The sequence below is a fragment of the Pelophylax lessonae genome (assembly GCF_965119305.1).
Source record: "Pelophylax lessonae genome assembly, chromosome: 2".
Classification (NCBI taxonomy): Eukaryota; Metazoa; Chordata; class Amphibia; order Anura; family Ranidae; genus Pelophylax; species Pelophylax lessonae.
In genome coordinates, this window is record NC_138769.1 from 627,513,842 (window position 1) to 627,585,930 (window position 72,089).

Sequence of the window (72,089 nt, forward strand, 5' to 3'; positions counted from 1 at the left end):
GTGGGTGCGGGTCCAAATAGAAATTAATGGGAAGCTGGCACGGGGACGCCCACAATACTTTGTGCATCCCCATGCTGGTAAAATACAGCTCTGCACAGGAGACACAACCTACACTTCGTGTGAATGGGCCCTTACACTTGTGTTTAGGGTGTGGAAAAAAAACTTTTTTTTTTTTTTACCACCCCCAAACATTCACACTTATACTGCAAAACAGCAGAAGATGGATACTATATGCTGTGGCCATGATGCTTTTTGTGTAACAAAAATGATCCCCATGGTTGTGTTCAGCCGCCACTTGCACCTGTTTTCCTGGGATCTCCCATTCCATCAGGTTGGTATGGCATTGCACAAAGGAGAAGAAGGAATACATGTTTCTTTCTCTCCTCTGTGACAAATAAAGCTGGAAGCTACAAGGATTTTGTCACTTCCAGATTCAGATCTGTATTTACTTGTTTGGTACCAGCCAGAAAAGCAGCCAACCAAACTGATCTTTGTTTCACCAGCTGCCTTGGAGGGCAGAGGAGGGACCAGGAGCCTAATAGATCCCAGATCTCCCCATAAAGAGCACCTGTAACTGCAAAAGGTATCACAAGGGATGTTATTAATCCCTTGTGATAGCAATAAAGTTGAATGAAAAAAAGAAACATAAAAAAAAGCAATAATTCTAGCGCCAAAGCTTACATTTAACTGTACACTGATAACCTGGAAAGGCTTTTTAAAGCATCACCTATGGACAATTTTAGGTACTGTTGTTTATCGCCATCTCACAGGCATTTGAAATTTTAAAGCATGATACGGTATGTTTGATATCTATTTACTCAATGCAATCTTTTATATTTTAGAAAAAAATGGGCATTATATTGTGTTTGTGTGCACTAAATTGCATTTAAGTGTATATTTTCCTTAAAAATATCCATTTTAAAAATGACTGCACAAATTTCATGTTACATAAAAAATTGCAACATTGTCCATTGTATTCTCCAGGGCCTCTGTTTTCAGAAAATATATAATGGGGGTTCTAAGAAATTTTATAGCAAAAAAAAAAAAACCCGCTAATCTTAACCACTTTACCCCCGCTCACTTTGCTGCTACTGCAGCAAAGTGGCTCGTTCCCGTCCAGCGACGTAGACCTACGTCGCTGGACTCTGCCCCTTGTGGGCGGCGCGCGCGCGCCGCCGGAGGCTCGCTCCCGCTGTTTTCAGTCACAGCGGGAGTCGGGCCAGGGGAAGAGCGGCGGCGATCGGCGCTGCTCTTACCCGATCGTCGGGGATCGAGTCTGGAGATCTGCCCGCTGTGTGTAAACACAGTGGGCGGATCTCTGAAGTGACAGGCAGGGTCAGATTGTAGGGTTCAGCATAGCTGAACCCTGGATCTGTCCTTGTGTCACTCAGTCACTTCCCCCCCCCCCCCACACGTCAGTAAGCACCAGGCATACATTAACCCCTCCCTCTCCAATAAAATTAACCCCTTCCCTGCCAGTGTCATTTTTACAGTAACAGTGCATATATATAGCACTGATTACTGCAGTAATGTCACTGGTACCCCCAAAAGTGTCAAAAATGTCAGTCAAGGGTCCGATCTGTCCGCCGCAATTTTACCAAAAATATGTAGCAAAAAACAAATTGGCCAAAAATTAAAAAAATTTAGATTTTTACATTTTTTTGGGGGGGAATTTCATATAAAAAAATGTGAAAAAATATTGTTATTTTTTCAAAATAAACGCTCTTTTTTTGTTTATAGCGCAAAAAGTAAAAATCGCACAGGTGATCAAATACCACCAAAAGAAAGCTCTGTTTGTGGGAAAAAAAGGACGTAAATTTCGTTTGGGTACGGCGTCGCACGACCGCGCAATTGTCAGTTACAGTCGCGCAGCGCCGAATCGCAAAAAGTGGCCTGGACGGAAGACAGCAAAATCCTCCGGTGGTAAAGTGGTTAACATGTTTGTGAAAAATGTCAAAATTGTCCCAGACAGACAGACAGGCCTGCGACTGGTTACCATGTCGCTAAAGTAGCCCTCAATAAAAAGGTGTGTGTGCATATATATATATATATGTATATATATATATATATATATACATATATATATATATGTATATATATATATATATATATACACACACACAAACACACACTTGGGATCTTGGGTGAGTTCCCACACTTTTTTTCTCAGGACTTGACCCCTGCCTGGCATACATTAACAAACTTCTCTGTAAAGTCATCAGATGGTCTTAAATAATAAGGGAAGTGGAAAAGAGGAAAGCTATTTACTAAATAAATCAATAATGCAATTTTAGGTACACATTGTAGTCATATATTATAAGAGTAAAACAAATAGACACTTACTGCTTGGTAATAGCTCCAAACACTGAACTGCAGCCTTCTCCTTAATAGACTTTTTAGCATCATCTTTGCAGTTTGTGTAACCGAAAATGACTTGGAAAAAACAATCAATTCAACAATCTGTGTTCCTGCAATAAGAAGAAAAAAGCATGAATATTAAATTTATATTAATAAAGTTACTAATGCTGGCCATACACTATACGAAAAATCGTTCAAACTAATTTTCGAAAAACGAACACTCGGCCGTGAGAGCAGGCGATCGTGCCCAAATGTAATGACCGATAAATCATTCAATGGATATAAATGAATCAGTTTTTTCTTTGTTTTTTCACATATACCTAATGCAAACAGTTTGGACGAGAAACACATTAACCTTTCAATTTATCATTCGTTCAGCAGAAAATTTTTAAACTTGTCCTTTGTTTTTTTTGGCTCAAAAACGTCACAACCGTGTGCCGACAAACTGGCCGAAAAACAAATGAACTGTCCAAATGACCGAATTTCAGACAATTTTTCGTATAGTGTATGGCCACCATAACAATAGCTCAACTCCAGCTAACATTTTTTGAGCAGTCACAGCAACAATTTTCCTTTTGGGCTAAAGGTTTTACATACAAATATTAATGCTGGCAATTTTAATTCTCAGAGCTTCCCCCGTCTACTATCAGTGTTAAAGCAGATTTAAACTAAAAAATTTAACCGTTTCCTAAGGCATGCCATTAAAGATAACTGTCACAGCTACTTGTGCTCTCAACTGAACTGTCAAGCCATCAAATGACTGGTGTCGTAACTGATCACATTGGCAGCGCCATGGCAACTGCAGATCAAACAGAGTCTAATGCTGGCCATACACTATACAAAAAAATCGTCCGAAATTCCCTCATTTGGACAGTTTGTTCATTTTTCGCCCAGTTAATGGGCAAAAATCAGTAATCAGTTGTGACGTTTTTAAGCCAAAAAAATGAAGGACAAGCAGAAAAACAAACAGCTGTGTAAATGCTGTAACAGACTGTATCACGTGTCATTTTGATTTTGACCATAGTTATGCTTTATTACTATCACAAGAGGGCTAATAAACCCCCTATGTGATAACATGTGCAGGTTACAGGGGCCTTTTAGGGGGATATCAGGGGTCTGTTAGCAGTGTCAAATATTTAATTTTGGGGTGATCTTCAAAGTAGTCCCCTGAGCTATGGGTGCTTAACCTGTGGCCCTCCAGCTGTCGCAGAACTACAAGTCCCATCCTGTCTCTGCCTTCGGGAGTCATGCTTGTAACTGTCAGTTTTGCAATGCGTCATGGGACTTTTAATTCCACTAGAGCTGTAGGGCCACAAGTTGAGCACCAATACCAGAGAAGACAAAATCTAGAACAGCTGAACATATTAGCCAACCAGCACCTAGCTGCAGCTTGTTTAGCTAAGCTTTGAAAATGAAAATGATTGGCTGCTGTACACAACTGCTTCATTGTATATTCTATCTATCTATCTATCTATCTATCTATCTATCTATCTATCTATCTATCTATCTATCTATCTATCTATCTATCTATCTATCTATCTATCTATCTATCTATCATCTTATATTAAAAATCAATAATAATTACCTGCAAAGTCCAAACTGTTCTTGTTTTCTTTAGAAAGCAAGACACAGCCTGACTTCTTCCTAAATTCTGTGTCTGATCAGAGTGAAATCTGTCTGATCTTCAGTAATAAATCTATCTTTGAAAATTGGAAACTGTCTCTCTTGTCTGCTGTATATTCCTGTGAATCTCCTATCCCCTCACTGATGTTCCCGCATTTATTTAAATGTTACCTGGGATGCGACTTTACCTAAGTTATTAACCATTTGAAGCCCAACTCCAGTTAACATGTGTTTGGCAGTTACATCAACAGTTTTCCTTTTTGGTGAAAGGCTTTCCATAAATAAATTAATGCTGACAGTTTTAATCCTTGGAGCTCAATATATAGGTAAAGCAAACACAGACATGATTCAGGGGAAATGACCAATACTGAAGCAGACAGAATCTAGAACAGCTGTACATATTAGCCAACCAGCATCTAGCTTCAGCTTGTTCAGTTAAGCGTTGAAATGGAAAATGATTGGTTGCCATACACAACTGCTGCAGTCTAAGTAAATTCCTCTCATTGTATGATCTATCTATCTATCTATCTATCTATCTATCTATCTATCTATCTATCTATCTATCTATCTATCTATCTATCTATCTATCTATCTATCTATCTATCTATCTATCTATCTATCTATCTATCTATCTTATATTAAAAATCAATAATAATGATTAATAAACTAGGTTAAAATGAATTAATTTAAACCATTAATAATAATGATGTAGGAGGATAAGATATGTATGGAGTCTGTTTTACATCAGATTATAACAATAGGAAACATAATAAATAAGAGAATTGGGAGAGGGGAGGCACATCTTACCTTCAGAGTAGCTCACAGCAAATGTTGCTGTCTGCTGCTGCAGCTGCCTTATAAAGCAGTGCTCCAACTGTCATGTAAAAGTGGGCGGGGCTTATGGGCTGTTTTTTTTTTCTCACACTGCAGTCACATGACATTATGGTAGGGCTCTCGCTAAATTGCAAAAGTGGGCGGGGCTTAAAGGGTTGTTTATTTCTCTTTCGAACTGCAGTCACATGACAGGAAGTAAAGAGCTGACTTCTTCATATTGAAGCTTTGTGAATTAAGCCTAATATTACCTGCAAAGTCCAAACTGTTCTTGTTTTCTTTAGAAAGCAAGACACAGCCTGACCTCTTCCTAAATTCTGTGTCTGATCAGAGTGAAATCTGTCTGATCTTCAGTAATAAATCTATCTTTGAAATTTGGAAACTGTCTCTCTTGTCTGCTGTATATTCCTGTGAATCTCCTATCCCCTCACTAACATGGGATGTTAATTCTGATGTCCCCACATTCATTTAAATGTTACCTGGGATGCGACTTTATGTAAGTTATTAACAATTTAAAACCCAGCTCCAGTTAACATGTGTTTGGCAGTTACATCAACAGTTTTCTTTTTTGGTAAAGGGCTTTCCATAAATAAATCAATGCTGACAGTTTTAATCCTTGGGGCTTAAAATATAGGTAAAGCAAACACAGACATGAGTACATATTGAGGAGAAATGACCAATACTGCAGCAGACAGAATCTAGAACAGCTGTACATATTAGCCAACCAGCATCTAGCTTCAGCTTGTTCAGCTAAGCGTTGACATGGAAAATGATTGGTTGCCATACACAACTGCTGAAGTCTAAGTAAATTCCTCTCATTGTATAATCTGTCTATCTATCTATCTATCTATCTATCTATCTATCTATCTATCTATCTATCTATCTATCTATCTATCTATCTATCTATCTATCTATCTATCTATCTATCTATCTATCTGAATATTCATCCATTGTCTTACATTAAAACCAATAATAATGAATAATAAACCAAGAAATAAAAGAAATTATATGTTAATAATATCTAGGGCTAGGATAATAAAAGATGTGAATGGCGTGTGTTTTACATTGGATTCTAACAATAGGAGAATATAATAAATAAGAGAATTGGGAGAGAAGGGAGGCACATCTTACCTTCAGAATAGCTCACAGCAAATGTTGCTGCCTGCTGCTGCAGCTGCCTTATATAGCAGTGCTTCCACTGTGATGTAATAGTGGGCAGGGATTAGGTCCTCTTTTGGGGTTTTTTCAAACTATAGTCACATGACATTATGGTAGGGCTAAAGTGGGCTGGGCTTAGGTACTGTTTTGTTTTTTCAAACTGCAGTCACATGACATTATGGTAGGGCTTTCACTAAAGTTCTATAGTGGGCGGAGTTTAGGGCGTTTGTAATCTTTTTTTCTTTTTTCAGACTACAGTCACATGACAAGAAGTAAGAAGCTGCCTCCTTGATGATGCATCTTTTGAATTAACGTATAACTAAAGGAAATAGTTTTCTTTTAGTTTTGAATAGAGTGTAGAGGGATTAGAACCCCTGTCAGTTTTATTGCTGTCTGTGTCCCGGTTAAGGAGACTGACCCTCTCTCTTTGTTCCTGTTTACCATTATTATTTAAAGTGAAAGTAAAGAAAATCCCAAATTTTGGGTTGTCCCCAGAAAAGTAATAGAGGGGAAATCTTTTAATGGGGACACTGGTTTTGGTGACCTGGGTATCCCATGGAATTCCCTTCATTTTCAGGGATTTCCTTTTATTTCCTGTTTTGGCTATGGGACAGCAAGTAAAGGGAAATCTCTGCAATGGGGCACAGATGGCGAAAAAAAATCTGACAGGGGTTATACTCCCTCCCCGCTCTATACAAAATGAAAAAATATGCCCAATAGTTCTGCTTTAAGCCTATTATTGCTTGTACTGCAATAGACAGAAGCTCGGACGCAGAGTCTGTACAAATATTTTATTAAAATATAATAACTGCACTGAGAAGTGCAGCCTGCCAGAAAGAGTACACAGGAGGACACACCCCTTCCTGTCTTTGTGACAGCTGTCATTAGACAGTATATAAACCTGTCAAGCGAGGGGTTATTTGCTGTGTGCCACCTCCTGTGTGATTGGATGGGGTGGAGAGATATTCTGGGAGGTGGGCTGTCCGAGGGGCAAGGCCGGCCCTACTCTGGCCAAACCTTATTTCTGTGTCAAGGCAAACAGAAGAGGGGGGTGTGGTCTGCCTCCTGTCACTTCTGTGGCACAGTCAGACGGTGTTCTGTCAGATTACTGTTACCCATCAGATTGTGTAACGGAAGTGACGTTCTGACAAAAAACACTTACTGCGCATGCGCTATGCGTTCCAACATACGTTCCATGACCGGTGGCGGTAATCTGATAGAACACCCATGCAGACATCTTACTTCACCCAGCTACATCTTGAATTTCAGAGTCATTTTAGCAATAAAGTGAGCGTATATAAATATATATAGTATATTGATATCTGTGATGCTGTTTTGATGTTATGACAGCAGTAGGAAGGTGGAGGCCATGTTGGAACACCCCGCACTGCTCAGCGCTAAACCTTTATGTAAAGCCACCAAATGACTGGTGTCGTAACTGATCACATTGGCAGCACCATGGCAACTGCAGATCAAACAGAGTCTAATGCTGGCCATACACTATGCAAAAAAATCGTCCGAAATTCCCTCATTTGGACAGTTTGTTCATTTTTCGCCCAGTTAATGGGCAAAAATCAGTAATCAATTGTGACGTTTTTAAGCCAAAAAAATGAAGGACAAGCAGAAAAACAAACTGCTGTGTAAATGCTGTAAACAGACTGTATCATGTGTCATTTTGATTTTGACCATATACTTTATTTCTATCACAAGAGGGCTAATAAGCCCCCTATGTGATAACATGTGCAGGTTACAAAGGCCTTTTAGGGGGATATCAGGGGTCTGTTAGCAGTGTCAAATATTTAATTTTGGGGTGATCTTCAAAGTAGTCCCCTGAGCTATGGGTGCTTAACCTGTGGCCCTCCAGCTGTCGCAGAACTACAAGTCCCATCCTGTCTCTGCCTTTGGGAGTCATGCTTGTAACTGTCAGTTTTGCAATGCATCATGGGACTTTTAATTCCACTAGAGCTGTAGGGCCACAAGTTGAGCACCAATACCAGAGAAGACAAAATCTAGAACAGCTGAACATATTAGCCAACCAGCACCTAGCTGCAGCTTGTTTAGCTAAGCTTTGAAAATGAAAATGATTGGCTGCTGTACACAACTGCTTCATTGTATATTCTATCTATCTATCTATCTATCTATCTATCTATCTATCTATCTATCTATCTATCTATCTATCTATCTATCTATCTATCTATCTATCTATCTATCTATCTATCTATCTATCTATCTATCTATCTATCTATCTATCTATCTATCTATCTATCTATCTATCTATCTATCTATCTATCTATCTATCTATCTAACATCTTATATTAAAAATCAATAATAATTACCTGCAAAGTCCAAACTGTTCTTGTTTTCTTTAGAAAGCAAGACACAGCCTGACCTCTTCCTAAATTCTGTGTCTGATCAGAGTGAAATCTGTCTGATCTTCAGTAATAAATCTATCTTTGAAAATTGGAAACTGTCTCTCTTGCCTGCTGTATATTCCTGTGAATCTCCTATCCCCTCACTGATGTTCCCGCATTTATTTAAATGTTACCTGGGATGCGACTTTACCTAAGTTATTAACCATTTGAAGCCCAACTTCAGTTAACATGTGTTTGGCAGTTACATCAACAGTTTTCCTTTTTGGTGAAAGGCTTTCCATAAATAAATTAATGCTGACAGTTTTAATCCTTGGAGCTCAATATATAGGTAAAGCAAACACAGACATGATTCAGGGGAAATGACCAATACTGAAGCAGACAGAATCTAGAACAGCTGTACATATTAGCCAACCAGCATCTAGCTTCAGCTTGTTCAGTTAAGCGTTGAAATGGAAAATGATTGGTTGCCATACACAACTGCTGCAGTCTAAGTAAATTCCTATCTATCTTGTATTAAAAATCAATAATAATGATTAATAAACTAGGTTAAAATGAATTAATTTAAACCATTAATAATAATGATGTAGGAGGATAAGATATGTATGGAGTCTGTTTTACATCAGATTATAACAATAGGAGAACATAATAAATAAGAGAATTGGGAGAGGGGAGGCACATCTTACCTTCAGAGTAGCTCACAGCAAATGTTGCTGTCTGCTGCTGCAGCTGCCTTATATAGCAGTGCTCCAGCTGTCATGTAAAAGTGGGCGGGGCTTAGGGGCTGTTTTTTTTTTTCACACTGCAGTCACATGACAGGAAGTAAAGAGCTGACTTCTTCATATTGAAGCTTTGTGAATTAAGCCTAATTTTACCTGAAAAGTCCAAACTGTTCTTGTTTTCTTTAGAAAGCAAGACACAGCCTGACCTCTTCCTAAATTCTGTGTCTGATCAGAGTGAAATCTGTCTGATCTTCAGTAATAAATCTATCTTTGAAATTTGGAAACTGTCTCTATTGTCTTTTGTATATTCCTGTGAATCTCCTATCCCCTCACTAACATGGGATGTTAATTCTGATGTCCCCGCATTCATTTAAATGTTACCTGGGATGCGACTTTATGTAAGTTATTAACCATTTAAAACCCAGCTCCAGTTAACATGTGTTTGGCAGTTACATGAACAGTTTTCTTTTTTGGTAAAAGGCTTTCAATAAATAAATCAATGCTGACAGTTTTAATCCTTGGGGCTTAGAATATAGGTAAAGCAAACACAGACATGAGTACATATTGAGGATAAATGACCAGTACTGCAGCAGACAAAATCTAGAACAGCTGTACATATTAGCCAACCAGCATCTAGCTTCAGCTTGTTCAGCTAAGCGTTGACATGGAAAATGATTGGTTGCCATACACAACTGCTGAAGTCTAAGTAAATTCCTCTCATTGTATAATCTGTCTGTCTGTCTGTCTGTCTATCTATCTATCTATCTAATTATTCATCCATTGTCTTACATTAAAACCAATAACAATGAATAATAAACCAAGAAATAAAATAAATTATATAAACGTTTAATGTTAATAATATCTAGGGCTAGGATAATAAAAGATGTGAATGGCGTGTGTTTTACATTGGATTCCAACAATAGGAGAGCATAATAAATAAGAGAATTGGGAGAGAAGGGAGGCACATCTTACCTTCAGAATAGCTCACAGCAAATGTTGCTGCCTGCTGCTGCAGCTGCCTTATATAGCAGTGCTTCCACTGTGATGTAATAGTGGGCAGGGATTAGGTCCTGTTTTGGGGTTTTTTCAAACTATAGTCACATGACATTATGGTAGGGCTTTCACTAAAGTTCTATAGTGGGCGGAGTTTAGGGCGTTTGTAATCGTTTTTTATTTTTTCAGACTACAGTCACATGACAAGAAGTAAGAAGCTGCCTCCTTGATGATGCATCTTTTGAATTAACGTATAACTAAAAGAAAAAGTTTTCTTTTAGTTTTGAATAGAGTGTAGAGGGATTAGAACCCCTGTCAGTTTTATTGCTGTCTGTGTCCTCCCGGTTAAGGAGATTCACCCTCTCTATTTGTTCCTGTTTACCATTATTATTGAAAGTGAAAGTAAAGAAAATCCCAAATTTTGGGTTGTCCCCAGAAAAGTAATAGAGGGGAAATCTTTTAATGGGGACACTGGTTTTGGTGGCCTGGGGGTTCCATGGAATTCCCTTCATTTTCAGGGATTTCCTTTTATTTCCTGTTTTGGCTATGGGACAGCAAGTGAAGGGAAATCTCTGCAATGGGACACAGATGGCGAAAAAAAAAAAATCTTACAGGGGTTATACTCCCTCCCCTGAAAAAATATGCCCAATAGTTCTGCTTTAAGCCTATTATTGCTTGTACTGTAAGTCCAAGCAGTTCCTGTTTTCATTAGAAAGCAAGACACAGCCTGATCTCTGTCCCATCTTCAGTAATAAATATATTTATGAACTTGTATAAACTGTCCCTCTTGTCTGCTGTGTATTTCTGTGGATCTCCTATCCCCGAACTAACGTGGGACATTAATTTTAGTGTCCCCGCATTCATTTAAATGCCACCCCAATGCAGAGTGACAACAGACGCTCATTCCAGCACAGTGTAAAAACAATATAATGTGTCTTGCTGTGCATGCAACATACATGAGTGTGTTGCCACATGTAACACTGCAATGTACGCTTGTTGTAACCTGCACTGTGAGGTCATTAAGGATAGCAGCATATTGCATAAATGCACTTATCACATATGGCCAAATGTTGCTATAAAACATGTTACCATGGTAACAACCTGGTGTGAAGGAGCCCTCACAGGCAGAACCTCCTCCCATAAATTGGTGACAATAGACGGAAGCTCGGACGCAGAGTCTGTACAAATATTTTATTAAAATATAATAACTGCACTGAGAAGTGCAGCCTGCCAGAAAGAGTACACAGGAGGACACACCCCTCCTTGTCCTTGTGACAGCTGTCATTAGACAGTATATACACCTGGCAAGCGAGGGGTTATTTCCTGTGTGCCACTTCCTGTGTGATTGGATGGGGTGGAGAGATATTCTGGGAGGTGGGCTGTCTGAGGGGGCGAGGCCGGCCCTGCTCTGGCCCCACCTTATTTCTGTGTCAGGGCAAACAGAAGAGGGGGGTGTGGTCTGCCTTCTGTCACTTCTGTGGCACAGTCAGCCGGTGTTCTGTCAGATTACTGTTACCCATCAGATTGTGTAACGGAAGTGACGTTCTGACAAAAAACACTTACTGCGCATGCGCTATGCGTTCCAACATATGTTCCATGACCGGTAGCGGTAATCTGATAGAACACCCATATTAGAAAGGGGGCTAAATTAGCCCCTCTTTCATATGGGATGGTGGAAGGGATAACTAAAAGGAAACGTAGGTTAAGATGTTTAGTGTATGAGGCCCATATTTCTCCTCAGTTAGGCTTTCCCGCCAGGATGGGTTACCAGGCAGGTTAGTTGGGGTCTCTAGGCTGTTAGGGTAGTTGTCAGGCAGTTTAGGATTCTCTCAAGGGATTCAGCGAATGAGCCCCTTTTCTCCGCCCGCTCATCTCAGCCTATGAGGTGGAGGTTACCTCAGGGAGAAGCATATTTAAGCTGCTTCCCGCCCCTCAGGGGCTCAATCTTCATCATACCTTCTCATCTGTTTTCATCCGTTCCTGTGTTCCTGCTTTTCTTTGGGCTTTGCTCTTGTCTGCTGCAGCGATGTCCCTCATTCGGCAGTTGTTGGAGCGTGCGGGTGAAGAAGGTGGCGAGGACTGGCTGCGTAGATGTCTTCAGCTCCCCTGGACTTCTGAGGCAGTGGGACCGACGGGGACCGTTCTGGTGGTGGCGGCGGCGGAAGTCGGAAGTGCAGCTGCCGGGTCGGAGTTCATGGCGGCTCAAGTCGGGTCGAGTCCGCCGGATGTAGACACCGGTCACCGGACGGGTGACATCAGCGGAGAGGCGGCACAGCGGAGCAGTTACGGGGCAGTCGGCCCGGAGAGGAGGAAGCGGACGCCGCGGAGGAGATACTCGCCTGCGGATCCGAGGCGCCCTGCCGGGCGGAGGACGGACAGCGGGGACCGGCGAGGATGTTCGGGAGAGGCCGTGTCGGGGCGAAGGAGCGGGTCGGCGGGATCGAGGCCGACAGTAGCGCTGCAAGCTGGACGTCAGGCTGGAGGGAGGCCGCCAGCTGCTGCCCAGGGTGCGCTCCTCCAGGTCAGCAACCCACCCTGCATCCCTCCACAGGATTCGCAAGAGGAGGCGTCCGAGCCTGAAGACCCGAATCCCCCCAGACGCCAGTCATTCCCGGGTGGTGAGTTGCCGGGAGTTTCCGACCCGGATACTTTTTTCAATATGTTCAAGGATTTCTGTCAGAATTTTCAATCATCCAAGACAGGGGTAGTGGTGCCGGATGTCAGCGAGGTCTGGGCGCCCCCTAGTGTACAGAGTAGAGGTAGCATGTTTGAGTCTGCTAAAATACAAAATCTCCCTGAATCCGTTTTGAAGGAGCCTATGCCCTGTGCAGTATCACCCCTGGGTATGCATTTGCCTGAATCCTTGAAGGAGCGGATCTGGCAGGGCGTGTATATTGATTTATTGTCCCTGCTTCCTTCTTCTAGGGAGTTTATGTCCAAGGGTGAAAAAGAGGAGGAGAATGATAGGAAATGCTTTGTGCCTAAATCGATATTTAATTGGCTTCAAGCTTTCTGTATCTACTCCTCGATTTTGTGTGAGAAATTTCCTAGTAAGAGCGTGGGGTTATTCCACCACATTGAGATCATTCTTGAGGCTTATAAAGGGTTCGGGGGGGTTGCTTGGTACAATTACAATGTAGCCTTCAGGCAAAAAATGGCTGTACATCCTGGTCTGTCTTGGGGTTCTAAGGATGTTGGGCTGTGGTTGGATTTATTTCTTCCTCAGCGGTCCTTTCAGCCCCGTTCGGCACCTGGTGCACAGGTGCCCCAGCCAGCAGCCCCCTCGGCTTACAAGCGAGGGATCTGCTTTGCCTTTAATGATGCACAATGCAGATGGCCGTGTACTTGCAAGTACCGGCACGAATGTGCATTTTGCGCCGGGGCTCACCCGGTGGCCAAATGTTTTAAGCGGATGGCTGGGGCTCAGCAGGGAGGTGTTCCAAAGGCCCAAACGCCGGTGAGGCTGGCAGAACTGCTGCCATGGCTGCAAACGTACCCCGACCGGTGGAAGGCGGATCTGTTAATTGATGGGTTTAGTTTAGGTTTTCGACTTCCACTGTTTTCGGGTCGGGGGTGCACTATAGTTAACAATTTAAAATCTGTAGTTGGTATGACCCATGTGGTTTTGGAGAAAATAAATAAAGAGATAGCTGAAGGAAGGTTTGTGGGCCCGTTTTGTTCTCCCCCTTTTGAAAACTTTAGAATATCCCCAATTGGTATTGTCCCTAAGAAAGAACCAAATTCTTTTTGTTTGATCCATCACCTTTCGTATCCTCGGGTGATTCGTTAAACGAGCAGATTGATTTGGACTATGCATCCGTGCATTATTCTACGTTTGTAGATGCTTGATGTATCGTTAAAAGCTTGGGTAGGGGGGCATTACTTGCGAAGGCGGACATCAAATCCGCCTTTCGGTTACTGCCCTTACATCCTTCCTGTTTCAGTTCACTGGGCATCTTTTTTGAGGGACAATTTTACTTTGACAGGTGTCTTCCTATGGGGTGTTCACTTTCCTGCTATTATTTTGAATGCTTCGCCACCTTTTTGGAGTGGGTGGTGAAGCAAGTGTCTGGGAAGTCCCAGATAATACATTATCTGGATGACTTCTTATTTATGGGGAAAGTGAACACCTCTGATTGTGAATTCATTTTGAATACTTTTTTCATGCTTTGTGAGGCCTTTGGTATCCCTTTGGCGGGGGAAAAAACGGTGGGACCTTGCACCTGTATTGAGTTTCTAGGTATCACCGTGGACTCGCGATTGATGGAATTCAGACTGCCACATGACAAGATCCAGCGACTGCGAGGTATGTTGTACATGGTGATGAGAAAGAAAAATGTATGTCTCAGGGAGATGCAGTCGCTTCTGGGTCTGTTGGCCTTTGCCTCCAGGGTTATACCTGTGGGGAAGGCATTTTCCAGGAGACTGTATCTTTCTGTGTCAGGTTTGAAGTTCCTCTCGGCACATGTTAGAGTTACACATGATATGAGGGAGGACTTGTTGGTGTGGCTACAGTTTCTGCTTAACTTCAATGGGAGAGCTGTTTGGCAGGAGGAGTTTATTTTGGATTCCGACTTCATGCTCTTCACTGACGCTGCGGGTTCAGTGGGTTTCGCAGCAATTTGGCGAACGCACTGGTGCGCGGAGCGGTGGTGCGAGCGATGGAGGAGGACAAAATTGATTAAAAACATTGTATTGCTAGAACTGTTTCCCATTGTGGTGGCTTTGGAGGTTTGGGGTGAGCATTTTCGGAACAGGCGATTGTTGGTTAGTACGGATAACAAAGGTGTTCTGTACGCCATTAATTGCTTGTCCTCTAGGTCTCCGCCGGTCATTGCTTTGCTCAGGTACATAGTTTTTAAATGTTTGACACTTAATGTGTGGATTAAGGCTACCCATGTTCCGGGGAAAAGCAATGACCTGGCGGATTCTTTATCTCGTTTCCAGGTTCAGAGATTCTTTCAGCTCCTCCCAGAATCGGATACTGTAGGCATGGCATGTGGGAGTTAGTTTAGATTTGGTGATGGACAATGTGCAGCATTCATTGGCACACAGCACTTGGTCGGGCTATCAATCGGCGTTTGCTGTGTGGCTGGCTTTCCTTGATTCCTTGCACAGCCCTCGGGAGTCCTTCTCAGAGGAGTTGGTCCTATTTTTTCTTAATTCGCTTTTTGAGAAAGGATACTCCTGGTCGCATGTCAATAAGATGCTGGCAGGCGTTTCCTTTTTTGTCAAGCTGCAGGGTCATCCGGCTTGCTCATCTTTTTTCTTGGTACAGCAGGCGATGAAGGGTTATAGGAGAAGAACGGCTCATGCGGATTTAAGACGCCCTATTACCTTGGATATTTTGGAAAGACTATGCGCCGTTGTGGTGGGTATATGTTTTTCGCCGTTTTAAGCGATACTATTCAGAGCGTTTTTTTCTTTACTATTTTTCGCAGCTTGCGGATCTCGGAAATTATTCCGGTGCGCTCGATTGCAGGCTCGGGTCTTAAATTAGCCAACATTTGCTGTACGGCTGACAGGTTGAGCGTTTTTTTAGTTAAATCTAAAACAGACCAGAGAGGGGTGGGCCACTGGTGCCACATGAACAGGTTTCGGGGTTCTCCGGTTTGTCCGGTAATGCTGGTCTCTGAGTATTTAAAGGTCAGGTCGGGTGACAATATTTATTTTTTGATCCATGCGAATGGTAAAACACTTACTAAATATCAATTTGACTTTGTGCTTCGGAAATGTTTGCAATCACTTGGTATGGGTCGGTTGCGGTTCTCGTCCCACTCCTTTAGGATTGGGGCAGCAACCGAGGCATCTAGGGCAGGTTTAGAGATTGGATTGATCAAAAGTATCGGTAGATGGAAGTCGGATTGTTACACCTCTTATGTGCGTCCTAATCTTATCTTTGCTCCTTTCAGGTAATCCCTTGCAGGTGTGGATTGTGGGGCACTCTTTTGTGTTTTGGGCCCAACAAAGAGCGAGGCGCCGGATTTACTCCGAACTCCTTGGCTTGGATCAACACCGCTTTCAAGTTTCCTGGTTCAGTAAGAGGGGCATGAGGTGGGAGGAGTTATTGCCCAGCCTAGAAAATCTATTTGTGTCTCGCCCCCCTCCTGATATTCTTGTGGTGCATTTGGGGGGTAATGATGTAGGTAAGGTGAGAACACTGGATTTATTTTTCGGATCCGTGATGACCTGCACAGTCTGAAAATGAGATTCCCGGAAATGGTGGTTATGTTTTCGGAAATCGTTCACAGGTTGGTTTGGTCATCTGGACGTTTACGTTTATTAGGAAAAGTTAAGAAACGAGTCAATCGTGCTCTTGAGAAATTTTTGGCACAAATTGGGGTCCTATCCTATAGGCACTCGGACTTGGAGGGTGGAATTCATGGTCTCTACCGGGTGGATGGTGTTCACCTCTCAGGTATTGGCCTTGACATATTCTATGCCAACTTGGGTTCTTTAATTGAATTGGCCGCGCTGCGGGGGTGTGGTGACAGGCAATGAGGCATTGCCTGTCTAGTGGATGTTGATCAATTGTTTTGATCTAATGTGAATGACAACCCGAGTTGTTTATGACTGGGTTGGTCTGTTGTTTTTATATATATTTATAAAGATGGTTTTATGTTATATTGATACCAGTTAATAAAGCAAGCCGCGGCCGATTTATCCAATATTGAGTCCGAGTGCCTTTTTTCATATATAAAAAAAAAAAAAAAAATATGTATGATGTGCAGTGTCTTAAGGTTTTTTTTTTTAAAAAAAAAAAAGAAGAGTTGGATTTTAGAGATTAGCATTGCTCCTTCCTACCATCCCATGCAGACATCTTACTACACCCAGCTACATCTTGAATTTCAGAGTCATTTTAGCAATAAAGTGAGCTTATATAAATATATATAGTATATTGATATCTGTGATGCTGTTTTGATGTTATGACAGCAGTAGGAAGGTGGAGGCCATGTTGGAACACCCCGCACTGCTCCGCGCTAAACCTTTATGCTTTCAAAATTAAACATCCAAACAGCATCACAGATATCAATACACTATATTTATATACGCTCACTTTATTGCTAAAATTACTCTGAAATTCAAGACACACCTGGGTGTAATAGGATGTCCACATGGGTGTTCTATCAGATTACCTGTCAGATCATGAAGTGTTTAAAAGGCATAGCGCCGTGGAACGCATGTTAGAACACATAGGGCATGCGCAGTAAGTATTTTTAGGTCGGAACGTCACTTCCGTTACACAATCTGATGGGTAGCGATAATCTGACTGGTGGAGTGAGCAGTAAACCCGGATTGGACACTTCCACTACCGCCTTCCACACTGCGCTCCGCATCTTCACTCTCATCAGGCTGATATTATAGAGGTGAGAGGTCAGCAGGAGTCATGTCCTATCAGTGAGCCCCGAACACTGCACATGATGTATACTAATCTGAGTATAGTCCTATGTGACCCCAATCAGAAGATTTTCCTATGTACAGTCCTCTGTGACCCCAATCAGAGGATATTCCTGTGTACAGTCCCTTGTGACCCCAATCAGAGGATTTTCCTGTGTACAGTCCTCTGTGACCCCAATCAGAGGATATTCCTGTGTACAGTCCCTTGTGACCCCAATCAGAGGATTTTCCTGTGTACAGTCCTCTGTGACCCCAATCAGAGGATATTCCTGTGTACAGTCCTCTGTGACCCCAATCAGAGGATATTCCTATGTACTGTCCTCTGTGAACCCAATCAGAGGATATTCCTGTGTACAGTCCTCTGTGACTCCAATCAGAGGATATTCCTGTGTACAGTCCTCTGTGACTCCAATCAGAGTATATTCCTACGTACAGTTCTCTGTGACCCCAATCAGAGTATATTCCTACGTACAGTTCTCTGTGACTCCAATCAGAGGATATTCCTGTGTACAGTCCTCTGTGTCCCCAATCAGAGTATATTCCTACGTACAGTTCTCTGTGACCCCAATCAGAGGATATTCTTGTCTACAGTCCTCTGTGACCCCAATCAGAGGATATTCCTGTGTACAGTCCTCTGTGCCCCCAATCAGAGGATATTCCTGTCTACAGTTCTCTGTGACCCCAATCAGAGGATATTCCTGTGTACAGTCCTCTGTGCCCCCAATCAGAGGATATTCCTGTCTACAGTTCTCTGTGACCCCAATCAGAGGATATTCCTGTCTACAGTCCTCTGTGACTCCAATCAGAGTATATTCCTACGTACAGTTCTCTGTGACCCCAATCAGAGGATATTCCTGTCTACAGTTCTCTGTGACCCCAATCAGAGGATATTCCTGTCTACAGTTCTCTGTGACCCCAATCAGAGGATATTCCTGTGTACAGTCCTCTGTGACCCCAATCAGAGGATATTCCTGTCTACAGTTCTCTGTGACCCCAATCAGAGGATATTCCTGTCTACAGTTCTCTGTGACCCCAATCAGAGGATATTCCTGTGTACAGTCCTCTGTGACTCCAATCAGAGTATATTCCTACGTACAGTTCTCTGTGACCCCAATCAGAGTATATTCCTACGTACAGTTCTCTGTGACCCCAATCAGAGGATATTCCTGTGTACAGTCCTCTGTGCCCCCAATCAGAGGATATTCCTGTGTACAGTTCTCTGTGACCCCGATCAGAGGATATTCCTGTGTACAGTCCTCTGTGACTCCAATCAGAGGATATTCCTGTGTACAGTCCTCTGTGACCCCAATCAGAGGATATTCCTGTGTACAGTCTTATGTGACTCCAATCAGAGGATATTCCTGTGTACAGTCCTCTGTGACCCCAATCAGAGGATATTCCTGTGTACAGTCTTATGTGAGTGACCCTGATTACCTTCTCTGTCTGTATGTCCTCTAATACTGATCATTTCCTTCTATACTGTTTACCCCGTGTACTGATCACTCTATACACCCCAATCATCCTATATAATTACAATATGCCCTGATTATAAATATGCACTGATCATAATATACAGCACTACTTTGTAGGGGGGGGGGGGGGGTTTACAATGTAGCACCCTCCTAGGCAGGTGCTAGGAAAACACATTTGGTGGCTCTGTTCTGCTTATCAGGAGAGCCAGATCTGTTAGTTTAGCCTGTCACATGTTTCCAGGTATGATTTATTGGGTCTAAGGGAGTCTCCCCACTGTATCCAATAGGAGAGCTTGTTGGACAGTGGAGGAAACCTAACTAATAGCGCACCAGGGTTTATTGCTGTCCCGGTGGGTGGGCATTGCTGCAATGCATCCTGGGATTGGTAATAAATATGGAGGGAGCATGTGACCGGGACGTCTTTTGGCGGGAGCAAAGTCCCAGGAGGAGGGGGACGGCTGTCTTTCCTCCTGCTGAAGTGAGGAAGGTGGTTCAGGCAGTCGGCCTGTTGAACCAGGTGTGGAGCTGGGCTGCAGTAATCCAGAGTGCTGACCAGTGGAGCTGTTGGGCAGAAGACTTTGGGAAAAACAGTATTGTGAGTACTGAGGGATCTGTCTAAGGGTCTGCCTAGGAGAGGAGACCGCTCCAGAGAAGTCAGGGGATCAAGGAGCCAACTCACACAGAGTGTTACAGGAAAGGGGGTGCCAAGTAGTTAACCCTGAAGATTAGGGACAAAGGGGGTGCCAGGAAGGGCCCTGAAGTTGTTCAGCAGTACAGTCTACCTCAGAGTACAGCTTACCTCAGGATACAGTTTTCCTCAGGAAGCTCTGTTACTTAATTCACAGCCGAGGGCAAAGTGAAGCATCGGCCTAGCCGTGACTAGCTCTATTCAGCGCTACTCAGCGTTACACAGCGTTAATCTGAGCTATTCAACTCTACCTAAATTGTCCCAGCCTATTGTGCATAGTTCTTTAAGTTGGAGTATCCCTCTCATCCCTTCTCCTATCCAAGTTCCAAATAAAACCTAAAAACCAAAGATACTGGACTGCTTCTTGTCTGAGGTAACATACTTAGAAAAATGCCAGACTGTTCTGTTGTTGCTAATGGTAACCAAGGGGAACCCACACACAGCAGCTCCCATGGGAGTAGTGCTAAAACTAAAACTGTTACACACAGAATCTGGTGCAGCTGTGCATAGTAACCAATCAGCTTCTAACTTAGGTTTCTTCAAAAAAGATTTGACAATGAAACCTGGAAGCTGATTGGTTACTATACACAGCTACACAAGATTCTGTGTACACTGGTTTAAAGTATTTCGTAAAAGTATTCTGCTTACCTTTTTATAGGTGTGATTCTGGAGATACATACATATGTATATAAACTGTATATGCTGCCAGTATAGACAGCCAGGATGCTGGCTGGTCATTGATATAGCCCCTGTAACACTGGACTTAGCATAGCCCCCCCTCCCATGTGGTCATCTGTGGCCATGACGGGTGTGTTTGTATATACCTATTGTATATATCTATTAAAGAATACATTTATTTATGTATATAGTTTTATTATATAATATAAACATTTATATATTTATCATTTAATGTAAACATTTATAAAATAAAATACATTTATTATTAAAACGTATGTATGTGTATGTATGTGAAACCGGTGTTGCAGCGCTGCTCATTATTATATAAATAAATTAAATATTAAATATGTGCAAGAATTGAATGTATGGATCAGTGCAAATGTGCAAACATGTTCAAAGTATAAAGTGCAAATCTCGCAAAATCACTTAAAATTCATAAATGCATGAATGTTAAAAATCATAAAGTCCATGTATAATGTCCATCAGGTGCATTTATGAATTTTAATATTTATGCATTTATCAATTGGAGTATTTATTGAGTGATTTTGCGAGATTTGCACTTTATACTTTGCACATGTTTGCACATTTGCACTGATTCATACATTCAATTTTTGCACATATTTAATATTTAATTTATTTATATAATAATGAGCAGCGCTGCAACACCGGTTTCACATTAATTTAAAGGCACTAGCACTTTAACTTGCAGCAAGCAGCCACCGATTGCACAGACACTTTCTATTTATTTATTTATTCACACCATAAGCGCGAGGTTTCACTGCCATACATGCAGGGCTTTTTTTCAGCGGGAACGCGGGGGAACGCAGTTCCGGCACCTCCAGCACTGAATGTATGTAATGGCAAGAAGTGCTGGGTTGTGCTACACTGTCTATTGATGCTGGCTGCTGAGGAACCTATTCTTGCTGGAGGGGATCTATTCCTGCAGGAGGATTTATTGCTGCTGGCAATATCTAGTGTGGCTGCTGGGGATCTATTGTCTCTGGAAGAGATCTCGTTTTGCAGGGGGGTCTATTGTTGCTTGGTGGGTCTTATGTTGCTGAGGGGTCAGTTGTTGCTGAGAGGGATCTACTGTTTAGGCAGCAGTCTATTGATGCTGGCTGCGGGGAGATCTGTTGTTGCTGCTGAGGGCCCATTGTTTTTGGCTGGATCTATTGTTGCTGGGAGATATATTGTTGTTGGCTGCATGGGATCTATTTTACTGCTTTTTTGTTATCATTGACAAATTCCATACAAATTACTTAGTACCACAAATGTTACTTTGTTCTGTATTTTCTAAAAGGGATGGTACTGGGAGGTGGGTAGTGGGTGGAACCAAGGAGCGGTTCACGGAGGTAGGTAGGGGCGGAGACAAGGGGTAAGCCCAAAAGAGGGAGTTCCTGCACCTATTCTCTGAGAAAAAAAGCCTTGCATACATGTGTATGTATGTATTACTGATCAGCCATAACATTATGACCACCCACCATTACCCATCATGGCATGGACTCTAGTAGTTTTCTGAAGGTATGCTGTGCTATCTGGCACAAAGCCATCAGTGGAAGATCCTTTAAGGGTCGGTTTACACCAGAATGCGGTGTGGAAAACCCATGTTCAGTGTGTGCTTCCCAAACCGCATTCCAAATGCACAGCAGCAGGTGTCAATATTAAGTTAATGACACCCCAAACGCAAGACGCATGCGCAGTGCATGTGTCCGCACCAGATCACATGGTACAGAAGTTCCATGCAATGCGGTTTCAGTGAGTTTCCAAAATTGGTGCATGTGCTATTTTTGGTGAAGTGTGATATATCAGCTCATGGATGGACTGAAATCGTACCGAACAGAACTGCATGTGAATCGCACAGCAAAGCACATTCATGTGTGATTCCCAGTGTGAACCATTAGTCCTGTAGTTTGCGAGGTGGGACGTTTTTCCAGCACATCCCACAGATGCTTGATTGGATTGAGATCCAAAGAATTTGAAAGCCAAGTCAACACCTCAAGCTTGTTGTTGTGTTCCTCAAACCATTTTTCCATTCATCAGACCAGACGACCTTCTTCCTTCTTCTGCCACATATCTATCGGAACCAGCATTAACTTTTTCAGCAATATGAGCTACAGCTAAAGTTTCCTTCCTTGAACCATTATCGGTAGGTCCTGACCACTGCAGGCCGGGAACACACCACAAGAGTTGCAGTTTTGGAGTTGCTCTCACCCATCTCTATTGTGTAGCTATTACAATTTGGTCCTTGTCAAAGTTACTTAAATCCTTACGCTTGCCACTTTTTTTTGCTTTCAGCACATGAACTTTAGGGAAAACATGTTTACTAGCTGTCTATCATATCTTACCAATTTTTTAGATGCCATTGTAACAAGATAATCAATATTATTCACTTTACTGGTCGGTGATAATAATGTTATAGCTGATAGGTATATACACTATATAAGCAAAAGTATTGGGACGCCTGCCCTTACACACACATGAACTTTAATGCAAAGTCTTGTTTTTAAAGCGGAGTTCCGGCCTCGGGGGTGAATTTTAGATAAAAATACCCCCGGGACAGTCAGGGCTAGTACATTCCATAATGGATAGCCTCTGTACTGTCCCGGGTCTACTGTCCCGGGCACAGTGCGGAGACAGAGCTGCCACCCGCCTGCTCAGCGGGGAATCGGCGGATCGATCCCCCGTTGAGAAAAACGGAGTCCACCGACGGACTCCCATGTGTGAAAGGGGCCTTAGGTTTTACAAAGCTCTTCATAGTGTGCTTAGCGTACCATCACACCTCCATAAATGTCTCTATGTCAGGGCTGTATATTACTCCATATACTATACATACAATGTTTGTACCCAGGGGAGCATGGAAAATGCAGAATTTTCATGCAGATTGCATATTTTTCTGTGCGTGTGTATGTATAAATACACAGGTGCTAACTTATTTTTAACATTTTCTTTGTAAAGTATTGAATTTTTACAGTTTTCATCGTGTGTGAGTTTCATATGTCCCCAATGTTAGGCCTCATGCACACTTGAGCTCAAAAGCGCTGCTTTTTCACTCCCCAGCAGTGATCGTGGGGGCCGGTGGCATGCGCGCAGGGATTCGCAAGAGGGGAAGCTGATCTGCGGGGCAGGCAGCCGCGATTTCCACCGGGCACCTGCGATCACTCCCCGGGGAAACAGAGCGGGGATCTGTCGTTATAAACACTCCTCCTATTTAGGAACACAGGTCCCTGTGTTGATTCCATAAGCCCATCTCGCTCATAGTTAGAAAACACCCCCTAGGCATACGGTTAAAAAAAAAAAATTCATAAAAATGACATTAATCTTTTCCCTAGTTTGTAGACGCGATACCTTTTGCGCAAACCAATCAATATACACTTATTGGGATTTTGTTTAACAAAAACTTGTGGCAGAATACAATTGGCCTAAAATAATGAAACGAATGAAATTTTTAATTTTGTTTTATTGGGAATGATATATAGCAGAAAGTAAAAATGTTTTTTTTTTTTTTTTTTTTTTTTAAATTGTCGCTCTTTTTTTGTTTATAGCGCAACAAATAAAAATTGTAGAGGTGATCAAATACCACCAAAAGAAAGCTCTATTTGAAAAAAGAATATCAATTTTATTTGGGTACAGCGTCACACAGCCGTGCAATTGTCAGTTAAAGCAACGCAGTGCCATATCGCAAAAAATGGCCTGGTCATTAAGGGGGTAAAAACCTTCCAGTCCTTAAATGGTTAACCTATGGTGTCCATGCACACATAATCAAACTCAGTTAGCCAATCAGGAGGGGGGGCGGGGCCGAAAAGCATGCCCGTGTCTGAATAGATACACAGGGAGCTGTAGCTCAGCTCAGGTGCCCCCATAGCAAGCTTCTTGGTGTGGGGGCACTCAACAGGAGGGAGGGCTCGGGAGCTCCAGCCAGGGAACCAAAAAGAGGAGGATCTGGGCTGCTCAGTGCAAAACCACTGCACAGAGCAGGGGAAAAAAAACAAGACTTTTTACAATCACTTTAAGTGCCGGTTCACATATGTGCGATCACAGAGATCGCATGTAATTCGGAGCGCACTGCTACTAAAATTACATGTGATCTCTGTGCGGTGCAAATTCAGCCATACAATTTGTATGGCTGAATTTGCACCGCAATCGCACCTAACACACACAGGACCCTTTTTTTTGTCCGCAGCAGAATCGGATCGCATGGTGGTTCACACTAGTGTGATCCGATTCTGTGCGAACTTTCATATCGCACTGCGATATGCGATCTGATCTGGGGGTGTCGTTAACTTTTAATTGACACCCCCAGCGTATTGCATATGGCAGTGTGAACTGCCAGGGGTGCGGATGCGATGCGGGAACACGCTGTATATTCGCAGCGTTCCCGCATCGCACAAATGTGAACCGGGACTTAAGTGATATTAAAGGCCATAACTTAAAAAACAAAAAAAAAACAAACATGTTATTCTCACCTATAAAAACTTAATTTTTGCCGTGCTCATAATAATATTCACCAATGAAGTGCAAAAGTAAAATTAAAAATAAGAAATAATAAAAGTCAATTTTAAGTGTATGTGAAGTGAATAGCAGTCCCAACCCAATAATGCATACACCACTGTGTGACAGAGAATTTCTGTTTCAGAGAGACTCCAAATTCACCATGTGCACCATCACCAGTATAGGGAATGGATTCTTACTAAAGTTAACGGACTCTATTACAGAGTCAAATCAGCCCGTAAACCAGGGGTCCTCAAACTTTTTAAACAGGGGGCCAGTTCACGGTCCCTCAGACACTGTTGGGGGCCGGACTATAGTTTGAAAAAAATATGAACCTTTCAATGCAGAGAGACCATCGTGTCCCCTTTCAATGCAGAGAGAACATCGTGCCCCCTTTCAATGCAGAGAGACCAGCGTGCCCCCTTTCAATGCAGAGAGACCAGCGTGCCCCCTTTCAATGCAGAGACCAGCGTGCCCCCTTTCAATGCAGAGAGACCATCGTGCCCCTTTTCAATGCAGAGACCATCATGCCCCCTTTCAATGCAGAGACCATCGTGCCCCCTTTCAATGCAGAGAGACCAGCGTGCCCCCTTTTCAATGCAGAGAGACCAGCGTGCCCCCTTTCAATGCAGAGAGACCAGCGTGCCCCCTTTCAATGCAGAGACCACCGTGCCCCCTTTCAATGCAGAGACCATCGTGCCCCCTTTCAATGCAGAGACCATCGTGCCCCCTTTCAATGCAGAGACCAGCGTGCCCCTTTTCAATGCAGAGACCAGCATGCCCCCTTCAATGCAGAGACCATCGTGCCCCCTTTCAATGCAGAGACCAGCGTGCCCCCTTTCAATGCAGAGACCAGCGTGCCCCCTTTCAATGCAGAGACCAGCGTGCCCCCTTCAATGCAGAGACCAGCATGCCGTGCCCCTTTCAATGCAGAGAGACCAGTGTGCCGTGCCCCTTTCAATGCAGAGAGACCGGTGCACTTACCTGTAAGCGGCGGCTTCTCCTCAGTCCCCCGGCGTCTCCTTGAGTCCTCCCGCCTCCTCCTCGGCCAATGGCATGAGCTCGCCTTTCGGCCAATCAGGATGCGGGTCTCGGACCCGCTTCCTGATTGGCCAGGAGGAGGATCCATGTGACAATAGCAAATTTTCATTCGCTATTGTCACATAAATAGGTGGGCTAGTGCGCAGTGCCCTGTGCCCCGGGTCCACCCTTTTCTGAAGCCTATTAGAGCCTCTGGCTCTAATTAGGTGATTCATGAAAAAAAAAAAAACATGTATGATACATCCCGGCTGGCGGGCCGGGTGCAAGTTTGAGGACCCCTGTTGTAAACAGTACCCTGTCATAAGATGCTGAACACACATGGGTTGATCAAATCCTCAAAGTTTCTCAGATTCTCCAGTTGCAATTAGGATTTACACTGCCTGGTGAAAAAAAAAAGTCGCCACCAAAAAAAAAGGTCACACGTTGGACCGCCTTTAGCTTTGATTATGGCACGCATTCCCTGTGGCATTGTTTCGACCAGCTTCTGCAATGTCACAAGATTTATTTCTGTCCAGTGTTGAATTAATTTTTCACCAAGATCTTGTGTTGATGTTGGGAGAGTCAGACCACTGCGCAAAGCCTTCTCCAGTACATCCCAAAGATTCTCAATGGGATTAAGTTCTGGACTCTGTGGTGGCCAATCCATGTATGAAAATGATGTCTCATGCTCCCTGAACCACTCTTTCACAATTTGAGCCCAATGAATCCTGGCATTGTCATCTTGGAATATGCCCGTGCCATCAGGGAAGAAAAAATCCATTGATGGAATAACCTGGTCATTAGGTATATTCAGGTAGTCAGCTGACCTCATTCTTTAGGCACATGCAGTAACTATCCAATAGGATACTGCATGCTTAGTTTAGTTAGTTGCCTAGTTAATTCCAGGTGGCGACTTTTTCCAGGTGCCAGTGTACATGGCAATGATAATGATGCAAGATTCTACCATAAAATCAAGATAGAAATGCCATGGGAACAGGACTTGGGGAAACAGTTCACACCTGAACAAGTTAAGAAGATTTTCCTCTTAGCACACAAATCATCTATAGCTAACCAATACCAAGATGTGGGATATACCGTAAAATACTCTCAAGATGGTACCGTGTTCCTTACCTACACCCCAAAGTTGATAGTAGTGTTCTGGACACTTGCTGGCGATACAACCAAGCTGCGGGCATGATGTCTCATATCTTTTGGCATTGTCCCAGTCTAGGCCCTTTTTGGGAGGACGCTACTATTAAACATCTGACCTTGGTCGACCCAAGTGGGAATCCACCCACGTGTCTCCTTCACCTAACGAAGAGGCCCAACCCAGAAATACAAATAATCACTTCATATTCATCTGGTAAATACGGCCAGGGCTTGCATTCCCTTCCTCTAAGGGCAAGCGCAGCCTCCTACTAGGGTCATATGGTATGCCAAATTTAATGACATCCTCCGTATGGAGGAACTGACTACCACCCTAAACAATTTTGTGGAGCTGGTCATATCCAGGGTCACCCCAAGGACGACAGAGTTCATTGTCACTGAAGTGCATGATCTGCAAGATTTGCTCATATCTAGTCCTGGCCATGGCAGCAGAGAACACGGGCATATGATAAATTGCGTCAGTGGAGCAATATGACCGCAACATACTCTTTTTAGTAATGCCCATGAGAAGGGATAGGCCCAGAAAGGTTTTAAATTTGGAAACAATGAAACATTTATATGCAAATTCTCTGGCAAGGGTCAAATTTAGATTTGCAGCGATGAATTGATCTGCATATAAATTGCTTTGGTCCACAATAGATCTGTAAAGATCTTCCATGAAAAACAGCTCATGTTGCGGTTTAGTGCACTGTGTATCGGAAGTGACAGTAATCTGCTGATTCTGCACTTCTTGGGAGGGCGTAGGGGCTAAACGCAGGTGCTGGCAGGTGTCGGGGCTGCTAACATTGCATTTTGGCAACACTAAAATATTGGGGACGCTAATATAATTCTGATCGGATCAAAGATATTGATCCATTCAGACACTATACTAGTAATGAAGGTTTTTAGTAGTGTGTGTGTGTGTGTCACTGGCAATCAAAGGGTTAAAATGTATTACTAAATATGCGGCGGCAATCTGATGCTGTCCTGGATTGACGTTAACTAACATTACCACTAACTGATGTCACCGTGACACTAATACAGAAAAAAGATCTGTACACTATAATAGTGACATGGCAATGAAGGGGTTAACTGGGGGTGATCAGGGGTAAATCTTTATTAGGGTGCATTTGGCAGGTACTCTAACTTATCTGGGACTCCCTCTAACTACCACTAACTCTCACACTAACTGAAGTCACAAGTTACACTAATATAGTGATCAGTAAATGTATCTGTATACTGTATATAGTGTACACTGTGACAAGGAGTGAAAGGGTTAACTGGGGGATGATCAGGGGGTTAAATCTTTATTAGGGGATGTATGGCGGGTAACCTAAACCTATCTGACCTATGTGGGATTACCACTAACTGCCTCTCACACTAACTGAAGTCACAAGTGACATTAATACAATGATTAGTAAATGTATCTATATACTATATATAGTGTACACTGTGACAAGGAGTGAAAGGGTTACTGCGGGGTGATCAGTGGGTTAAATGTGTGCCTATTTGTACTGGTGTCAGTGTAGTGCTTGTGTACTCACAAAAGAATCGGGAGGCTACACTAACCCAGCTTGTAAGGCCAAACTAAACAACACACCTCAGGAAATACCGCCATGACTAACAGAAGATAGACTTAGAACTAAACTAGAGAAACTTAACATAAATAAATCACCGGGACCAGATGGCTTGCACCCGAGGGTTCTTAAAGAGCTCAGCCAGGTAATTGCCAGACCATTATTCTTGATCTTTAAGGATAGTTTACAGACGGGTATGGTGCCAGCTGATTGGAAAAAAGCCAACGTGGTACCAATATTTAAAAAGGGGCCGAGATATATCCCGGGTAACTATAGGCCGGTCAGTCTAACATCAGTAGTCTGCAAGATTTTGGAGGGGATGTTAAGGGACCACATACAAGACTTTAGTAATGAAAACGGTATTATTAGTAGTAATCAGCATGGATTCATGAAAAATCGTTCTTGCCAAACCAATCTATTAACCTTCTATAATGAAGTGAGCTGCCACCTAGATAAAGGTAAGCCTGTGGATGTGGTGTACCTGGACTTTGCAAAGGCCTTTGACACCGTTCCCCACAAACGCTTACTGTTCAAACTAAGGAAGGTAGGTATGGACCATAAGGTGAGTACCTGGATAGAGAACTGGCCCCAGGGGAGGTTGCAAAGGGTGGTGATTAATGGGGAGTACTCAGATTGGGCGGGTGTGGAAAGCGGGGTCCCCCAGGGTTCTGTCCTAGGGCCAATCCTGTTTAATTTATTCATAAATGATCTAGAGGAGGGGATATCGAGTAAAATCTCAGTATTTGCGGATGATACTAAACTAAGCAGGCCAATATCTTCTGGGCAGGATGTGGAAACCTTACAAGTAGACCTGAACAAAATAATGGGGTGGGCAACTACATGGCAGATTAGGTTTAATGTTGAAAAATGTAAAGTAATGCACCTAGGTGCCAGAAACCAGAAAGCAAGCTATTCACTAGGGGGGGAACCTCTGGGTGAGTCTAGGATGGAAAAGGGCCGGGGGGTACTGGTAGACAACAGGCTTGGCAGTGGCATACAATGCCAAGCCGCTGCAAGCAAAGCCAACAGAATACTGGGATGTATTAAAAAGGGGATTCACTCCAGAAATAAAGAGATTATTCTCCCACTCTACAAGACTCTGGTCCGGCCACATCTGGAGTATGCTGTCCAGTTCTGGTCACCGGTCCTCAGGAAGGATGTGCTGGAACTGGAGAAATTCCAGAGAAGGGCAAACAAAAATAATTAGGGGAATGGAGGGCATCAACTATGAGGAAAGACTACAAGCACTGAACCTATTCTCTCTGGAGAAGAGACGATTGAGGGGGGATATGATATCAATGTACAAATACTGTACTGGCGACCCTAGCATATGGAAAAACCTATTCAGAGAAAGAAAATACAATAAGACACGTGACCACTCACTAAAACTAGAGGAAAGGCGGTTTAACCTTAAAATACGCAGGGGGTTCTTTACTGTGAGAGCAGTAAGGATGTGGAATTCTTTTCCGCAAACAGTGGTATCAGCAGGGAGCATCGATAGTTTCAAAAAACTATTAGATGGGCACCTAAAGACCACAACATAGAGGGTTATACAATGTACGGTTAACAGCAAACACACACACACATCATAGGTTGAACTGGATGGACTGATGTCTTTTTTCAACCTCATTAACTATGTAACTATATGATGTTCTCTCTTCTCACGCTAGAACCAAAAAGGGCTCCAGGAGAGAAGATTGCATAATTTCCTGTGCCTGTGTTTACATTACAGAGGCAAAGAACCGATCAACAGGTCCAGGCCAAAATCATAGGTTCTGAACCGAATCAGAACATTGCGGGGTCGGCGGGGGCACGTTCACGTGCCCCTTAGCCCCATGCGTGACCCAGGTACAGGTCGCGCAGCCGAGCCACCTTGCTTCAGTAAATCTGCTGTGGGCGGTTGGCAACTGGTTAAAGCAGTATTAAACCCAAAAGCAAACATTTAATATATTGCAGTTTACTAATTCTCAGATATGAAGGTTGTATTTATTTTCTTTGTAGTCTTTCTTTTCTTTACTTTCACCTGGTGATCCAGTCAGTAAGTCCGTTGTTTTTCAATAGAACGAGCTTTCCTGCAGATGTAGCAATTATAGGAATGAGATAAACTATTTACCACTGACAGAGGTGCTTACAATGATCAGCTTTTATTTATTCATGTAAAACCAAAACTGTTGCTGTAACAGCTTGTGTAACTTAAGTGTGAGTTGGAATTTGACTTCAATTTGTTAGTGTATCTAAATCTGCTAGTACATCTAACACTCCCCTCCCCAAAGACTAACAATGTGCTGTCCAAAGGTGCCTCTGTGTTCCTTCATCCAGACTGGGGGCACTATAAAGCCAGCCATAGACGTTTTGAATATCGGTTGGGTTCAGCAGGGACCAGCCGTGGCCTCGAAACGCATTAGCCTTCAAGAATCTAAGGGACTACTCATCTTTGGATGCCTTTACTGAGGACTGCATTCCCTTTGTGACATGCTTTTAACAAGAACTCGTTTGTGAGTATTTTTAATCCTTATTTTTTAAATAAACCATTCAAATGATAATGCACTAGGCCGGTGCGCTCTTGTGTTTGTTTGGTGTTACAGTGTTTCCAGACTTCCCTGGTTGTGTAAGGGGCAGCAAGGCCGTAGCATTTTTCCTGGGTTGTCGTGTCCACAGCTACAGAAATACACTTAATACCTCAATAAGGTGGACTAAAGTTTACACCACTCTGAGCGCAGGTCACGGTGCTTTGCACCAAAAAACTGTATGTACTGAGATTCCGACTTTGTATAGGCAGACTGATTGGGTACAATCAGCTTGTCGGATTTCCCGTGTGATTATTGCCAGCAGCAATAACTACTGTGTGTTCTCCCAGGCTGGGGTGGCTTCCCCCACTAAGAAAACACAATGGCTCTGCGGGAGAGATTGCCTGATCATCATTGATTGTGTTGATGGGGGAATCGAGTGGTTGCAGGAAAGAAAATTGCTCTATCTATGACCATCTTCTTTGTACATGAGGTGTGTTACCGGCCAGGTCGCAAGGTGAAAAAAGAGGGAAAAAAGCGTACAAAAAAAGAAAATGAATATAGCCACCATATCTAAGGATTGGTAAGCTGCAAAATATTACAGTTTTGGTTTTGGGTTTAAAATCACATTAACCACTTTACAACCGCCCGCCGCAGTTACATTGCGGCAGGCAGCCGCTCCTGTGCGAACCGCCGTAGGTAAACGTTGGTCGCGCGCAGGTAGCTAGGGGGCGAGCGCACGCCGCCGGTGGCGCGCTCCTGCCCGCTCGTCAGCGGTGAAGCCGATGCACGGGTCAGGCGGCTCCAATTGCCGCCTGACACCCGCGATCGCTCCCTGCTGAGAGAGAAGAACGGTCAGCTGTTGTAAACACAGCTGACAGTTCTTCTCCCTGGAATGATCACAGAGCTCCTGTGATTCTTCTATATAGAAACACAGGTCTCTGTGATCATTTCACAAGCCATGCCCCCCCACAGTTAGAAACATGCCCCCAGGTACACATTTAACCCCTTGCTCACCCACAGTGTTAACCCCTTCCCTGCCAGTGTCATTATTACAGTATCAGTGTATATTTTTAGCACTGATTACTGTAGTAATGTCACTGGTCCCCCAAAAGTGTCAAAAATGTCAGTTAGGGGTCCGAATCCGATCTGTCCGCCGCAATGTAGCAGTCCCGCAAAAAATCGCAGATCGCCACCATTACTAGTAAAAAAATTAAAAAAAAAAACAATAAAAATGACATAAATCGTTCCCGTAGTTAGTAGACGCAATAACTTTTGCACAAACCAATCAAAATACGCTTATTTTTTTTTTTTTTTTTTTACTAAAAATATGGAGCAGAAAAAAAATTGGCCTAAAATGTTAAAAAAATTTGATTTTTAAATTTTTTTTTGAGAATGTCATAAAGCAGAATGTGAAAAATATTGTTTTTTTTTTTTTTTGTTAGAATTGTCGCTATTTTTTTGTTTGTAGCGCAAAACATAAAAATCGCACAGGTGATCAAATACCACCAAAAGAAAGCTCTATTTGTGGGAAAAAAAGGACATCAATTTTATTTAGGTACAGCATCGCACGACCACGCAATTGTATGTTAACCACTTTACGACCGGCGCACGACGATCTACGTCGGCACTCAGCCCCGGCCAGGCAAACTGACGTAGGCCTACGTCAGCACAATTTGCCGGCCCTGTGCGCGCTCCCGCGCGTCCCCGCCGCCGATGATGACTCGATTGGGTTCAGAACCGATCAGTCATCAGGTCCAGGCCAATCATTTTTGGTCTGGACCTGTTGATCGGTCCTGCCCAATCAGATCATCCTCTAAGCCTGTGAAATGTAAACACAGGCTTAGAGGAGATGTGCCCTCCCCCCACAACGGTCTTTTTGGATCCAGCGTGAGAGGAGAGCACATCTTACTGTGAGTATTGCACCAAGCACACCCACACACAGTTAGATAGGCACATTTCACCCCCGATCGCCCCCCCAATTAACCCCTACAGCACCTGACACAACACACACTATATACAGCATATAGCATATACCTATATACCTGTATAAGTGTGATTTGTGAACAGGTGTAGCCCTTGCGACCCCCCCTTTTCCACTCAAATTACCCCCCACCCCCCCCTAATAAAGATTTAACCCACTGATCCCCCCTGAACCCCCCCTGATCACCGCCGTTAACCCCTACACCCTCTGTCACATCAGCACTAATACAAACGCAATATACGGTGTTATTGTATTTTTGTATTAGTGTCATTGTGATCAGAATTAGCGCAGGCGACTAAGTTTCTGTCCCAAGAAGGTTTAGGGTCCCCGCCACCCGCCCAATAAAGATTTAAGCCCCTGACCCCCCCCTGATCACCCCTACACCCCCTGCCATAACACACACCGTATACAGTATATAGCATTTTGCTATATACCCGTATAAGTGTGATTTGTGGTCAGGTCTAGCGCTTGCGACCCCCCTTTTTCCACTTGAATTACCCGCCACCCCCCCCTAATAAAGATTTAAGCCCATGATCCCACCTGATCCCCCCCTGATCACCGCTAGTTAACCCCTACACCCTCTGTCACATCAGCACTAATACAAACGTAATATACTGTGTTTTTGTATTTTTGTATTAGTGTCATTGTGATCAGAATTAGCGCAGGCGACTAAGTTTGTGTCCCAAGCAGGTTTAGGGTCCCCCCCACCCGCCCAATAAAGATTTAATCCCCTGATCACCCCTACACCCCCTGCCACAACGCACACTGTATACAGTATATAGCATTTTCTATATACCCGTATAAGTGTGACTTGTGACCAGGTTTAGCGCTTGCCACCGTTCCTTTTATCCTTAGGATACCCGCCAGTCCCTTCCAATAAAGATTTAAACCCCTAATCCCCCCCTGATCACATCCCGTTAACCCCTACACCCTCTGTCACATTAGCACTAATACACACATAATATACTGTTTTTACTGTATTTTGTATTGGTGTCATTGTGACTTGAGGTTGCGCTAGCTAGCTAGTTTCTTTCCCAAAGGAGGTTTAGGGTCCCCGCCACCCCCCCCAGATCCCCAGCGCATAGTTTAGAAGTAACCCCTTGATTGCCACACACGCACGCACGCACGCACGCATGCACCTACACTTCCATTTCTAGTATAGTGTTTGAACAGATCAATATCTGATCTGATCAGAACTATACTAGCGCCCCCATAGTTTAGGGTTCCCAAAACGCGGTGTTTGCACGATCAGTACTGATTCCGGCCAGCACCTGCGTTTAACCCTTTCACCCAGGCAAGTGTAGTAATCAATAGATTACTGTCACTTGCAAAAAAACACAAGACACAAAACCGCTGTGTTAGCAGAGTCAGGCCTGATCCCTGCTAGCATTAGCAGTTTTTTTTGTAGCGCTTGAAATAATCTTCGACAACCAGGTGCTTTTATTACCTGTGAGTCGCATCACTGTACGAGTAGATTTAGTTACCAAAATGACCAAACGTTCGTACAGGGATGAAGAGCTTGTCAGTTATATGCTGACCGAGTCATCTGATAGCGAAGGGGAAGCTACAATGACTGAATTAGTGTCAGTATATGAACCTGATGACGGCAGCGGCTCCCTGACAGATAGCTCCGACGACAGATGGGTCCCTGTTAGACCCAGGCGTACCCGACCCCATTCTGAAGTTGTTGTGATGCAGGAATCGCAGGGTGCTCGTATGGAGCAGAGTGTGGGTACTAGTGCCGCTCATCCTTCTGGCGACCTGGCAAGCGCCAGCGGCCTAGTACAACCTGGACCTAGTACAACCAGCACTGCAGTAAGACCTGGTGACGTGGCGAGTCCCCTAAGTGCAGTTGAAGCTGGTGCGGTGGCTAGCACAAGTACTGGCCCGCAGCCACCGCGTATTCGAAGACAGGCCCGTAGAGCCCATAGTGCCCTCCCTGATGCGCTGGCATTTCCTAATTGGCAACCCACTGATACTACAGCGCCAGTACTTCCCCCATTCACCGCCCAACCTGGAATCCACGTGGAGACAGCTGGTTTTACGCCCCTGAACTTTTTTGAGCTGTTCTTCACGGAAGATCTTTACAGATCTATTGTGGATCAATCAAATTTATATGCACAACAGTTCATCGCCGCCAACCCAAATTCACACCTTGCCAGACAATTCGGCTGGAAACCTATAACGGTTTCCGAATTTAAGATCTTTCTGGGCCTTTCCCTCCACATGGGCATAACTAAACAGAGTGAATTGCGGCTATATTGGTCCACTAGCCCAGTTCACCATATGCGCATGTACTCTGCCTCTATGTCCAGGACGAGATACGAGCAAATTCTGCGATTTATGCATTTCAGCGACAATGAACTCTGTCGTCCTCGGGGAGACCCTGCATACGATCGGCTCCACAAAATTCGGCCCCTCATAGACCACTTCAATCAGCGGTTTGCAGCCTTGTTTACCCCCGAACAAGTTGTCTGCGTTGACGAGTCCCTTAAATTTACTGGCCGCCTTGCTATGAAACAGTACCTCCCCAGCAAGCGTGCCAAGTACGGGGTCAAACTGTATAAATTGTGTGACAGGGCCACAGGCTATACAGTTAGTTTCCGGGTCTATGAGGGAAAAGATAGCTGTGTGGAGCCCCCCAACTGCCCAGACTACATAGGGAGCAGCGGTAAGATCGTTTGGGACTTGGTGTCACCCTTATCCGGAAAGGGGTACCATTTGTACGTGGACAACTTTTATACAAGCGTGCCACTATTTAGTCACCTTCTTGATTTACAAATTGGCGCATGTGGCACCGTGCGACCTAATCGCCGGGGCTTCCCCCAACGGCTTGTAGATTCCCGTCTTAGTCGGGGGGCGAGAGCCTGCTTGAAAACGGACAAATTACTTGCGGTGAAGTGGAAGGATACACGGGATGTTTATGTTCTGTCCTCCCTTCACCCAGACACGACGATCTAAATTCCTACGGCAACTGGCGTTATGGAGAAACCCCTCTGTGTCCACGAATATAACCTTAACATGGGAGGGGTGGACCTTAACGACCAGCTTTTGGCGCCGTATTTAGTTGCCCGTAAAGCCAGACGCTGGTACAAAAAAGTGTCTGTTTACCTATACCAATTGGCTATGCTGAACGCCTTTGTCCTATACAGGGCGTCAGGACGAACTGGATCTTTCCGGGAATTCCAGGAAGAGATCATCCTTGCCTACCTGTACCCAGGAGGCATGCCTGCCCAACTTCCCCTTCCAGATGCAGTGAGCCGGCTGCATGAGAGGCATTTTTCACATGTCCTCCCGAGTACCCCTACCCAAAGATGGCCCCAAAGAAGATGTCGTGTCTGTAGCAAGCGCGGATTTAGGCGTGACACCCGTTATTATTGTCCCAAATGTCCTGACCAACCTGGTCTCTGCATCGGGGAATGTTTCGAGCGCTACCATACACTAGTGGATTATTAGCGTAGGGTACAGCACGACACAGTGTAGGGCACATAAACACAGGGTCTCGAAGGATGTTGGATGTCCATCGACATTTTGAGAGACCCAAGCTGGAAGAGAAGATCGCAGATGATCGCAGTCCCTCCCAAATCAAGAAGTAAAGGAACAGTTAGAAAGAAAAATAAAAGGATCCAAAAACTGTTGTGGTGTCAGTAATTTTATATGTCCTTCTACTCCTTCCTACTATACTTTTTTTCAATGTCCTTTGTTTGTTTTTTCATTCTTTTGTGACCTGTTTCTCTTGCAGGTCCCTCGTCGGCTACCACGCATTGATTTTATATATTCTGACACAAACAGCGTTTGCGCTCAGCATATATGGATACCTTTGCTGATAGCAGCTGTGGTGATTTTCTGATTTCAGCACTGCAGTTAAAATCCTATTTTGGTATACGTGGATAGCGCCGTGTATACCCATCATTAAATTCAGTGGGTGGTTGTTTGGGCGGTTAATGATGAAGATCCAAAAACTGTTGTTGTCAGTCATTTTATATGTCCTTCTACTCCTTCCTACTATACTTTTTTTCAATGTCCTTTGTTTGTTTTTTCATTCTTTTGTGACCTGTTTCTCTTGCAGGTCCCTCGTCGGCTACCACGCATTGATTTTATATATTCTGACACAAACAGCGTTTGCGCTCAGCATATATGGATACCTTTGCTGATAGCAGCTGTGGTGATTTTCTGATTTCAGCACTGCAGTTAAAATCCTATTTTGGTATACGTGGATAGCGCCGTGTATACCCATCATTAAATTCAGTGGGTGGTTGTTTGGGCGGTTAATGATGAAGATCCAAAAACTGTTGTTGTCAGTCATTTTATATGTCCTTCTACTCCTTCCTACTATACTTTTTTTCAATGTCCTTTGTTTGTTTTTTCATTCTTTTGTGACCTGTTTCTCTTGCAGGTCCCTCGTCGGCTACCACGCATTGATTTTATATATTCTGACACAAACAGCGTTTGCGCTCAGCATATATGGATACCTTTGCTGATAGCAGCTGTGGTGATTTTCTGATTTCAGCACTGCAGTTAAAATCCTATTTTGGTATACGTGGATAGTGTCGTGTATACCCATCATTAAATTCAGTGGGTGGTTGTTTGGGCGGTTAATGATGAGTAATACTACGCATTATTCCTGTGCTGATTTCTGATAGGTTCTCTTTTTTTCCGTTCAGCCCACAGGCTGCATGAAAAAAAAAAAAACCTATATGCCAAACAAGGACCAGCAATGTACTGGTACGTTGCTGGAATTTGAGTGGTTATACCAGGATGATGCCTGCAGATTTAGGCATCATCTTGGTATCGTTTTTTACAGCCAGCGGTCGGCTTACATGTAAAAGCAATTCTAGCAGGTAATTGGCCGCTAGACTGCTTTTACATGCAGTGGGAGGGGCCTCCCCCCCCCCCCACCGCCGCCTTCCGCAGCCTTCCATGGTTTTTCTCTGGCTCTCCTGTCCCACCGGTTAACCCGAGAGTGCAGCCGGTGGTTCAATTATCTAACCATAGAGCTAATTGGAGATGAGAATGGCTCCAATCATCTCTATGGCCTAAGATGCCGGAGGCTACGAGCATTTTATGACTTCTGTTTCGCCAGAAATAAACAGGGCCATTGGGAAATTGGGAAAGTATTTTATCACACCAATTTTGGTGTGGTCAGATGCGTTAAGGTCAGAGGAGAGATCTAGAGTCTAAAAGACCCCAATTTTTTTTAAAAAGAGTACCTGTCACTACAGATTGCTATCATAGGGGATATTTAAATTCACTATGATAACAATAAAAATGATTTAAAAAAAAAAAAAATTAAAGGAAAGGTGTCAAAATAACATAAAAAAGCAAAAGAAAAAAGAAAAAAAAAAAAAAAATTGAGCCCCCCCCCCTTACCCCCGGTGCTTGCGCGCAATGGCGCACGCAAGCGGTGGTCTAGTGTCATATGTAAACCACAATTGCAGCATGCATGTGAGGTATCGCCGCGATCGCCAGATCGAGTGCAGTAATTCTTGCAGTAGACCTCCTCTGTAAGTCTAAAGTGGTAACCTGTAGAGACTTTTAAAGGTTTTCAAAAATGTACATACGTTTTTGTCGCTGCGCAGGCATGCGCAATTTTTAAAGCATGTCATGTTAGGTGTCTATGAACTCGGCATAAGATCATCTTTTAAATTTTACCAAAAAAATTGGAATTATATAGTGTATTTGTGCAATAAATTAAAAAAAAATGTATTTTTTTCGCAAAAATTGCGTTTGGAAAATCTGTGCGCAAATACCGTGTGACAAAAAAATTTGCAACATCCACCATTTTATTCTATAGGGCCTCTGCTTTAAAAAAATATATAATGTTTGGGGGTTCAAAGTAATTTTCTAGTAAAAAAAAAATATTTTTTCATGTAAACAAAAAGGCACAGAAAAGGCTTGGTTTTCAAGTGGTTAGAAGAGTGGGTGATGTGTGGATAAGATTGAGTATAAAATGCCGGAACTGTTCAAACACCCCCCTAATGACCCCTTTTTGAAAAGTAGACACCCAAAGCTTTTTTCTGAGAGGCATGGTGAGTCCATGGAGTATTTTATATTTTGCCACAAGTTTCGGGAAAATTATTATCTTTTTTTTTTTTGTTGTTTTTTTACAGAAAGTTGTCACTAAATGATATATTGCTCATGCATGCCATGGGAATATGTGAAATGACACCCCAAAATACATTCTTTTGCTTCTCCTGAGTACAGGGATACCACATGTGTGAGACTTTTTGGGAGCCTAGCTGTGTACGCGCCCCCGAAAACCAATCCACATCTTCAGGTTTTCTAATGGCGTAAATTGCTGATTTTACCCCTGACTACCTGTCACAGTTTCAGAGGCCCTGAAATTTCAAGATGGCACAAACCCCCCCAAATGACCCCATTTTGCAAAGTAGACACTCCAAGCTACTGGCTGAGAAGTATGGTGAGTCCATGGAATAGTTTATATTTTGCCACAAGTTTCGAGGAAAAAAAAATTTTTTATTTTTTTTTATTTTTTTACACAAAGTTGTCAGTAAATGATATATTGCTCACACAGGCCATGGGTATATGTGAAATGACACCCCAAAATACATTCTGCTGCTTCTCCTGAGTACAATGATACCCCATGTGTGAGACTTTTTGCCAGTCTAGCCGCGTACAGGACCCGGAAAACCAATGCGCACCTTTAGGCTTTCTAAGGGCGTAAATTGTTGATCTCACTCCTTACTACCTATCACAGTTTTGAAGTCCATAAAAAGCCAAGATTGCACAAACCCCCCCCAAATGACCCCATTTTGCAAAGTAGACACTCCAATCTATTTGCTGAGAGGCATGGTGAGTATTTTGCAGCTCTAATTTTTTTTGGAAAATGAAGAAAAAACAGGAAAATGCATTTTTTTTCCTCTTTTTTCAATTTCCAAAACTTTGTGACAAAAAGTGAGATCTGCAAAACACTCAACATGCCTCTCTGCAAATAGCTCAGGGTGTCTACTTTCCGAAAAGGGGTCATTTGGGGGGGGGGGGTTGTGCTGTCTTGGCATTTCATGGCCTCCAAAACTGTGATAGGTAGTCAGGAGTGAAATCAACAATTTACGCCCTTGGAAAGCCTGAAGGCGATGATTGGTTTTCGGGGTCCTGTACTCGGCTAGACTGCAAAAAAGTCTCACACATGGGGTATCCCTATACTCAGGAGAAGCAGCAGAATGTATTTTGGGGTGTCAGTTCACATATACCCATGGCATGTGTGAGCAATATATCATTTACTGACAACTTTGTGTAAAAAAAAAAAAAAAAATATATATATATATATATTTCCCGGAACTTGTGGCAAAATATAAAATATTCCATGGACTCACCATGCCTCTAACCAAATAGCTTGGGGTGTCTACTTTCCAAAATGGGGTCATTTGGGGGGGTTTTGTGCTATCTTGGAATTTTAGGGCCTCCGAAACTGTGATAGGTAGTCAGGAGTGAAATCAACAATTTACGCCCTTGGAAAGCCTGAAAGTGGGGACTGGTTTTCGGGGACCTGTACTCGGCTAGACTGCAAAAAAGTCTCACACATGGGGTATCCCTGTACTCAGGAGAAGCAGCAGAATGTATTTTGGGGTGTCATTTCACATATACCCATGGCATGTGTGAGCAATATTTCATTTACTGACAACTTTGTGAAAAAAAAAAAAAATATATATATATATATATATATTTCCCGGAACTTGTGGCAAAATATAAAATATTCCATGGACTCACCATGCCTCTCAGCAAATAGCTTGGGGTGTCTACTTTCCAAAATGGGGTCATTTGGGGGGGTTTTGTGCTATCTTGGAATTTTAGGGCCTCCGAAACTGTGATAGGTAGTCAGGAGTGAAATCAACAATTTACGCCCTTGGAAAGCCTGAAAGCGGGGACTGGTTTTCGGGGACCTGTACTCGGCTAGACTGCAAAAAAGTCTCACACATGGGGTATCCCTGTACTCAGGAGAAGCAGCAGAATGTATTTCGGGGTGTCATTTCACATATACCCATGGCATGTGTGAGCAATATTTCATTTACTGACAACTTTGTGAAAAAAAAAAAAAAAAATATATATATATATGTATTTCCCGGAACTTGTGGCAGAATATAAAATATTCCATGGACTCACCATGCCTCTCAGCAAATAGCTTGGGGTGTCTACTTTCCAAAATGGGGTCATTTGGGGGGGGTTTGTGCTATCTTGGAATTTTAGGGCCTCCGAAACTGTGACAGGTAGTGCAGAGGTGACATGCACAATTTACGCCATTAGAAAACCTGGGAGTGTTGATTGGTTTTCGCGGTCCTGTACACAGCTAGGCTCCCAAAAAGTCTCACACATGGGGCATCCCCATACTCAGGAGAAGTGGCAGAATGTATTTTGGGGTGTAATTCCACATATACCCATGTCATGTGTGAGAATTTTATCTTTTAGTGACAACGTTGTGTAAAAAAAAAAAATAAAAAAAAAAAATAGTAATATTCCCAAAACTTGTGGTAAAATATAAAATATTCCATGGACTCACCATGCCTCTTAGCAAACAGCTTGGGGTGTCTACTTTCCAAAATGGGGTCATTTGGGGGGGTTTTGTGGTATCTTGACATTTCAGGGCCTCCTAAACCGTTAGAGGTAGTGAGAAAATGCAATGAAAAATGTACGCCCTTTGAAATTCTGATGGTGGGGATTTGTTTTTGTGGTCCCGTACACAGCTAGGCTCCCAAAAAGTCCCACATATGTGGTATCCCTGTACTCAGGAGAAGCAGCAGAATATATTTTGGGGTGTAATTACACATATACCCATGGCATGTGTGAGCAATATATCATTTCAATGACAACTTTGTGTAAAAAAAAAAAAAAAAAAAATTTTAGTCATTTTTCAAACACCTGTGACAAAAAAATGAAATATTCAATGAGCTCAACATGCCTCTCAGAACATTCCTTAGGATGTCTACTTTCCAAAAAGTGGTAGTTTGGGGGGGTTTTGTACTGCCCTGCCATTTTAGCACTTCATGAAATGAGATAGGCAGTCAAAAATTAAAGCTGTGTAAATTTCTGTATTTACACCATAGTTTGTAGACGCTATAACTTTTGCGCAAACCAATAAAAATACGCTCATTGAATTTTTTTTTGTCAAAGACATGTAGCTAAATATATTTTGGCCAAAAAAAAATACATAAATTGAGTATATTGGATATTTTTTAAAAGACAAAGTTGAAAATGTCATTTTTTTGCAAAATTTTCGCTCTTTTTTTATTAATATCGCAAAAAATAAAAAGCGCAGAGGTGATCAAATACCACCAAAAGAAAGCTCTGTTTGTGGGAAAAAAAGGACGTAAATTTCGTTTGGGTACCACATTGCATGACCGCACAATTGTCAGTTAAAGTCACGCAGTGCCGAGTCGTAAAATACCCCCTGGTCGGAATGGGGGTAAAATCTTCCGGGGCTTAAGTGGTTAAACATAACGCAGTGCCGAATCGTAAAATATGGCCTGGTCATTAAGGGGGCAAATCTTTCTGGTCCAGAAGTGGTTAAATATTGCAGCTACAGTCTGCAGTGCTCTCCTCTTATAAAACTCTCTCCAATTGTATACATTGGAAACCACTTCACACTACTGAGAGTTGTAATCACATCTTTAAACATTTACTAACAATGTCCGCAGATTTTTCCAGAGACAACTAAAGCTGTTTTACATAACAATATCATCTGGAGTAAACCAGAGCTTTTCTATTTTTTTTACTGTTACAAGTGGTCTTCATTGGACTTAAAAAAAATACATACACCAACTATATTCGCAGAGCTCTCCCAAGTCAATTTCTACATTGCAGCAAGAATTGGAGATAATGAATACTTGGCATTTCTAATATCTTCAACTCAAATAAAGTGATGAGGCCCAATTTGTATAGCATTATGTACTCTTTCAACCCTTCACATTGGAAAATGATTTACTTCAATGTAATAGTTTGAAATCAATCTTTAGAACTCATAGCACCCTACTACAAGGGAAACCCCCTAGGTTACCCTGAGTTCAGGATAAGATTAATGGAACAGGGATATTCTAGACATGACTGAACTGGATTGATATGCATTTTCCTGCACCTATGTGATCATTAATAAACAATAAATAGTGCAGCGCTCCAACTCACATATACCCAAGAGTATATCACACTTATATCAAATAAGATGTGTGTCAACAATATCCATGCAAAAAGCAGTAATAAATCCTCTTCCTTGTGATCACAACACGTTTGTAGATAGATGTATGCTCACCCTTAAAGATGGACCTCTAAATTATAGGAGGTCATACACAACCTGCAACATCTCCACATATTAACCTTACTCAATTACGCATACCTCAGCTCTAAACAGACAATAAAAAAGGAGACTACACATTGCTTACTGCATTACCATTTATTAAAACATAAAAAAGATAAAAACACTCACATTTTACAATAATTACAATAATTGCACTTTCAAACATTAACCTGAGCAGGAGACCATTTGTCATCCTGAAGGCTCTGGGCAATTGGCTCAGTATCTCTCCCCTCCGTGTCTTTAACCTGGCTATACCTTGTGTGATTATGTCACAGCACAAGCTATGCCTTAGGTATATGTGAGTTGGAGTGCTGCAATATATATGTTTTTTTATTGTGTGAATCACATTTACAGGCATACCCCGCTTTTAAGTACACAATGGGACCAGAGCATGTATGTAAAACGAAAATGTAAAACGAAAATGCACAAATAGGATATGTTGTAGTCCTGGGTCCCCTCACATTGCTCCCTAAGTTTGGTATCCTTGTCACTTATGGTTTGGGAGTAGTGCCATGTCAAGCTGACCAAGATCTCCCATAGACGCCAATGTTAAAAACTGGGAGTAATGCCATGCCAAGCTGACCAGGCTGTGTCCCTACTCGCGAGTGTACGTAAAGTGAGTGTACTTAAAACGGGGTATGCCTGTATGTTAACAAGCTCTAAGATGGGGAGGGGTATTACACAGTACCACGGGGACAGTGGGATTATACATTTTCTATTTAAACATTGTTATATTCACTAAAGACAAACTCATTCAACTACAATGTTTTCATGAGTTAATTAATTGAAGTTAAATAGGCTGTCAACTTTGCAAGATAATTTTTCCTTAGCTTAGTGAATGTGGTGAAGCTCTGCTGACTTCCATTATCGGATCATGTGCAAGCAAAAATATGGTTTTGTTTTTCTTTTCCTTGCATGTGATTGAGTATTCTTTGCAACATTAATTTTTACCACGTTCACTAAGGCAATGAGAAATTACCTTGCAAAGTGAAAATTTCTTTACAAGTGAACAGCTTATTTGCTTTTAGTAAATCAACTCCATAGGGTTTATTTCACTCCTGTGAGATTGTTAAAAATGGGCAAGTAGGACATCCTTCTCTATAATAAATGTCAAATTGCAAATGGAGACATACTTCCATGGTTTAGAAATGTTGCAAAATTATACCCTTTTGGTACCAGTTTATTGATTTTATCTCTCATACCTTTAGAGTTCTCAATATATGTAGTCCAGAATGGTATATTTCGGTTGTCTTTGTGTGACACAGACCACAGGCAAGGAAGACCTTTATAAGACTACTGTACTTCTTTTTGACATCAGGAAAACTGTAGCCCTAAACTGGACATACAGTATACTGAACTATCAGATGTTAATGCCTGAAAGTGATTAGTACATATAGTTCTGCCTTTTTGTAGACCATTCTATGAAGCCAGAGGCTGTCCCACTAAATTTGAAAAAAATCTGGGGTGAGGGGATTTCGTGTCTTAGCTCTTGTGAACATTAAGCTCCTGCCTGGTGTAATGAGATGACTTAAGCAACTAGGCAGTATATTCTTTATCTGTTTTCATACAAACAATTCACAAATGATGCTCCCAAAATGGTGAGTGCAATGATTTTCTTTTATTGTCAATCTTTGGTTTCATGTACAACATACATAACAACACATAATTACTGTTTATTGTACTGTTACATTTCAAATTGTGAATCATTGCATACTTTCTCTTCTTACTGCAATAATTTCACTTAATAAACTTCATTATAAAACTGTACCTTTGTATTTCTTTTAATTTTCTTATAAACAAATTTGTCAGTGTAGAGATTTTCTGTAAATTTCCAACATCTTTGCTTATGGCTAATCAGTCACAACATTACTGAGAAGATAATTACTTTTGAGTAACTCATGAGTGATGAATTTTCTAGTCATCTAATACTGACTTATATCTACGCTTAGTAAAATCAATCAGATGCAGATCATGTTGATCAATCTCTGAAGGTTTTGTGGGATAAGCTTTGAAATCTAATCCAATTTGATACAGTCCTGAGGTGCAACCACCTCCAGCCATGCGGACATTGTACAACCCATATGTATCTATTGCACCTGTTTTAACACATGTCACAGGCCCTCCACCTTGGTTCCCCAGAGGTCCTGTAGATTCACCATTTGAGAAGTCTATGGTAAATTCAGCCATATTACATTTATTTGCACAAAATGTTAGGGTTTTTGCACGTCTGTTACCTAATCGGATCTCCTTGAGCTGTCCTTCTGTTGGGTTTCCAACAAATTGTCCAGAATGGGTGTTGTATATTACCTGCAATCCATTTACTATATTACTGTATCGAACCTTGATCTCAATAATTTCACCATTTCTGTTATTATCATTGCCTGGTTTGTATACCTTATAATTTTCATCTCTTATCACCAATACACTTGGTGAAAGTGGACCAAAACTTGCTATTGACATAGACACTGGAACAACAGAGGGATTATCTTCATTCCCAGGAATAAAGTTATCCAGATAAAATGTGGTCACTAATGTCTGCAGAAAGTCTCTATTCTGGACACCAAACATGTTGTCTTTTACAGCCTCACAGATTTCTTTAAAATACTCTTTCCAATTGGGACCCCACATAGCTTTATAAAAAAATGATACAGATTCTTTTGTTATAACATCACTAACTGCTCCGTATGGCATATAATATTGATATGGAAAAACTGGAATGAGTATTACATTAACACCATAAACCACAGTTATTTGAGTTTTTCTCCATTCTACCCACTTGCTGTAATATTTTTCAAAGTAAGCTTTATATTCAGAAATCTGTTGCTCAAGCTCTCTTCTCCAGACAGCTGTATTGTCCTCACCATACATCTCCTTGCCATGGAGAAGTCGTTCCTTCAGTATCAGTAAATGCTGGACACTATGTGTCACCACTATGTGGATGAACTGCATTGAATTTTCAGATTGAGTGAGCTTAAAAAATAACTCATTAGAAGCATGGATCATTGTTGACATCAATGAACCTTTTTCCTTTATCTGAGCATTAACATACATCTCCATGGTTTTTTGTAGAGCACGGAGTTCATTATTTCTCTCCTGAAGTTCATATTTCAAAATCTTCACATCTATCAAATGTTCCACTTGCGCCTGTATGAGACTCCATACATCTGTCTCAGAAGCTGGCCAGAATATTGTTAAGAGTGAACTTATTATCTGGCCAACTGGTATACCACCAATAGGAGGGATAAGAGCTGTAATACTGACTAAAACATCTTTAAGTGTGTCAGTCCATGAACTACTTAAAGAACCACTGTAGATGTTCACTGGAAAATGAAAAAAGAGAATAATAGTGAATTATAACAGAATTTATTGCAAAGGAACTGAAGTCTGGTTAATATACAGTACCTTCAGAAGGATATTGGATATCATCTATAATATAAACCAAAGCTTCTCTCATTCTGGCATTAATTGTTTCTTCCAAAGAAAAATTGCAAAGAGGCCCTGGGGGAAAAAAAGTGTTATAAAATTTGGCATTTATTTATATATAGCCTAATGTGCCAACAATGCATCCTGGTCAACCAATATACCTTCAACAGTGGAGGTCTTGACTGTTAAATTGTTTAAAATGTCTTTAATTCGGTCGTTCCATTTCTCAACTGAAGAGTTGTTGTAGTATTTCCCTGTGATGGAGAATAAAAGGTTGCATAAAAAGTTAAATTTTTCTGTATGTTTTAAAAAGTATTTTAAAAACATACGTGCCAATGTTATACCTTCAGTTGGATGGATCTTTGCTGTGATATTAACCAAAATGTCCTTCAGCCTGTCATTCCAGGTGTCATTCAGAGAGATTTTGCAAAGATTCTCTTGGAAAGAAAAAACAATTTGCATGAAAAATCTGTAGTTTGAAGTAGTATGTTTAAAAAATAGAATTTTTGTAAGAACTTAACGTAAAATTATTTTCTTTGAGTCCTCTGACAGTCGCTGCCCACTCATACAGTCTGCACTTCTGGGTATTGGTCTTATCCACAGCTGTAAGCTAGGCAAAAGATTTTGTTAGAAAACATTCACAAAACCTTAGTATAGACACACCTACAGGGGGCTGTCCCTCTGGTCCAATACCCCAGCTAACAGCATTCCCAAATCAGTTTGGTAGCAAGCAGTGTAGAAATCCATGAACCCCAAAAGAGGGGTGGGGGGCGGCGACTGTCAGAGGACTCATACAGTCTGCACTTCTGGGACATCCCAAAGCAGTGTAGATGTGAGGGGTGGGAAACGTAACCCTCAAAAAAGGCAACACAGCACCCAGGTCAGAGAAAAGAACCTTTTCTGAACCAGAAAGGTAACCACTGGGTAACAGGAAAGCTCAACAGGAGCGAACAAGCCCAGGAAAGCAAAATAACCAAGGGGGAAAAAACCCCCAACAGGAGGAGACATGCTAAAAACCGCCTTGTCTCCCCTAAGAACTTTGCGGCCAAAAGAGGCATCTGCCGATGCCAGAACATAAGTTTGTAAAATTTAGTAAAGGTATGCATGGACGACCAGGTCGCCGCCTTGCACACCTGGGACAGCGACGCCTGATGGTAGAGTGCGCCGTGACAGGGAAAGGTGGAACCTGATCCCTAATTGAATAGGCCTGTACAATCGTCTGTCTGATCCATTTGGAAATGGTTGCCGCAGACGCAGCCGTACCCTTTTGAGGTCCCTCAGGAAGGACAAAAAGAGAATCCGACTTTCTGAAGGATTCAGTAGACGACAGGTAAACCCTGATCGCCCTTACCACATCCAAGGAATGCAAGGCAAACTCCTTAGGATGCTTAGGCTTCGCACACAGTGAAGGTAAGACAATGTCCTCGTTGAGATGGAAAGACGAAACCACTTTTGGAAGAAAGGACTGATGAGGTCGTAAGACCACCTTGTCCCTATGAACAACCAGGTAGGGGGAGCGGCAAGAAAGGGCCGCCAACTTCAACACTCAGATGTGATCGCCACCAGAAAGGCAACTTTCCGTGACAGCACCGGCAGAGGAATCTCCCGGATGTTCTCAAAGGGAGGACATTGCAAAACGGACAAAACCAAATTCAGGTCCCAAGGAGGCAAAGGTGCCCTCCTAGGGGGAGCCAGATGACGCACCCCTTGAATGAAGGTGCGGATCAAGGAATTCGACGCCAGAGGGTGTTGAAAAAGAATGGCCAGCGCAGATAACTGGCCCTTAATAGTGGTCAGCCCCAGGCGCTGCTCCACACCAGTTTGCAGGAATGCTAACACCCTCGCCACAGAAAAGGAGCGGGGATGGAACCCCTGTGATTCACACCAGGCGAAATAAGCCTTCCAGGTACGATGATAAATCTTACCGGACGAGGCTTTCCTAGTATTGAGTAAGGTAGGAATGACCGCCGATGAGAGACCCCTGTCTCTCAAGACCTGGCTTTCAACAGCCACGCCGTCAAAGCCAGCGACTGTAAATGGAAGATCGGCCCCTGACACAGAAGATCGTCTCATAGTGGGAGCCGCCAGGGAGGCTCGACGACCAGTCCGCATACCAAGACCGGCGCGGCCAGTCTGGGGCCACTAGAATCACCAACCTCGGTTCCGAGACCAACCTGTGAAGGAACCTGGACAACAACTGAATTGGGGGAAAGGCATAAATCAGGCGATACTGATTCCAAGGTACTACCGAGGCGTCCGCCAGAGGGTTGCGTGTTCTTGCCACGAACCTTCCCACCTTGTTGTTTAGCCAAGACGCGAACAGATCCACATCCGGGGATCCCCACCGCGCACACAGCATCTGAAACACCTCCGGGTGTAGGGACCATTCCCCCTGGTCCAGGGTCTGGTGACTCAGATAGTCCGCCTGCCAGTTCTCCACACCTGGAATGTGAACTGCCGAAATCGCCGGGACCTGCGTCTCGGCCCAAGACAGAATCTCGGCCACTTCCTTGGCTGCCCGGGCACTCCTGGGGCCCCCTTGGGGATTGATGTAAGCCACCGCATTTGCGGTGGGGATCCCCGGATGTACACACGCACAGGGCGGCCCTGAAGACGATCTGATCAACGGAGCAAACAGAGCCTGATCGCTCGCAGTTCCAAGACATTTATTGGTAGGGAGGATTCCCCCTCCGACCAAATGCCCATGGCAGACAAATTGCCCAGAACGCCACCCCAGCCTGACAGGCTGGCATCCGTGGTTACCACAGTCCATAGCAACGGTCGAAAGGATTTGCCTTCCTCCAGAGCCGGAGACTGGAGCCACCACAGAAGATCCGATCTGATTTGGGTGCTCAAAGAGATCCTCCTTTCCAGGGAGTTCTCTAGCTGAACCGGAGGGGGAATCCTCCTCCCCATCCGACTGAGAGGATTGACTGTACACTGTCCGTGGCAACCATATCTGGCTCTGAATCAGAAGACTGAGAAAGCCTGGGCAGTTTCTTAGAAGCCCGGCCAGACAGCAACAAATCCACTTTGGAGGCTAAAGTCGTAAGCAGTAAGTGAGACTATAGCCGAGGATTCAGGGGTACCTGAACCCTCCACCAGAGCTGGGAGGAATTTGCTATCCTGGCATCCTAGAATCAACGATATGAACATCCGGTTACGAGACAATGGGCATCGGGGTGGGGGACATTTCAATAGTGACCTATCGTCGCGTTCAGGTTCTATTTCACTTTATTGGTTGACTGCTTGATCAATTAAGATGTCAAGATGCCATCGTGTGGACCGCGGCACGGCAGACCAATGAGAATAGTTATGCAATACTCGTATTTGAGTGTGCGCAACGCGCGTACTGTGCAGGTAGGCTAGCACAGTGTTTCTCAACTTTTTTTTCAGTCGGGGCGCCCTTGAAAAGTATTTTCAGTCTTGAGGCACCCCTGCCAAAGGTTTGATTCACGTTACATTATATCGCAGAACACGCGCAGAATCGTGCTCGTTCCTGACACACAGACAAATGCTCTGCTCTTTAAGGGTGCCATTAATTCTTAATGACACCCCACACTTTGGCAAACATGGGGTGCTTTGGGTGCGGCACAAGTTTAAAAAAAGGGACTTCTTTCCCTGCATTTCTGCTGGTAGGGAAGCCCATTGAAGCCCTACACTCAGCACACATCCACACAGGGCTTGTTCACATGTCAGGTTGGAGGGGCATCTGCTCCCCCTTTAGCTGTAGAGGCAGCATCTGGGGATGTACACATGTGGTGGCTGCAGCTGGAGGTATACCCAGGGTGAATGGGGCTGCACTGCAACCACCCTGCAACTGTGTGCATGATTGCGGTGTGGTGGTGCTGCATTTCCGGGCTTAAAACAGGAGGTGAGAAGCAACATATTGCCTCTTTACCGCCTGCCAAATGCGTCTGAAAAGTGATCTAAACAAGGATGCACACACATGCATACATATGTATACATGAACACACACAGACACATGCACACATACAGACACATGCACACACACACAAACAAACACATGTACAAACACACACACACACACATACAAATGCACACACGTGCATACACATGTATACATGAACACACACAGACACATGCACACATACAGACACATGCGCACACACACAAACACATGTACAAACACACACACACACATACAAATGCACACACATGCATACACATGTATACATGAACACACACAGACACATGCACACACACAAACACATGTACAAACAACACATACAAATGCACACACATGCATACACATGTATATATGAACACACACAGACACATGGACACATACAAACACATGTACAAACACACACACGCAAACACATGTACAAATGCAAACACATGTATACATGCACACATACAAACACATGTACACACACACACACACATACAAACACATGTGCAAACACACATACATACACATGTGCAAACACACATACATACACATATACACAAACTTTAAAAGTTCTATTGCAATACCTTTCCTCACAGAGGCCGGGTACTGCACTGTAGGGGGAAGCAGAGAGCACAACACACTCCCCCTTCCTTTACTTTCACTTTGCTGAGGCTGACGGAGCTTCCTCACAGTTCAGATGTACAGCAGAGGATCGGGAGATCGGGCTCATCTGACAGCCCTTCTCTTCCATGATCCCGCGGTACACCTGAGGACCTCTGGCGGCACATTAGTGTGCCGGGGCACACCGGTTGAGAAAGGCTGGGCTAGCATTGTTCCCTCCCTCCATTGCAGCCTTCTAAATGCTAATGAGCATCATGGAATATGTAATGTCAGAGAAGGGACAAGAAAAACTGTTATTAGAAGGATCCGTCAAGCAGAAAAATCTAGCAAAAGGAGTGGTGTTGTTCGAATGTGAGAAACGTTGATATGCAGCCGCCTGTAAAGCAAAGGTGAAAGTTCTTGGAAATCAAATTGTTGGACGACTTCATGAACACACACACATGGACCAGATCCATCAAGGAGAGACGTTTTGAGAGCAGTTCAACACATGAAGACACAAGCTAAAGAAACAGAAGAAACACCTCAACAAATCATCACTCAGAGTGTATCAACGATAACCAGAGATGCGGCTGCAAAGTTGCCAACCATTCATCATCTCAGACGTGATATGCGACAAATCAGACACCAAGCAAATAATCCTATTCCAGTTCCGCTAACTGCCGAAGAACTCATCATTCCAGATCAATACAAAACAAAAAGCGACGGTCAGAATTTCCTTTTGTACGATTCTGGTCCAGCAGTAAACCGAATTCTTATCTTTGGAACACATGAAAACTTGAATGTCTTGGCACAATCTCCACATTGGTTTCTCGACGGAATCTTCAAGACAGCTCCTTCAATTTTTCTCCAGTTGTATAAGATTCATGCACTTGTCCATGAACGCACTATACCTTGTATATATGCTCTTCTACCAAACAAGTCGCAGGCAACATATATGTCTTTACTTCAACAGTTGATGACGACTATAATGGTTGATTTCGAGCAAGCCATGATCAACAGCATACAACAGGTTCTGCCAAATGCTCAAGTCAAGGGGTGCTTCTACCATTTTAGCCAGAATCTTTACAGAAAAATTCAGGAACAAGGTCTTCAACAGCGATACCAAGAAGATACCGATTTCGCGATAAAAATCAGAATGGTTGCAGCCCTGGCTTTTGTCCCTCCTAATGATGTCATCACCGCCTTCGAAGAGTTGTGTGAGGAAGTTCTTCCAGATTCCCAAGCATTCCTTGATTATTTTGAGGATACGTACATCGGCAGACCACAACGTCGAGAGCGTCGTGGACCCATGTTTAGAAATGAAATGTGGAATATGTTTGATCGAGCAGAACATGAACTACCAGAACTAACAATTCTGTTGAAGGATGGCACCGAAGCTTCCAGTCAAACGTCGACAGTCATCATCCAAACTTCTGGAGGTTTATCGAAATCATTAAATGTGAACAAGCGCTTCAACAAGTTCATTTAACACAAGCTCTAGCTGGTCACACTCCTCAACCAGGAAGAAAAATGTATTCCGATCTGAAGGCGCAAGTTTTCACTGTTGTGCACGATTATGGAAATCGCAACACATTAGACTATCTGCGTGGCATTGCACACAACTTAGGCTTTTAGAAACAGAAAAACAGGTCAGGTCATCACTAAAATGTTATTATTTTATACTTGTTACATTTTAAAATACAGGTTTTGTTAGTTGAGTTTGTTTATAAACTACTATGCAGTTATTATTATATATATAGTAAAATATGTGCATTATTGACAGTTTGTTGTTTAATTAAAGGTTTTGTAGTTTATTTGTAAACTGCTATGTAGTTATCATTATATACATATTAAAATATATACATTATTAACAAGAGTGGGAGAGAGGGGAATATTATCCGGTGATATTGTCCGGGGTTAATTGTCCAAGGGATAATGTCTGAAAGATATTGTACAGGGGGGGTATTGTCCAGGGGATATTGTTCGGGGGGATGTTGTCCCGGGGGGATATTATCCGGGGGGATGTTGTCCAGGGGGGAATATGTCCAGGGGGATGTTTTCCGTCTGGGGGGATGTTGTCCAGGGGGGAATATGTCCAGGGGGATGTTTTCCGGGGGGAATATGTCCAGGGGGATATTGTCTGAAAGATATTGTACAGGGGGAGATATTGTTCGGGGGGATGTTGTCCCTGGGGGATGTTGTCCAGGGTAGATATTATCCGGGGGGATGCTGTCAAGGGGGGATTATGTCCAGGGGGATGTTTTCCGGGGGGATATTGTCTTGGGGGATAATGTCCGGGGGCATATTGTCCTGATACCCCAGAGGGACAGCCCCCTGTAGGTGTGTCTATACTAAGGTTTTGTGAATGTTTTCTAACAAAATCTTTTGCCTCGCTTACTCCTGTGGATAAGACCAATACCCAGAAGTGCAGACTGTATGAGTGGGCGGCGACTGTCAGAGGACATAAGAGAAATGAGACTGCCCAACTGATATACCTTTACTTGAAGAGGTCTTATCTGTGATATTTATTGAAATATCTTTTATTCTGTTATTCCATCTCTTGCCCAAAAAACTTTTGCAATGGTCTCCTGGTAGGAAAAAAAATGAATTAATACATAAAAATTTTATATTTTTGTTATACAAGTTTCTATATGGTGAAAAAGCCACTGAACTATAAGGGCCTGTTTATATCATCTTGTTGTGGTAATGTGCATGTTACCACAACATATGTTCAAAGGGTTCTTGTTATGAAGTCCCAGTCATTTTGCATGTCAATTTCTCCAGCATATAAAGAGGGAATTTAAATATACAGTATCTTCAATGGTACACATGAAACATAAACCTCATTTAAAATAAATTATACATCTTTATTAATACATATTAAAAACATGTATATTTATATATAAAACCATTGCACGCCAATCAGTTTTACAGGGACTTGTATTGTGGGGACCGCTATATATAGGTCAATGCGTTTCGTGGAACACCCTGCTTCTTCAGGACCTTCGATCTCCTTGGTAAGATGGTCACTATTATGGTATCAAGGAACATATATACGGTAAGTGCATTATAGCTATAAATGAGCAATCCATTAATAACATTTTATAATCAATCATAATTATAAAATGTTTTTAATTGATTACATATTTAATTTATGCTCGTTTACAGCTATAATGTACTTGTATATGTTCTTTGAAACCATTATAGTGACCATCTTACCAAAGAGTTTGAAGGTCCTGAAGAAGGGGGGTGCTTTTAATATGTATCATTAAAGATGTGTAATTTCTTTTAAATGAGGCTTATGTTTCATGTGTACCATTGGAGATATATTTCAGATCCCTCTTTATATTCTGGAGAAATTGAGGTGTTGTACTTTATTAGGGATGATATCTCCAAATGGGTTTGCAAATGAGATCACATCCCTCCCTTAATTAATTGTATTAGTCATTCTGCATGGCACCCCAGTGCACCTGCCAATAGATGTGCATTACCATAACACAATGGTATGTACAGACCCTAGAAATCCACTAAATATTAGATGCTATTCAAAATGAGTTAAATATATCTATTAGCTTAAGCTCTAGACTGTAAACTAGTTACTAACTGCAAAAAAAAGTCAAAGGGGAACAAGAAAGCATCAAACATTGATAAAAAAAATTAACTATAATGTTTTTTTTTTTACAAAAAGATATTTTATTTCAATAATTCAATTGCCATCATTCACAACTTTTCCTTAACTGTGTGGTAGACTATTTAAAAAGGTAAATAATGTATGTCATACAATGTAATATATAATATTTAGGTGGCAGTTAAAGCTAAATTCCAGAAATCCAGACACTTTGTAAAAAGTGAAGGCACACTATGTGTGAAGTCCAGAAGCTGCATGACATCTCCTGGACCTATCTCTGTTATTTATACCTGACAGATTTACTGCTCTGCTAGGAATTACACTGGAGATACTCAGGGCTCAGAGAGGAGAAAGGCCCATCCCTCCCCTGTCCATTCAGAGAAGCCTTTATATTTTGTGAAAGTGTTCACATAATACAAAGGCTTCGAGTATTGGGCAGGAGGAGGGGAGGGGCGGGCATAACAGCTGCAGTGACTCTATTAGTCAAGAAGCATAGCTCAGAAGGATCAGCATTCTCTTCTGGAAATACAGCCATAGCTGTCTTCCTTGAGTCCTATAAAGCTGTCAGATATAAATAATAGAGCAAGCCCAGGAGGTGTCAAGCACCTCGTGAAACTTAAAGTGATAGTAAAGGCAAGTTAAAAAAAATAAAAAACATCTTATACTTACCTGCTCTGTGCAGTGGTTTTCACAGAGCAGCCCTCATCCTCCTGTTCCCGGGTTCTGGCCCCTCCCTCCTGCCGAGTGCCCCCATAGCAAGCAGCTTGCTATGGGGCACTCAAGCAGGCTCAATCCCCAGCCGCTGCTCTGTTCTAAAAAACCTTGAGCCTTCACAAACACTTTTTTTTTTTTAACCACTTCTCTGCAGTGCACTTTCATTCCCTTCCTGCCCAGGCCAATTTTCAGCTTTCAGCGCTCTCACATTTTGAATGACAATTGCGCGATCATGCTATACTGTACCCATGAAATTTGTATAATTTTTTTTTTCACACAAATAGCGCTTTCTTTTGGTGGTATTTAATCACCGCTCGTTTTTTTATTTCTTACAAAAAAAAAAGAAAAAAGACAGAAAATATGAAAAAAAAAAAGTTTTTCTTATTTTCTGTGAGTACATTTTGAAAATAAAAAAAATGTTCTCCTTCACTGATGTGCGCTGATGTGGCGGCACCGATGGGCACAGATGAGGTGGCACTTATGGGCACTGATGAGGTTGCACTTATGTTCACTGATGAGGTTGCACTTATAGGCACTGATTAGGTGGCACTGATGAGGAGGTACTAATATGCCGCACTGGTGGGCACTGATAGGTGGCACTGATGAGCACTGATAGGTGGCACTAATGAGCACTGATAGGCAGCACTGATGGGCACTGCGAGGTGCCACTGATGGGCACTGAGAGGTGGCACTGATGGGCTCTGTGAGGCGGCACTGATGGGCACTGACGGGCGGCACTGATGGGCACTAACAGGTGGCACTGATGGGCACTAACAGGTGGCACTGATGAGCACTGATGGGCAGCACCATCAGTGCCCATAGTGCTGCCAGTCAGTGCTCATCAGTGCCTAGATGAGCAGGCACTGATGGGCACTGACTGGCAGCACTATGGACACTGATTGTGGGCACTGATGGTGGGCACTGATTGGCACTTTATTTGGATTTTCTGTAATCAGGGCACTGATGATCAGTGCCCTGATTACATGTCCTTGTCTCCCCTGCGATGAGGAGCCACTGCTCGGCTCTTCTCGCCTCACACTGTCAGAGTGTGAGGCGAGGAGAGCCGAATAACGGCACTTCCTTATTTACATGTGACTGGCTGTGATTGGACACAGCCGATCACATGGGTAAAGTGTTTCTAGGACACGCGTGGCCACAATTGCCACTCTGCGTGCCCCCGGGGGCGCGTGAGAGAGGCTGTTCTGGTGCGCCATCATATGACGGTGTCCCAGAACAATGGATACGCCGCTCCGCCGTCATTGGATGGCAGGCAGGTAAGAAGTGGTTAAACAAGTTTTTATTGCCATATGCAGGAAGATAGTACAGTTCACCAGTATGAAAAAAAGCACAGTTGAATACATACATTGCAGGAAAAGGAGAAATATTCCATATGTACTTTACAAATTAGCTAATCTACATACAGCATGTTTCTTTTGTTGTTATCCCAACCCATAAGGGAGAGGCATTAATATGTCTAACCTCCTAAAATCAAAAACAAAAAAGGACGAAGAAAAGAAAACAAGGACGGTAATGTTCTTCCCTTCAAACCTATTAACTCATTCTGTAGGATATTTGCACAGCATGAAGCAGATATCCTACAGAATGACCTGGACAAAATAACGGAGTGGGCAACTGGGCAACGACATGGCAAATAAGGTTTAATGTGGAGAAGTGTAAGGTTTTGCACTTGGGGATTAAAAACATAAAAGCACAATACACTTTAGGAGGGGAACCCTTGGGGGAATCAAAAATGGAGAAGGATCTGGAAGTCTTGGTGTCAGAGAAACGGCCATGCTGCAACTGGCAACTCCGCCAGTACTTCCAATGGCCGCAATGGACTCAGCCCATAGACTCATTGTCAGTGAAATGGCTGTGCTGCAACTGGCAACTTTGCCAGTACTTCCCATGGCTTCAATGGACTCAGGCCATAGACTAATTCACTGGCCTATAAAAGGACTCTGCTCAGCCCATCAGATTGCTGGATTGTCTTCAGCTCTTCCTGTTTTCTGAGCATTGCTACTTCCTGGATTCCCGTTTGACCCGGCTTGTTCCTGACCTGTCTGCTTTCTCTCCTGGCTTTGACCCACGGCTTCGTCTGACCCTTCGATCCTGCTCCAGTGTTTGACCCTCTGCTTGTGTGACCATCCTTGCTCTTTTGTCCTCTGCCTGACTTCTAGTGTACCAATCCCGGCTTGCTCAACGGACTTGCTTCTGCTCAATCCCCTTGTCTTGGCGACCTGTTTGGACTGATACCTGTGTATGACCCTCGGCCTGGCTTTTACCTGCACATTGCTTGATTCCCTGGAGGCCCTGCAAGTTGTTCCGGATACCCTTGTGAACCTTTACCTGCACTCCACAAGCATCCAGTGCTCCTTGGGACGCGTCACCTCCTGTCTCACTTTCAGGGGTGATTTGCACCGAGCTGCAAGGGAAGCCCTCTCAGCATTTCGGCCTCTACCAAGAAGTGATCTGACACTTGGTTGATGATAGATTAGGCAACTGCATGCAATTTCAAGCGGCAGCTGCCAAAGCCAGCAGAATATTAGCATGCATAAAGAACGGGATGTATTCCAGAGATAAGACTATAATCCTTCCACTTTATAAAACTCTGGTCCGACCGCATCTGGAGTATTCTGTCCAGTTCTGGTCGCCAGTCCTCAGGAGGGACGTGTTGGAGCTGGAGAGAGTCCAGAGAAGGGCAACTAAACTGATTAGGGGATTGGAGGACCTTAATTATGAAGAGCGTCTGCAATCGCTCGATTTATTCTCCCTGGAGAAGAGACGCCTGAGGGGGGACATGATAGCAATTTATAAATATCTCAATGGGGATCTCAGCTTAGAAAAAAAGCTGTTCAGTGGAAGGGATTGCATGAGGACAAGAGGGCATACAATGCGATTAGAGGAGAAGCGTTTTAACCTCAGGCAACGTGGGGGGTTCTTTACTGTTAGGGCTACAAGATTGTGGAATTCTCTACCACAAGAGGTGGTTTCTGCGGGAAGTATGGTGGCCTTCAAAAGACTCTTAGACGTACATCTCAAGGATCAGGACATTCAGGGCTATGTGAGATGATTACTGCCGCACACACCTACACAGGTTGAACTGGATGGACTATTATCTTTATTCAACCTCAACTACTATGTAACTATCTAATTATGTAACTATTAGAGTGTGCAGCCGATCCATTCCTCACATTATAGATTATATAACAAGTTCAACCGTTTAAACATATTGGACTAGGTGGGACTTTATATGAGACCCAAGCTGGTGTTGCCCGGCGTCTCCATCCCTATAACAAAACACAAAATGAGGTTGAAGGATTGTAAGAGGTGCATGAAAGTCAGCCAGCCCCCAGTCTGGTACACTCACCTTCCAGTCTGTCACCAACCAAATAAAACCTGTCTCTTGGTACAAAGAACAGGGGTTTAGTTGACACACATTTGCAAACGCATGTGAAAGCTGCAGAGCCACGTCACAGCACCCCATTATATCTGCAGTCCTACACTCTTAATTTAGTGTCCTCACACTGGAGGCACATGGCCGCTAATGGGTGGATGGGGAACAGGTGAGAGGGAGACAGCCCAACCTCCCCCAACCCATCCCCATCCACAAACTGGCAGTTGTCTCAAAGACTCAAATGATTACATTATAAGTAACCATGGTGCAAACTGGAAAAGACCAGCTGAAAAGCATTACACCTCCATCCCCTTGGTGAATGCAGCATATAGATAGGAAGGGATTTTATGTATGGGGCATGGCCTGTAAAGCACACTGCCTTTAAAATCCCTAATTTCCTTTAGGGACTTTATGTGAGACAAGCAGGTCATGCTATTGGTCTCCATCCCTGTATACGGAAAACACTAAGGTCAAATCAAAACTGCATCCACCAAGAACGCACGAAAATCGCACGGTGGGACTTTATATGAGGCACCAAGCTGTAAGCAAGGCGTCTCCATCCCTGGTTGCTTAAACATATTGGACTAGGTGGGACTTTATACGAGACCCAAGCTGGTGTTGCCCGGCGTCTCCATCCCTATAACAAAACACAAAATGAGGTTGAAGGATTGTAAGAGGTGCATGAAAGTCAGCCAGCCCCCAGTCTGGTACACTCAACTTCCAGTCTGTCACCAACCAAATAAAACCTGTCTCTTGGTACAAAGAACAGGGGTTTAGTTGACACACATTTGCAAACGCATGTGAAAGCTGCAGAGCCACGTCACGGCACCCCATTATATCTGCAGTCCTACACTCTTAATTTAGTGTCCTCACACTGGAGGCACATGGCCGCTAATGGGTGGATGGGGGACAGGTGAGAGGGAGACAGCCCAACCTCCCCCAACCCATCCCCATCCACAAACTGGCAGTTGTCTCAAAGACTCAAATGATTAGATTATAACCATGGTGCAAACTGATTTGACCTTAGTGTTTTCCGTATACAGGGATGGAGACCAATAGCATGACCTGCTTGTCTCACATAAAGTCCCTAAAGGAAATTAGGGATTTTAAAGGCAGTGTGCTTTACAGGCCATGCCCCATACATAAAATCCCTTCCTATCTATATGCTGCATTCACCAAGGGGATGGAGGTGTAATGCTTTTCAGCTGGTCTTTTCCAGTTTGCACCATGGTTATAATCTAATCATTTGAGTCTTTGAGACAACTGCCAGTTTGTGGATGGGGATGGGTTGGGGGAGGTTGGGCTGTCTCCCTCTCACCTGTCCCCCATCCACCCATTAGCGGCCATGTGCCTCCAGTGTGAGGACACTAAATTAAGAGTGTAGGACTGCAGATATAATAGGGTGCCGTGACGTGGCTCTGCAGCTTTCACATGCGTTTGCAAATGTGTGTCAACTAAACCCCTGTTCTTTGTACCAAGAGACAGGTTTTATTTGGTTGGTGACAGACTGGAAGGTGAGTGTACCAGACTGGGGGCTGGCTGACTTTCATGCACCTCTTACAATCCTTCAACCACAAGTTCAACCGTGCCATAATATTACCCCACTGTAGGGTATACTTATATAACAGCAAACTAGTACCTATAAAAAAGAAAGAACCCTTACTTTGTTTGACCTGTCATCGCTTTTTGCAGGCAGTCTGCCACCGTATCCTTGGAATCCACCCATCTCCCCCAAATTCTGGTAAATTGTTTAGGACATCCCCTAGCTTCATACATTAACCTATGTAGCGCTACCCCCGCAGGAGCCTCTTAAGTATGATTGGTTCCGTACTCTGCCTCTAAACCCCAAGAACAAGCCCCGCCCCTCTAGCACACCTGGCAATAGTTTAAGTGCAAGACCAATGAAACACACACGTTATGATTAAGCACAGAAATGTCTTTACTATAAGGTCTCTGTGTAAAAAAATAACAAACAGTAATAGTGTATTGGAAACAGGTGAGTATATAAAACCAAAAAGTCAAACGTAAACACTAGCAGCGCTTCAGGACAAAAATATAAATGTCCTACGAACGACCAAAATATGGCCAATTCACATATATAAAAGTTCAATACAATTGTCCCAAGTGTGTGTGGTAAAGTCCTCTTCAGTATTTCAAAGACATAAACTGGATGGTGAACACCTCCACCGCACCTCTGTGAGCCCCCTAGGTAATAGACACGTACCCTTATGTTATGTGATTGGCGCTTTATATGATTAATTTCAGCTTGGCTCTCCGCATCCGTACGCTTGCAAACACCTCGATCAGGAACCTCTTAGAATAGACCATCAACACTCCTCCGGATGTCTCTCAACATTGGCGGCAAAACATAATCATAAAGGGGAACTCATAGTGTGATCCGTTTAAAAAAAAAGGAACTTTATTGCGTAAAAACTATAAAAAACAAACTCACATTTTTGGCTTGTACTCTCAGCATATAATAAGTATAGACTGTACGATCTGCCGCCACTGTAGTCATTGAAATACTGAAGAGGACTTTACCACACACACTTGGGACTATTGTATTGAACTTTTATATACGTGAATTGGCCATACTTTGGTCGTTCGTAGGATATTTATATTTTTGTCCTGAAGCACTGCTAGTGTGTGCGTTTGACTTTTTGGTTTTATATACACACCTGTTTCCAATTCTAGTATTCGTTTAGCAGCTGCTATAGATCAATTAGTGAGCTATTTCGGATAGCATATTTCACTAATGTTTCTTTTGCTCCACAAGCGCTGAGTGAGTAGGTATTGGTACTTTTGGGTCTTTTTTACTTGCTCTGTGTTTTTCTGTGTCTATAATTTTAACTCAGCTGCTATGGATGCTATTCTGTTCCTAAAAAATAGGCGATTAAATGTAAAAAATATCTTCTTGGATGAAATCACTGAGGATAGCGATCATGATCTAGGGTCAGATCTCAGTGCATTGGGTAACCTACTAGAAAAACAAGTCCGTACCTGGTGGGACATATGCACTTTTGAACAATACCTTAAAGAGCGCATTATTATGTGGAGTCTTAGGTGGGAGGTCACCCCACAAATCAGAATGGCTTGAATTTTTTAATGGAGTAGTTTTAAAAAGAAAAAAATGAAATATTTTAGAAAACAAAATAACGGAAATACAAGGTAATATAGAATCTGTTAAAGATACACCACAGGTGGTCAAATTTAATACCGACATAAAGAAAAAATTAGAAAAAGTGGACCAGGAGACACACAAGAAAAAGGTCAAGTAATTTCGTAGGGATGTAGAGGACTTTAAAAGCAACCAGATTTATGCATGGCAAGCCCCTACCCTAGGAATTAGCAAACAAGGTACATTACAACCTTCCAAGCCACCAGCTAATCCCCTCCATTAATTCACAAAGGGGAACCCCGTATAGGGACAGACAGAAAGGGAAACAAGTACACAAACCTGATGGTGGTCTTGCCTCGATCAGAGGGGAGTCATCGGCACAATATAATATAAGGGAGGTTGAGGGTACTTATTCGCCTGCCCCCTATTATGACCAAAGAGGAGGATATGGGAGGGGGCCGCCCCAACCATATAACCAAAGAGGAGGATATGGAAGGGGACCTCCCCAATATAATAAGTCGGTTTATGGAACTTCTTATTCCATCCCAGTACACAAGAGGTACCAGGATCTGCTGGATTATGAGGAACCAAGAACTTCCACCCTCAATCGCCCTTTTTTATGGAGAGGCGGAAGAGGCAGGGGAGGACAAAGAGGGGGGGAGACCCTGGAGGGGGAAACCCAGTGGCCCACGGACAGATCATTGGAGGGCACAAGCTCCTCATTTGGACAACCAAAAAGAATGGCCCAGGCCAAGAATAGACCATCAACAAGAGGTTGCAGAGCCGGACGAAAACTCAAAAAAAAGGAGGGAAACGAATTAAAAGGTATATATAATTTAGCAAATATAACCTTGACGCAAAAAGAAACCAATATTCTAAATGCTGGACTCAAATATGCGGCCAAGAAGCCAATCAACAAATTTAGCATGTATGTTGTGTGAGGGATTAGCTCGGTGGTAGGCGTATGGGTGACCCCTTTGGGGGTGCGTTTTCACAGAGATAGCCGATTAGAGGTTGACAACAAGACTGATTTATTCATGCAATTTACTTAACACAATTGCAAGCATCAAAACAGCCAAAATAAAATAAAAGACAAAATAAATCCTTGCCTCTGTGGGCGGCTACCTTCTCACGCTGGAACCTACCTAAGAAGTCTTTCCAACCTACTGTTGGGCCGACACTGCTGATCTTACAGCAGACACTCAAATGTCCATTTGTTTGCTTTTCACACAGCACAAACATTGTCCATTGAACATGTCCCTTTACTCTTCACACTCTTCACATGGAACACTTTGTCTTCTCACCTTTGAGACGTCTTCACTCGTGGTTACCCTCCTTAGCTTCACATCGCTGTAGGGGGTCTTCTCCCATGCTCACCAGCTTGTCGGGAGGCACACATCCGACTGTCCCCCTCTCCCAGCCCACACGGCGACAGGCGGCAGCAGTCCTTCTCCCATGCCCACACGGCGTCGGGAGGTACACGTATGTCTGTCCTCCTCTTCCCAGCTCACACAGCGACAGGAGACAGCACTCAATAGATTTTCTCTGGACAAATTATAGAGGCCTTGATCTCCTCATTCTGAACAGCTGAAGGCCTTTCAACTTCTTTACACCTTCCTGCTGCCTTTGGCAGCCGACACCCTATAATAATTAGTGAACTTTTCAAAGCAGGTGGGAATGTGTCTCCTCTCAGTGACTACATTCCCAGATTTACCTGACTTCCTGTCACATACCCCCCCCTCTTGTTTCAACCCTAGGGTTGGGACACATATTTCCAGGCACGCATGTGTCAGGCACTGCTGACTCACTGATAAGCCTCCTATTATCCTCAAGCTTCCGGATGAAACTGTTTTGTCATCTTCATTGACGGATTTCTCATAAATGCCACACAGTTTGTCTCTCATCTCATATACACATTCTTCAACTGCATTTTTGGCATCATTTTGCTCCTTCTCATTTCTGTCATCTTCATTGACAGCTTTCTCATAAATGTCAGACAGCTTGTCCCTCATAACCGTCTGTCCAATCCACCATGGAGGACCGTGATCCATAGGCAACTCAATTGGGCTAGTCTTAATGTCTTCAACATTCTTAAGACGCCTCTCTCTGCAATCCATAAATGTTTTCCACAAAACTTTGAGAACCTTTGCTTCACTAAGGTTTGTTCCAAGTAGGGACTCTTGACATCCCTCTGTGACTTGAGTTGCCTCTCCATACAGCTGTACACAATCATTGACTTTTTGTTGTAAAAGGGAATGATCTTCCTTCTTGAGCTTTGCTTGCTCTAAGATGCTGTGCAGAGGATTTTCCAATTGAGACAACAGGCTGTCACACATTTCTTCAAAGTGACCCCTGTTCCTTTTCCCAGAGACATCAATATCATTCACCAAACATTTCATATTCATAGGCAGATCTGAAGCATTTGCACTCATCAACTTCTTAAATTTTTCGCCCTCCTGAGCGAGTCGCAGTAAAGGCCTACTATTTGATTTGATATTCAGTTTATATTTCTTGCCAAACTCTTCACAGAAGTAGCCAACCAGAACATCATCAACTTTCCTTCCACCAACATAGGGGTTAAAGGCAACAACACAGTTGAACCCAGCGATCTGGGTGGTATCCATTATAGACCTCCTCTCTGCATCAGTGAAGAAGCATGGAACTGCAACACATTCTTTTACAGGTTTCTTCAATGCACTTTCTGCTGAACTATTTGACCGCTCAAGGTCACCTAGTTCTTTTTCTCTATCTGAATTCCACATGGAATGCATCTCAAGATCACGATCAAACTTCTGCCACCCGTCTTTCACCAGTTCCATTTTGGAAACACTCCCTGAAAGGCACTTATTCATTTGCTTCACGTTTTCACCAACAGCCTTAGTTTTCTCCACTAGGTTTTCAGCCTGAACTGAGAAATCATCACATTTCTTACTCAGCTCCTTTGTTTGCTGAAGTTCTAATGATACATTTTCCAATGCTTGAAGTTTTTGAAGGAACGGTTTATTCCAAAGGGGTGATTCAAGCCACATGTCGTCACATTTCTGAGGCTCACTCAGGACAGACCCCAAAACACTGATCCTTTTAAAAACTGCATCAGGCACACTATCCCCTCTTTGGGACAGATCCTCTGTTGCCTGGAATTCCTCTTCCAGTTCCTGCAACGGAATCTTCATCTCTTCTACTTGCTGTTCTAAGGCTCGCTTAGACTTTTCTAGCTCCTGAACGCTTTTCACAACATCATCCTTGGAGCTGACCAATTCTTCCATTTCTGTACGCAGCTGTTTAACACTTTCTAGTTCAGCCTTACACTCTAGAGCTTCCTCCAAAGAGCGAGCCAAGAACAGGGCTTTGCTCTCGTTATCACGCACCTCCGTTTCTGCACGTGCGCGTTCTTCTGCATATTTTGCAGACACAGTCTTCTCTTCACCAAGCATCTGATCAAACTTCTTTTTCACATCTTCAACACACTGTAATGAACCAACGCTTTCTTCCATGCGTTTTTTCATATCCGCTATCTGAGCTTGCAATGTTGCGACTTGCTCTGATAGGTTTTTCTTTGCTTCCGCCTCCTCTTTTAATTGTTCCAGGAAGCCATTTTTCTCATCTTCCATTTGTTTGAGCTTTGTGCTAAAACTCAGCCTTTGACACCTCTCTTCCTGTAAGAGTTCCTGCGTGTCTTGCAGCTGCGATTCCAAGATAAAAAAATCTTCCGCAATTTCTCTAGATTTGCTGTCTGCTTGAGAAAGCTGATTTGTAACATTGTCCAACTCAACCTGCAGTCGGTTTGCCTTCTCTGACAGCTTAGCACACAATCGGTCACCTTCTGACACCTTGACTTGCGATTCCAGAAGCTGTGCCTCTACTTTTTCCCTCTTATGTTCACAATCTCCTTTTCCCTGCATAAGAGCCTTCACCTCATTGGCTAGCATCTGGGAATAAGAATGTAATTCTGCCACACAGGCTTCTTTCTCCTTTAACTGCTGCTGGACACGTTGGGCTTCCCCTTTCCAACTTTCACAGTCCGCACGCCATTCATTTACCACATTGCTCAAAGTAGTGAGCTCATACACAGTACTCAGTAATTTAGCCTCTCTTTCACTTTTCTCGTTGTCGCTGAGAGACAATGTCGTTTTCAGAGCGACATTCTGTTCCTGCGACTCCTGCAGGTCTATTTTTGTAGCTCCCAAAGACTGAAGACTTTTTTCCAGCTGATTACGCAACTCCAACATATCAGCCATACTTTGCTTCTGCAAAGTCTGAATTTCACTTTCCTTTTCCATGAGGATGGTATCTTTCTCCATTATAGTCTCTCTGCGTTTTTGCAACTCGACCAAAAGAAGAGCAGTGGATTCTTCCCACTGTAACACATGAGACTTGAGTAGTTCATTCATTTCCTGCAAGTTTCTATGCTCCATTTTAAGCAATTCCAAGGCTTGTTCCTTTTCTTCCATTTTCCGTTGCAAGGCATCCAACTCAGCCCTGCACACATACTCGGTTTCCTCCATACCGATGGCCTCCATTGGCAGCTGGCATCTCTGTTTCCAGCCTGCCATGCTCTCTTGATGAGCCTTTTGTTGAGCTGCAAAGCTCTGCTGAAAATCCGCATTTGCCTGCTGTTGAGCTGCATTTGCTTGCTGTTGAGCTGCATTTGATATAATCAGATGTTTCAACATCTCCTCCATTTTGAGTTTACTTTTCATCTGAGCACACTGCGTCTCCATAGCAGTTTCATCAGTGTTGCTAGGGACAACAACCTTCCTCTTTAGTAGACTCTCTTTAGGCATGGATGGGGCTGGTTCAGACGGTAGCATCCCCTCCATCCATAGAATCCGGTCTCTCATTTCATCTATCTTTGCATTTTTCAGGCGTTTGGACCGCCCCATCTTCAATAACTCCACAAACAAATTTTTCACAGTCCAGCAAACAATTTTCAGACCACTGTCTCTTCAACACATGTAGTTTTTCTCTCTCTTGCAGGATCTCTTTTCCTGCGCACACAGTTTGTGCAGTCACTTGCACCAGACACAACAAAGTTCATCAAAAAATTTTGAGACCCCTGTCTCTTTAAAACACTTTTTTTTTTTTTTTGTCAGGATCTTCTCTCCTGCACACATAGATTGTGCAATCTCATGCACCAGATAAAGTTCATCAAACATATGCACTTCCTTGCAGGGATCTCTGCTTATGCCCACTGCATACCTCCACCATATGTAAGGGATTAGCTCGGTGGTAGGCGTATGGGTGACCCCTTTGGGGGTGCGTTTTCACAGAGATAGCCGATTAGAGGTTGACAACAAGACTGATTTATTCATGCAATTTACTTAACACAATTGCAAGCATCAAAACAGCCAAAATAAAATAAAAGACAAAATAAATCCTTGCCTCTGTGGGCGGCTACCTTCTCACGCTGGAACCTACCTAAGAAGTCTTTCCAACCTACTGTTGGGCCGACACTGCTGATCTTACAGCAGACACTCAAATGTCCATTTGTTTGCTTTTCACACAGCACAAACATTGTCCATTGAACATGTCCCTTTACTCTTCACACTCTTCACATGGAACACTTTGTCTTCTCATCTTTGAGACGTCTTCACTCGTGGTTACCCTCCTTAGCTTCACATCGCTGTAGGGGGTCTTCTCCCATGCTCACCAGCTTGTCGGGAGGCACACATCCGACTGTCCCCCTCTCCCAGCCCACACGGCGACAGGCGGCAGCAGTCCTTCTCCCATGCCCACACGGCGTCGGGAGGTACACGTATGTCTGTCCTCCTCTTCCCAGCTCACACAGCGACAGGAGACAGCACTCAATAGATTTTCTCTGGACAAATTATAGAGGCCTTGATCTCCTCATTCTGAACAGCTGAAGGCCTTTCAACTTCTTTACACCTTCCTGCTGCCTTTGGCAGCCGACACCCTATAATAATTAGTGAACTTTTCAAAGCAGGTGGGAATGTGTCTCCTCTCAGTGACTACATTCCCAGATTTACCTGACTTCCTGTCACAGTTGACATTCATAAATACATTTGAAAGATCAACCTGAAAAGGTACTTTCTGAATCCCAATAGAGGAATTAATAGAGATCCCCAGCACAATACAATATATGTCAGGTAATAGGAAAAGATAGTGGTTTGAAAAATCACTCTCTGTTTAATCCGGCACAACCTTCAAATCAACATGTGGAGGTGTTCAAGCAGCTGGTCCTACGAGATTTAGAGAATATAGATCCTAGAAGAGACGTTAACCATAGACATATACGGGATAGATTGGAGTCACTAGAGAAACGTAAGGATGTGATCATCAGACCAGCAGATTGGGGGGGGGGGGGGGGTAGTTATCCTTGATAAAGCATATTATAACATGCAATTGTCAGAAATGCTGGCGGATAACACAACATATGGAATGTTGCAAGGAGACCCTACCGCCTCCTATCGGAAGAAACTAGAAGAGCTGGCAAGAATATGTTTTTACAATAGAATCCTCACAAAAAAAGATATCTCGTGCCAAGTTATAGCAGGATCCCTACAATATATACGCTCCCCAAAATCCACAAAGACGAAAATAATCCCCCCGCTAGACCGATAGTTGACAGCATACATTCGGTCACTTCAAGAATCGGACAGTATTTGGACTTCTTTTTACAGGACAGCGTAGTAAAAATCAAATCATATTTAAGGGACACAAAAGATTTTTTGAATACCCTCAGGGGAATGGAATTGCCGGAGGGTGAAGTCTTTGTAGCCACGGCAGATGTGGCATCCTTATATACCATAATACAGCACGAGGATGTCCTCTTGGCTCTGAATTGGGCCTTTTGCCAAAGGTCGGATATCCCAGACCCCCCAGAAGAGATTCCTAGGCTCAGTGTTACAATATTGTTTGTCTCACAATTATTTTTGGTATGGGGGCAAATTCTTCACTCAAAAAAGAGGCGTTGCCATGGGCGCCAAATTTGCCCCGAGCCTAGCGAATCTCTTCATGGGGGAATGGGAAGACCAATATATCTACGCTGCATGGAGAAGAGAATTGATTCTATACCGAACATATATAGATGACCTTTTCTTCATGTGGGCAGGTACTGAACAATCCTTTCAGGAATTTTCGGAGGAACTGAATGCGAATCCAAACAATATCAAGCTCGAATTCAACTGGAGTAGGGAGAGGATTCATTATTTGCATGTGGAGGTGATGATCCAAGCTACACAGCTGGTGACCAAGGCTTATTTTAAGCCGGCGGACAGAAACGGTTACTTACCTCTACAGAGTGGACATCACCATACATGGCTTAAGAACATACCAAAAGGCCAGTTCCTACGTGTGAGGAGAAACTGTACCGTGGATTCAGATTACCTTACGCAGGCAGGAATTATCAAAGAACACTTTCTTGAGAAGGTATACAATAGGGCTGTCTTGGACAAATCCTTAGAGGAAGTTGGTAGATTCTCACAAGATGAATGTCTACAAGAAAAGAGTAAGGAACCAGACGATAGACATCAATGGGGCTTTATCTCTGACTACAACATTCAATTTAAAGAGGTAGAGCAAGTCTTTAGAAACCATTGGGGAATCCTTCGGATGGACAACATTTTGGGGAAAGTGATACCAGAGGAACCAGTGTTTGTATATAGGAAAGCACCGTCTTTCAGAGATAAAATTGTAAAAAAGGTTCTGGATCCTCCTGTTAAACTCAAATTTTTTGGGGATAACAGAGAAGGTTTTTTTTGCTTGCAGACGATGCAAAGCCTGTAGACAAGTAAATGTACACCTTAGGGGACACACATCGTTTGTATCAACAGCCAATGGGCGGCGATTTGGCATCAGAAATTTCATGTTGTATATGGTCTACAATGCTCATGCGGATTGATTTACATTGGACACACGAAAAGAACATTAGGCAAAAGGATTTCAGAGCATGTAGCTAACATATGTAAGGGATACAAAGACCACAGTGTCTCCCTACATTTCAAACATAACCATAACAAGGATCCTTCAGGTCTTTTGTTCTGGGGCATAGAAAAAGTAGATCAAGTATGGAGAGGCTCCAACTGGGTGAGAGAACTATCCAAGAGGGAGACCTACTGGATCTACCAGACTAATTCTCTCCATCCGAATGGGCTAAACGTTGAATTGGATATTAACTGCTGTCACGAACCGGCAGGACTGGTAGTGGATCCTCTGGACCAGAGAGGCGATGGCGCGGGTTGTACTAGAGGACCGGTTCTAAGCAGTTACTGGTCTTCAAATCCTACCAAAATGTGATGCGCCAGAAATATAATAAAAAAGTGATGACTTTAAATACAATAAATCATATCCAGTTCATAAGGCACATAGCAATGTGTGTGCTTCCAATAAACTGATATGAAGAGTGTCCCCGTATCCAATTGAAGAAAATCCAGTGATGAAAACAAGTTGTAAACACCAATTAGTGAATCCCTCCACCAGGTGAATTAGCCTCTCACCTTCCTAAAGGACCCAAACGGGCCAGCAATCACATGTATCATGGATCAGACTTCCAGGAAAGAGCCACACTGTATTGCACCTCGAGGGATCCCGGGACATATAAAAAACAGATGAAGAAATCTAGTGCTCTCTGCTTACTAATAAGGGTGTGCTTTATTAGAGAAAGGCAGATCAACTCACATTTGTTGGGCACTCAGCCGTGCCTGCTGTATAAGCGATGTCAGCGATCTGTTACCAGAGAGAGACTCTGCGTCGGCCACGCACGCTCCGTCCCCCTATACGCGTTACGTCGAGCGTAATGCTCCTTTGACTTCCTCGGTAGGAAGTCAAAGGAGCATTACGCTCGACGTAACGCGTATAGGGGGACGGAGCGTGCGTGGCCGACGCAGAGTCTCTCTCTGGTAACAGATCACTGACATCGCTTATACAGCAGGCACGGCTGAGTGCCCAACAAATGTGAGTTGATCTGCCTTTCTCTAATAAAGCACACCATTATTAGTAAGCAGAGAGCACTAGATTTCTTCATCTGTTTTTTATATGTCCCGGGATCCCTCGAGGTGCAATACAGTGTGGCTCTTTCCTGGAAGTCTGATCCATGATACATGTGATTGCTGGCCCGTTTGGGTCCTTTAGGAAGGTGAGAGGCTAATTCACCTGGTGGAGGGATTCACTAATTGGTGTTTACAACTTGTTTTCATCACTGGATTTTCTTCAATTGGATACGGGGACACTCTTCATATCACTTTATTGGAAGCACACACATTGCTATGTGCCTTATGAACTGGATATGATTTATTGTATTTAAAGTCATCACTTTTTTATTATATTTCTGGCGCATCACATTTTGGTAGGATTTATAGTTTATTGTGATTTGTGAAACACGATTGGTGTATGCTGCCGGATACCACTTATATACTTTCACACACCTGATTTATGCACAGTGAATTAAGGTTGAGTTATTTTATCACATATATTGGGTTTGCGCTGATAGTTTTTTTGTATTTCAGTTACTGGTCTTCACCAGAGCCCGCCGCAATGCGGGATGGATTTGCTGCAGCGGTAACTACCAGGTCGTGTCCACTAGTAGCAACTCGACCTCTCTGGCAGCTGATATGGTGTGGTACACAGGGAGTAGGCAAGAGCGTAGTCAGACGTAGCAGAGGTCAGGGCAGGCGGCAAAGGTTCAAAGGCAAGTAGTCGGTAGCAACGGGTTCGGCAACAGGCAAAGCAAACTGACACAGTAGGGAACGCTTTCTCAGAGGCACAAGGCACAAAGATCCGGCAGGAAGCTGTGGGAGGCAAAGGTATTTATGGGCAGTGCACAGGTGAAGCCTAATTAAGTCAGCACTGCCTCTCACAAACCTTAACCCTTAATAACCACTTTGGGCCAGGCACCAATCACTGGTGCACCGGCCCTTTGAATCTAAGAGTCCCGGCGCGCGTGCGCCCTAAAGAGCGGGGACTCACACGCCGAGACGCTGGAGCGCTGGTCGGGGGCATACGCTGTGAGCGCTCTGAGGCCAG

The 72,089-nt window shown here is 43.2% G+C and overlaps 1 protein-coding gene across 1 annotated transcript; it reads right to left on the reverse strand.

Annotated features, from left to right (window-relative positions):
• Nucleotides 1-45,229: 45,229 nt before the first annotated feature.
• Nucleotides 45,230-51,405, reverse strand: LOC309548220 (uncharacterized protein; the record flags this gene model as incomplete). Its single annotated transcript, XM_082248174.1, has 5 exons — nt 45,230-46,635; nt 46,718-46,813; nt 46,900-46,992; nt 47,083-47,207; nt 51,317-51,405. 5 exons carry the CDS (start codon nt 51,403-51,405, stop codon nt 45,230-45,232), a joined length of 1,809 nt encoding a protein of 602 aa, XP_082104300.1.
• Nucleotides 51,406-72,089: the final 20,684 nt, after the last annotated feature.